At 38.7% G+C, this 70,613-nt stretch overlaps 9 protein-coding genes across 9 annotated transcripts; 6 read left to right on the top strand and 3 right to left on the bottom strand.

The window, feature by feature from the left end:
• Positions 1–3,108: 3,108 nt before the first annotated feature.
• K441DRAFT_588464 (uncharacterized protein) lies at positions 3,109–3,321 on the top strand (the record flags this gene model as incomplete). Its single annotated transcript, XM_067644714.1, is given in 2 exon segments — positions 3,109–3,177; positions 3,190–3,321. 2 exon segments carry the CDS (start codon positions 3,109–3,111, stop codon positions 3,319–3,321), a joined length of 201 nt encoding a protein of 66 aa, XP_067497976.1.
• A 28,473-nt stretch (positions 3,322–31,794) lies between these two features.
• Positions 31,795–33,191, bottom strand: K441DRAFT_310901 (ankyrin). The gene is made up of 2 exons (XM_067641099.1): positions 32,533–33,191; positions 31,795–32,463 (listed from the first exon to the last, which is right to left on the bottom strand). Exons 1-2 carry the CDS (start codon positions 33,087–33,089, stop codon positions 31,980–31,982), a joined length of 1,041 nt encoding a protein of 346 aa, XP_067497975.1. The 5' UTR covers positions 33,090–33,191; the 3' UTR covers positions 31,795–31,979.
• Positions 33,192–33,677: 486 nt separating this feature from the next.
• K441DRAFT_681819 (Clavaminate synthase-like protein) lies at positions 33,678–34,959 on the top strand (the record flags this gene model as incomplete). The annotated part of the gene is made up of 3 exons (XM_067651515.1): positions 33,678–34,446; positions 34,561–34,710; positions 34,769–34,959. The coding sequence occupies 3 exons, from the start codon at positions 33,678–33,680 to the stop codon at positions 34,957–34,959; spliced, it is 1,110 nt and encodes a 369-aa protein (XP_067497974.1).
• Positions 34,960–35,928: 969 nt separating this feature from the next.
• K441DRAFT_310891 (uncharacterized protein) lies at positions 35,929–36,932 on the top strand. Its single transcript, XM_067641098.1, has one exon. The coding sequence runs from the start codon at positions 36,134–36,136 to the stop codon at positions 36,851–36,853; it is 720 nt and encodes a 239-aa protein (XP_067497973.1). The 5' UTR covers positions 35,929–36,133; the 3' UTR covers positions 36,854–36,932.
• Positions 36,933–37,064: 132 nt separating this feature from the next.
• On the top strand, positions 37,065–40,599 carry K441DRAFT_588303 (glycoside hydrolase family 38 protein; the record flags this gene model as incomplete). The annotated part of the gene is made up of 5 exons (XM_067644708.1): positions 37,065–37,216; positions 37,318–37,826; positions 37,876–39,137; positions 39,183–40,095; positions 40,154–40,599. 5 exons carry the CDS (start codon positions 37,065–37,067, stop codon positions 40,597–40,599), a joined length of 3,282 nt encoding a protein of 1,093 aa, XP_067497972.1.
• Positions 40,600–40,861: 262 nt separating this feature from the next.
• On the bottom strand, positions 40,862–42,568 carry K441DRAFT_588453 (uncharacterized protein; the record flags this gene model as incomplete). Its single annotated transcript, XM_067644713.1, has 7 exons — positions 40,862–40,890; positions 40,947–40,977; positions 41,035–41,151; positions 41,208–41,237; positions 41,291–41,483; positions 41,543–41,648; positions 41,785–42,568. 7 exons carry the CDS (start codon positions 42,566–42,568, stop codon positions 40,862–40,864), a joined length of 1,290 nt encoding a protein of 429 aa, XP_067497971.1.
• A 1,170-nt stretch (positions 42,569–43,738) lies between these two features.
• Positions 43,739–45,560, bottom strand: K441DRAFT_738361 (NAD(P)-binding protein). The gene is given in 4 exon segments (XM_067654336.1): positions 43,739–43,903; positions 43,919–44,238; positions 44,290–44,825; positions 44,941–45,560. The coding sequence occupies 3 exon segments, from the start codon at positions 45,066–45,068 to the stop codon at positions 44,162–44,164; spliced, it is 741 nt and encodes a 246-aa protein (XP_067497970.1). The 5' UTR covers positions 45,069–45,560; the 3' UTR covers positions 43,739–43,903; positions 43,919–44,161.
• Positions 45,561–46,215: 655 nt separating this feature from the next.
• K441DRAFT_669053 (uncharacterized protein) lies at positions 46,216–48,659 on the top strand. The gene is made up of 6 exons (XM_067650094.1): positions 46,216–46,418; positions 46,478–46,512; positions 46,568–47,689; positions 47,737–47,998; positions 48,058–48,266; positions 48,333–48,659. Exons 1-6 carry the CDS (start codon positions 46,394–46,396, stop codon positions 48,357–48,359), a joined length of 1,680 nt encoding a protein of 559 aa, XP_067497969.1. The 5' UTR covers positions 46,216–46,393; the 3' UTR covers positions 48,360–48,659.
• A 4,751-nt stretch (positions 48,660–53,410) lies between these two features.
• Positions 53,411–55,300, top strand: K441DRAFT_621177 (uncharacterized protein). The gene is made up of 3 exons (XM_067645961.1): positions 53,411–53,547; positions 53,605–54,386; positions 54,441–55,300. Exons 1-3 carry the CDS (start codon positions 53,453–53,455, stop codon positions 54,806–54,808), a joined length of 1,245 nt encoding a protein of 414 aa, XP_067497968.1. The 5' UTR covers positions 53,411–53,452; the 3' UTR covers positions 54,809–55,300.
• Positions 55,301–70,613: the final 15,313 nt, after the last annotated feature.

Below are 70,613 nucleotides of genomic sequence, written 5' to 3'. Positions count from 1 at the left end.
TTTATATAGCGTATATTACGGCGCTAGTAGAAACTAGTAGATTATAGCTAATAAATATTAGTAGATATTAGTAAATTATAGCAGATAGTCGTAAACAGTTCTATATAGTTTTAGATAATTGCTATTATATAACTAGAGGATTATATATAACGTTAAGCGGCGCCACCCTCTATCTCATTTTCTTTCTCTAGCTTTAGATTCTTGTTTATAAACTACTAATCATATAGGCTTACGCGTCTCTCTTACTATACTTATGCCTTAATTAACTAAGTTACTAATATTATTTAAAGCTTAACTATCCTTTTTTCCTAAGAAGGAACTTAAATATATTTATAAACTATAAATAAGAATAAAATATAGAATTAAACCTAAAGAATATTACTAGAACTAAAAGAATAGAAAAGAATAATAAAACTTATATAATATGTATAGACTAGAACCCCTATAGAATTCTATTAAAAGTTACTCTAATAACTATAGTATAATGCTAAGAAATATAGTAACTGGCAAAGTAGCTATAGGAGCTTATAGTAGCTAATGCTGAAATTAAATAACTTTAAGAGCTACTTAAAGCTAGAGAACCCCCTACGTCTAATAAGGAATTATTAGACACCTAAAGACTTACTATAATCCTTAAGGCTCTAGCCTAATATATAATATTAGCATTATTATAGTCTATAAAGGTTATAGACCCCCTATTACTTATAGATGGAACTAACCCTATATTTAATAATTAGAAGCTTTAATTATAGGATAAGCTTAAAGTTAGTACAGATTACTTCCCTACTACTTAGGCTAAAATGGTTTATATCTTTAGCTGTACTAGTAGGGATATATAAACGCACCTACGTCCGTAGTACGTATAGGACTTAGTAAATCCCTTTCTCTTTAAAAAAGAAATAATTATCTACCTATCTTCTATTTATAAGGACCCCTTTAAAGTATAAAACGCCTAACTTAATTATAAAAGCCTAAATATAAAAATAACAAAGACCTTCTTAGCCTTTTAGACCCGCTTTCTATACCTAGCTAGCTAGGCTTAAATTCCCCAGAAAGATTTAATATTAAACCTATTTAACAAGCTTACCCTAGACCTATAGCGAGCTGTACTACTAGTTTTTACTACTATATAGATGCTAAAGAAACTTATAGACTAGTACCTAGCTATTAACTAAGGCCTTTACTAAATTAAAGTATGTACTAAATGGTATAAAGCCAGAAACCCTTTAAATTAGACTATAAGTAATATAAAAACGGCCCGCAATACCCTAATATAATTAGTAACCCCTGTAGCACTACCCGTATAGCCTACTACTAATTTAGTAGCTAGCTATATAGCTAGTTCTACTATAGGTCCGGTAAATGTTTAGCCTATATATAGCAACCCCTATATATAGGCCCTTAGTAATTAAGGAGCTTACTTTTTTTATAGTTAAAAAGGTTACCGTATAAAGGATTATCTAATAAACGCAAAAGTGGACAAGGTTTTATTAATCTAGGAGGATAGTACAGAGTTAAAAAAAAAGAGGAACCCTAGAGGAAGACTCCTTTTTAGGGTTAAAAGGGATTAATATATTAAATATTGATCTAGGTTAGCTAGTTAGTAAAAGAAGCTATACTATCCCTTATACTTTATTCCGTAATAAATACTAAGTTTTAACCTCTACTTTAGCTAACTCTAGAGTAAATACCTTTACCTTAATAGATACCTAGTATACCGTAAAGCTAGCTAACTTTCTAAATGTATTTATTAAAGAACTACTTTAACTAATTCCTATTTGTAGGTATAACGGGCGGATAGGGCTACCTATTATAACTATTTTATAGATTTACCTCTATATTAATAGATAAAGGTAGTATAAGGTCCCCTTTCTTATTATAGTCCTAGGTAGCTATAATATAATCTTAGGGCGAAAATAGCTAGCCTATTTAGGCTTACAGCTCGATATATAAAGTAGATGGCTTATCTGGCCTAAAACCCTACCCTTATCCTCTTTCTTTATAAAAGAAATTAGCATTATAATAGAAAACCTTATACGGCCCTAGATTAATACTATTTACTAGGCCGATACTATACGTAGGGACTAAGCCTTTAAGAAAGATATATAGCTTAATTTGTAACGGATTTATATACTATATCGCCCCTAGACTACCTATATTACGCCACCTGTATTAAAGACCTAGGAAGTTAATAATAACCTAAAAAAGCACTCTATAGAGAGCTTAGGCCCTATATAGCTATAAAGAATAGTAAGGGATATTAGATATTATACTAAACTAATAAATTGGAGAGATAACCTATAAAAGATGGAATAGGAGCAAAAAAAAACCCCTAGACCGTAAAATACGGTTTAGAAAACGGCTATAGGGAAACTAGCGGACCTTCTACCAGTTAATATCTGCTATATTAGTGCCGTAGGATTCTACTAGAACTTAGTTTAGCCTAATACTATTACCTTTATAACAAGCTTATACGAAATTAATTAAATAATTAAGAAAAAGGGAAGTAAGCTTATAGATAAGGAACTAGTAGAATAAAAGCTGCCCTATTAATACTAGAAATTTAAAGATATATTCTCTAAAGCAGCGTCTAATATACTTCTACCTTACTAACTATATAACTATAAGATTAAGATTAAGCAGGGTAAGGAAAACACCCTTAGCTTTAGCCCCCTTTATAAGTAGTCTATTACTAAATTGCAGGCTATAAAGTAGTATCTTATTAATAACCTAAATAAGGGCTTTATTAAGCCTAGCTAAGCCCCTTTTATTTTACCTATTCTCTTTATTAAAAAGCTAAATAGAGGACTCCGCTTCTATATTAACTATTATAAGCTAAATAATATAACCCGTAAGGACCGCTATCCGCTACCCCAACTTAATAAAACTCTAGCCTAAATAAGTAAAGCTAAGGTCTTTATAAAGCTTAATATCCGCTAGGCTTTCTACTAAATTAGAATAAACCCTAAGTCTAAAGATCTTATTATATTTTAAACCTATTACGGAATGTATAAATATAAGGTACTTCCTTTTAGACTAACTAATAGACTAGCTATATACTAGCGGTATATAAATAATGTACTCTTTAACTACCTTAATAACTTCTATATGGCCTATTTATATAATATTATAATCTACTCTAAGAATAAGTTAAAATATAAGGAGTATATCTATAAAGTCCTATAATAGCTCCGTAAGACTAGCCTCCAGGTTAATATTAAAAAGTTAGAGTTTAGTATTAAGTATATAAAGTACCTAGGTTTTATTATTAGTATAAATAGAATTAAAACTAACCTAGAGAAAACAGCCGTAATTAATTAGTAGGTACTTCAACGGACTATAACGGGGGTATAATTATTTTTAAGTTTTTATAACTTTTATTAACGCTTTATTAAGAACTATAGCAGAATCGCCTAGCCTCTTAACCGTCTTACTAGAAAAAACTAGCCCTTTTACTTTAATGCTATATATAGGTAGGCTTTTAATAAGCTTAAGAAACGGCTAGTATCGGCTCCCCTACTTGCCTATTTTAACCTAGAATAGCCCTTAATACTAGAAACTAATACCTTAAACGGCGTAATAGCTAGTATTTTTTCCTAGAAGCAACTAGATGGAGAGTAGCACCCTATTATATACTATTTAAAGACTATAATAGATACTAAGCTAAACTACTATATCTATAATAAGGAAATGCTAGCTATTATCTCTAGCTTTTAGCATAAGTATATATAGCTAGAGGGGACCCCTAAGCTAATTAAGGTAGTTTTAGATTATAAGGCCCTAGAATACTTTATAATAACTAAGGCCCTTATAACCTAGTAAGCACGCTAGGCGGATACCCTATCTTAGTTTAACTTTTTAATTATATGTAGACTAGGCGCTACAAACCATATAGACGCTCTTATAAGGCGTAAGTAAAACCTAGATAATTAGATGGCTATAAAGATTTTATTATAAACTTAGACGCTACTATAACTAAAATACCTTAATCCCTAAATATAGGCAGAACTAAACATAGACTCCTTAAGCGCTAAGATATACCCTATTAACTCCTCTAAACTTAACTTTATTAATAAAATACCCTAGGCTAACTAAATAACCCCCTCTCTATAAGAGTACCGTAAAAAGGTAAAGAATATTACTAGCCTATCCCTTAGCACGTCAATTCGGGTCTAACTATTATTGATAAGATTTAGCTAATTAATTAACCTATATTTAACGCCCGTACTTAGGAATATAAAGCTTTTAATAGAGGCCAAACACTATAGTATTTTAATATATAAGCTTATTCTTTGGAGTTAAGTCGCTTAATATAAGGTTTTTAGCACTCATCCTTTCTATAGAACGGTATTTTATATATACTATAGCTAAATAAAGTCCTTAGAGCACGCTCTCGCCTCCCCTATTCCTTACTATCGCGAGCTTTTTTTATTATATTTGGTAATAGATCTGCTAGAAGTTTCCTAGCCTTTATATAGCGCACCTAAGACTTCCTACTAGCCTCTATATAAGCTAAGCAGAAGGTAGCCTTTTCTAATATCTTCTCTAGCTTATATAGCTCTGTAGGTACCTATATAATCTAATTTATAGAGCGTTAAGGAGGGCATTCTAGTGTAGGTGCCTTTTATTTATAAATTAAGCGTTTAAACAAGGCGTTACGGAGGTCCTTTTAAAACTGTTTATAGCCATTATAACGGCTTACTTAATGGTCGGTAGTGTAAGGACGCGGAGAGACTTTGTAGAAGATTTAAAGGAATAATATAAATTCTATCTAAATCTAAGGGTATATAGCTCTCGCTAAGAATAAGACGTTACGTAAAGAAGAGAAAGGAATAATAAAAGAATTATATAATTAAATAGTTAGGGGCTTAATGGTCGATGCGTGCGTATATACGCACGCGGTCTTTAATAGACTTCAGTAATTTAATTAATCTAGTAGAATTTAGTTAAAGCGTTAGAATTCGTCTATTAAGTATTTTACTAAGACATTTCTACTATAACTAGGCTAGTCCCGTTATAGTACCCCCCTTTTTAGCTAAAGGTCCAAATAATTTAATTTTAGTTAAGACTTATAGCTTACCGCGTGTCGTGTTTTCGCGTTAGGTGGCAGTATAAAGTTTTACTAATTTTATCGTTAAATGGGCTAATTAGGATTTTCTATCCCTGGGATAGAAAATCGCTATTAGCTTAGTTAAGGCGGTAAGCAGAACTAATATCTTTATAGTAGGTCTTAGTAAGGCAGATTTAACTAATTAGATAACTTTAACTGGCGGTTAAAGTTCCTTAATATCTTACGTATTATGTAATTATATTATAAACGTTATAACGTATTTTAAGTTCTTTTTAATTTTAAGCTTCCTGCTATCGTTTTTTTTATATTTATATTAGGTGGCAGTTATTTACCTTTATATTATATCTATCTAGCTAGAGTAGGCCGTAAAGGATAGTCCTTATAGAATTCTTTTACTAAAGAAGGTATATTGGCCTTAATCTAGTTATAGGTTTCCTAGGTTTATATTTTATATCCTTTCTATTTAATAAGAAGTTTAAATTATTTAAATTATATTTTCTATTATATATTATTAATTAAGTTAATAAAATAAGAACCGTTACCGTTATTAATAATTATAGGAGGTAGTAGTAGCACTTTATAAGTTATAGGTTTACTTTTTAAGGGTTATAGTAAGTTTATATAAAACGTTAAATATATTTTTATCTTAGTTGGCAGTTTAAGCTTATAAGCGTATAGGCTTAGTTTCTTCTTAATTTAGTATAGGCCTATAAACTTCTAGTCTAGTTTCTTTAAGGGTTGTTAAGTCTTTAAGTTTTATATATTTAGGTAAACTATATTATCTTCCTTAAAGTCCTACGCGGAAGCTTGTCCTTTATTTATATACTATTCCTATACTATTTAAGCGTATGCTAATTTACTTTGTAATAGTTCTATTAACTACTTTATTTAATTAGCGAAGTTATATGTGTTAATTAGTTAAATCCTCTTAATTATAGGTCTTGTTGTATTAATTTTAGGTTATAGTTTAAATCTAAGTTAAGGGTTTTATCTATAGGTTGCGTAGAACGGAGTTACGCCTATTAATTCGTTTCTTATATTATTTATAGTAAACTTAGCTAAAGGTAGCCACTTTTCCCAGTCGTCTTATAGGTAGAAGCAGTATATTTATAGGTATTGTTTTATAATCGCGTTTATAATTTTAGTTTAACCATTTATCTCTAAATAGAATATAGTTAAGAGTCGTATTTATATACTTAATCGTTTATATAAGGCTTGCTAGAAGTCTAAAATAAACTAGCTTTCGCGGTTAGATATTATTAAATTAGGAAGTCTGTATAGCTTAAAGATATACTTAATAAAACATTTGGCTACTAATATTGTATTAATTAAGTCTATAGGAATTATATATCGCATTTTTATAAGACGGTTAACAACTACTATAATATTCGTGAACCTATTACTATTAGACAGGTTAACTATAAAGTTAATTAAGATATCTCGCTATCTTTATATTAGAATTAGCAACGGTTAAAGTACTTCTTACTTTTTTATATAAGAGGTCTTCTTACGCACGTATATTCTATATACTCGAACGTATTTTTATATATAGTCGTATATTATAGGCTAGTAATATACTTATTAGATAATCTTATAAGTCTTTATATAGCTAGAGTGCCCTACTATAGGGGAATTGTATACAAATTTGAGTATCTTAAATTATAAGGGTTTGGAATTTAGGACTACTATTTTCTGTTAATAGTATAACCAATTATTATAGATTTCGCATTTAGCGAGTATAATATCCTTATATTGCCGTTTCCCTATTTAAATTACTTTTATTATATTTACTATCTAGGGGTTATTCTTATATTTATGCTCTATTAATTTATTAATTTCTATATCCCACTTATTAATTTCTAATTTATTTCTATTAAGCTCCGCGTCTAAAAATATAGGGTATAGTTTTTTAAGGCGTTTAGGGGGTAGTAGAATTCGTAATTAATTTATAATTTGTTCGTTAGAGGCGTTTATAGATAAGTTCTATAATTATTATATTAATAAGTTAGGCTTCTAATTAAGTTTACTAGATTGGTATATAATCTTAAAGTTAAATTATAAGAGGTATTCGGCCTAACAAATTTAGCGTTATATTAATTGCTTTATAGTTATAAAGTCCTATAGGTTTTTATAGTCTATTAATACGCGTATTAGAAATAACGATCCTTTAAGTTCTAGATATTATTATTTAAAGTATTTAATAATTATAAGTAGTTCCTTATTATATATCTTATAGTTTAATTTAGTAGGGGTAAGTTTTTGAGAGAGAAAGGCTATTGGGTGTAGCTCGCCGTTCTTATTATATTGCGATAATACTCCTCCTAGTGCATAATTAGACGAGTCTGTTTTAATAATATATTCGAGGTCCGGATTAAAGTGGGTAAGAATTAAAGTAGTTATAAAACGATATTTTAGGTCATTAAAAGCTTATTTATATTTAGTAGTCTATTTAAATCTTATATTCTTCCTTATTAAGTTTACTAATAACTAAATAATTTTTGAGAAGTAATTAATAAATTAACGGTAGAAATTTGCGAATTTTAGAAATCCTTAGATATTTTATATGCTACTAAGACTTTCCTAGTTTATAATTGCAGCGATTTTCTTAAAGTCTATTTTAATTCCGTTGCGGGATATAATTAGGCCTAAGTACGTGACTTTAAACATATAGAACTTGCATTTCTTAATGTCGTATTATAAGCCCGCGTCTTATAGGCATTTAAGGACTATTTAGATATACTTTTAATACTTAAAAAGTAAAGATAAATAGATTAAAATATTATTAATATACGTAGTAATAAATACATTAAGGAATTTGTAAAGTATATTATTAATATATTACTAAAACGTATTAGGACCGTTCTTTATACTAAATAGCATTACTAGGTATTTAAAAAGTCCCTATTATATACGGAAAGCTATATACTTTTTATCTCCTTCGCGAATATAGATTTAATTAAAGGCAGTAACTACGTTAAGCTTTATAAAGTATTATACTTTTATTAAGCGGTTAAGCATTTCTTAAAGTAGAGGAATTAGATATTGGTTTTAAATTATAATTGTATTTAGGGCTTAATAATTAATATAGAACCTTAAGCCTCCTTTAGGTTTCTTAATAAATATTATAGGTAAGATAAATAGTAATTAACTAGGGCAAATAAATCCTTTCTCTAGGTATTCTTTGAGGTATTATTACATTACTAGTAGCTCTTCTTATGACATACTATATAATGGGCCGAACTTTAGCATTATACTAGGTTTAAGTTCTATCTTAAAATCGTGCTTATTTTAATATAGGGGTTAATATATTGCTTTAGTTTTAACGCCTTTTTAATATCTTTTAGTGTTATAGTAAAGATCTTATAGTCTTATTTTCTTACTAATAAATAAAAGGGTGCGGCTTATACTATATAAATTTTAAAGGATTTTAATATATTATCTTTACATTCTTTACCACGATTAGTAGTTATAACTTTATTATATTGGTTTAAGGTTTATAGTAAGGGCAATTTATATTATATTAAATTTAAATAGTTATATACATGTTTATATAGTAAGTAGTATTTTAAGTAATAACTTTAGCAGTAGGTTATACGGAATTTTAGTGTTTCTTTAACCTAGCTAATTAAAGGGTTATATTATTTTAGCTATCTATATCTAAGTATTACCTTATAATGCTTTAAGGGCATTATAAATAGGGAAACATATTTAAGGTATTTGCCTATCCGCATCTTTATAAAAGTGTAGTACGTTAATTTACTATATATTAAAGGCTTAACGTGTTTTACCACTCATTCGTCAACACTAGTCACTCGTCAACCCCAAAACCCCACCAAAAATCGGAAAAACTGCACCTTAATATCTCGACAACGGCTTAATAATAAATTGCGAAATTTTATAATTGGCCTTTTATATATATTTTAAACCTCTTATTAAATTTAAAAAGTAATCTATTAAGTGGCTTTAGAGATATTGCAATTTAGCTTAAAACTAGGGGCTANAACTTAATATCTTAATAACGGCCAGGCTTATTACGCTAGAACTTTATTAAAAGTTTTAATATAGATATAAAAGGCTAGTTATAAAATTTCGCAATTTATTATTAAGCCGTTGTCAAGATATTAAAGTGCAGTTTTTCCGATTTTTGGTGGGGTTGATGAGTGACTAGTATTGACGAATGAGTGGTAAAACACGTTACTATTAAAGCCTTATAGGCCTTAGGGCTTATTAAGTTTCTTTAAATTTAAGCGTTAAGTTTTTGCGTAGTTCGTATTAATAAAGCCTATACTAGTGGCTCCGCTATCTATAAGGATTTATACTTCCTTTTATTTTTTAAGTATTTAAATTTCGCTAAGTATATTAAGGGAGTTATATTATATATTAGCGCTAGAAGAGCCTAGATATTTATACTCTTCCACTTCTTATTTTAAGGCGTAACTTAGCCTTAGGACGATTTATTTTCTAAATTAACTAAAGGTAATGTCGGGAATGAGGCAAGCGGTCGTCACGTGTCGCCGCGGCACTAGCGTGGCGAGGAGCCTTAAGCTCCTCGCCCTTCCTCATTCCAATTAAAAAGCTTTATTAACCAACATTACTATAACCTACTCGAGTAGTCGTTATTGGTAAGTCACCCTATATAACTAACACTAATTAGTGGTTAAATATACAGTTAACTATAGAGCAGCTAGGTTTTTGAATAGAAGAGACAGTCTTATATAGGGGTGCCATATGCGCTTATATGGAATGGATCCCGGCAATACCGTACTACCTTAGACTTATAGAAAACTAGTAATAGAAGTATTACTAAGTACTAGGAGATACTAAGTTACGTCTATTATATAGAACAACCGCGTTTACGAAGATTTAGTTAAGTACTTTAGGTTAGAAGTGTTACTAAACCTAAGGTCCTAAGTTAACGTCCAAAACGCGTTAAATAATATCTTAAATTGCCTACCTCTTAATAGTAAACCTACGAGATCCTACAAAACCGAAAATCCTACCTACCTTTGACGTACGACACCCCGTTAATTTTATATCTACTATGGCGTTAACCTACCTAAAGAAGTACGAGAAAGATATTGACCTAAAGATATAGAATAGAGATATTAACCTTACAAACGCTAAACCACAAGACCTAAACGGATTCTTATTATACCGTATAGTATATTATAAAGATAGTAAATATAACAATACCGCGCTATAGGAATGTATAAGGGAGGACTTTATTAGATAGATAAAGGAAACATAGGCTCCCACAAATAAGGATATTATATAAAACTTTTGTGACTTTTTATAGGAGTATAGAGTATTCGTTCCTATAGACGGGGGTATTATTAGAGATAATATTTAGGAGTATGTTATTAATACAAAAGAAGAGCACAAATGGACTCTATAAGAGATTAAGATTAAGCACCAAATATACGCTATAAAGAAGTTTAACTCTTAAGGGAATTCTAATAACGGATAGCCACAAGCTCCGTCTATATAAGCTCCATCTATATAAGCTCCATCCGCACAAGCTCTGTCCCGCCAGCAAGCTTAATAAGAACCTCCGCAAGAACCTCCGCAGTAACCTCACCAGTAACCTCCGTAGCAGCCTCCGCAGAAACCACTATAGACAACCTTAGGCTATTAAACACCTTAAGTTCCTTAAGCTGTCATATCTTAACCCGTGCCTTAAGCTCCGTCCCTATAAGCTCCGTCCGCACAAGTTCCGTTTACACAAGCTCCGTCTATATAAGCTCCGTCCACACAAGCTCCGTCCGCTTAAGCTCCATCCCACCAGTAATCTCCACAGCAATCTCCGCAGCAATCTCCGCAGCAATTTCCGTAATAAGCCTCTACTTCTCCACAAACATTTAATAAGCTTTAGAAGATCTAGCGTAGAGGGGAATTCTAAGACTCCTATAGTTCCCAAGGTAGCTATAGAGGTGGCTACCAGCGTAATCCAGACAGGAAGTTCTTATAGAGGGTGCCATAAAGAGAGAGTAATGTAGGGGGGGGGGAGTGGTTAGAATGGTATAGTTACATAGGCAAAGCATAAAGAAAGAACTGCTAGTATTTGCGGCAGCTATAAACCCAATAAGCCTTATACCAATATACCTGCGACACGAACTATAAACTAGATAATAATAGCGCTAATACGCCTGCTATTACGAACCAACCCTGTAATAAAACTCCGTGCTAATCTACCTACGGAACCGACCCTGCGCTAGCACCGTACTGCTATTATAATAGACCCTTACTACCCTGCTTACAGCCAACCGACTTCTACTACTTCCACCTACGATATTCTACGGACCCTGATTTCAACCAGCCAATTAGGATTTTCCATACCCGGCATAAAAAATTGCTATTAGCTCGCTTATAACTAGCGCCTTAGTAACCCTAACACAATATCTACTAACAACTCCTCAGCAAAAAAGCACTACGTGCTAAGAGGCAAATTTTAGGATAGCAAGACTTATATTGCGATGGTAATAGTAAGTAAGGAGGATCGATATTTATTACGCTAGTTAAGCAGTAGTTATATATAGATAACAACCATAAAAGAAGAGTTGCTAGTGTCGGGAATAAGGCAAGCGGTCGTCACGTGTCGCCGCGGCACTAGCGTGGCGAGGAGCCTTAAGCTCCTCGCCCTTCCTCATTCCAATCAAAAAGCTTTATCAACCAACATCACTGTAACCTACTCGAGTAGTCGTTATTGGTGAGTCACCCTGTGTGACCAACAGGTAAGATGCTTTATAGCAATTTAGTATAATTTATAGAATAAGTATAATTTATAAAATAAGTGCAACTTAAGGACTAAGAGGAGCTACGGCGGACCTTTTTAAAAGGGTAAGTTTAGCAATCCCTTTAAATATAACCCTTTTTTCTACATCTAAAACATTCTCTATTTGCGGCTTATATTCTTCGTTTATTAGTTCTTAAGGGTGTATAGAATTAAGGGTGTATAGAATTAAGTAGTATTAAGGTCCATAGGGTTATATATAGGGCTTTTAGGTCTTAGAGACGGATTGCGCTTTAGGGTATATATTAGTTTTATAGAGTTTTAAATATAAGGTGTAGTTAGCTTTAGAGAATAGGTCTACTTATTATATTAGAGGTCTTTATTAATTTGTTAATATATTATAGCAAATTTAGGTAAGTCTTTTAGCAGTTCTCTACCTACTAACTATACTCTAATTTTATCCAAAATAGCTTAACGGAGAGTAGTAACTCTAGCGGCTTTATTCTAATCTAGTTTACTAATAAGGCCTAAAAATTCTAAAAAGAAGCTGGTAAAGTCTCGGTTCCGTTATTATAGGTTTTTAAGTTTAGTAATAGCTATATATTCGCGGCTAGCGTTATTATATATTCGTTCTAGTAAAAAGATAAAAATTTTAAAATTAATAAAGGTGCCGTTATAGAAGAATGGGTCTATAGTTTATATAATGTCTTTACTTAAACAAGATATTCTATAGCTAATCTTACTAGCTTTAGTAGGGTATTAATTATAGTTTATTAAAAGTTTAAGACGGAGCTTGGTTATAAAGGGATGTCGGTTATTTTAATTTTTATTAAATATTAAAGGGTTAGGGAGCTTTTTAGATTTTATAGTAGGTACCAGGTTCGTTATAATTATAGGTTAAGCTGCCATTACTAGTTTAGGGTTTATATTTAATAGGTTGGGTTTGTATACAGTTATTTTAATTTCGTTTATAGGTGTTACTATTAGGGTCTCTAACACGAGTACTTTGGCGTTATAAAGTTCTTTATATATTGCTTTAATTAATTACTAATACTAAGCTTCTAGTATAGTTCGCTACTAGGCTAAGGTATCTATAAAGGACTATTATATAATAGTTATTTGTTTCCTAACTAGGGCTATAATAGTTAACATGGCGGATTTAAGTTCGTTTGCCATTTTAAGGGTATTAGTATTAACGTAACGTAATATAAGGGCGCGGAGAGGCTTTATAGAAGATTTAAAGGAATAATATAAATTCTATCTAAATCTAAGGGTATATAGCTCTTACTAAGAATAAGACATTGCGTAAAGAAGAGAAAGGAATAATAAGAGAATTATATAATTAAATAGTTAGGGGCTTAGTGGTCAATACGTGCGTATATACGTACGCGGCCTTTAACGGACTTTAGTAATTTAATTAATCTAGCAGAATTTGGTCAAAGCATTAGAATTTATCTGTCGAGTGTTTTACTAAGATATTCCTACTATAACTAGGCTAGTCCCGTTACAGGTAGGGGTGTAAAAAGATAGTAAAAAGTAGTTGCTAAGTACTATATTTAGTAAAAAGTGGAGTAGAGGCTTCTAGGTCCTTATATAAATTCTCTATATATTAAAATACGAGCGTAATTAATCTATAATATCTACACCGCATATATAGTAATTGTACTAGAATATAAAGGTAGGAATAGGTAATTCCTTTTTATCTATATTACTAAAGACCTTCTAAGTCTGTCTAGCACTGCTAGTAGTAAAGGGAGGACATTTTTATATAGTTTTAATAGTGTGGCAACCTGGCGATATATAACGTTATTAGCTTTTAAGCCTTAGTGCTAAAGTATAAAACTTACCGTCGTCGACAGTACTTATAAAAAGCACTATATTAGCGTCCTTTTAAGTAAACTCTATTACCTGCTCGTTATTAGAAAGCTCTCTATATAATATACCCTACGGAATTTAAGCTCTATAAGCCTCTGGTTAATTTACTTAGTAAGCACCTTCTTCTTTACCTTTTCTACTGTAGTTCGTCAGGAAAAAATTTACCAGCATTTTTGCAGCATTTGGCAGCATTTGGCGGCCAAATGCGCATTCCGCGCACTACAACGTGTAGCGTATGGTATCGACTAAGGTGCGGCATACTGCCGTATTCAATAATGCGGTGCGGCATACTGCTGTATTTAATAATGCGATGCAGCATACTGCCGTATACTGCTGTATTCAGCAACGCACTGCCGCTTACTGCTGTATTTAACAACGCACTGCCGCATACTGCTGTATTCAACAACGCACTGCCGCATACTGCTGTATTCAACAACGCAGTGCAGCTAACTGCCGTATTTAACAATGCAGTGCAGCTAATTGCGCATTTTACACTTAATGCGCAATTAATATATAATGCCCTCCTCGTGCATTCTGTACATAATGCCCTTTTCGCGCATTCTATATATCTTACTCTTCCTACGCACTTAATAGTATTTGCTTGGTTTATATAGTTGGTGCAAAATTATATTATTTTAGATAATTTAATATATAGCGACGGTGCTCTTCTACCTACCTACCTACCGACCTACCTACCTGCCTGCCTACCTGCCTGCCTGCCTACCTGCCTGCCTGCCTGCCTGCCTGCCTGCCTGTCTACCTACCTACCTGCCTACCTGCCTACCCGCCTGCCTGCCTGCTTGCCTACCCGTCCGCCCGTCTGTCTGTCTATCTGTCTATCTGTCTGTCTGTCTGTCTGTCTGTCTGTCTGTCTATCTATACCCACCCATCTGTGCCTACCTATCTATGCCTACCCGTCTATGTTACCTTGATTCGATCGATCGATCGAATCGTTTATCGTGTTCGCTGGCTGGTCGTTCGAACGGTTGTCGTGTGGCTCTGGCGACGGTCGTGTGGCGATGACGACGGTCGTCTAGCTCTGGCGACGGTCGTCTGGCTCTGACGGTCGTCCAGCTCTGGCGACGGTCATCTGGCTCCGGCGACGGTCGTCTAGCTCTGACGACGGTCGTCTGGCTCTGACGGTCGTCTAGCTCTGGCGACGGTCATCTGGCTCCGCGACGGTCGTCTGGCTCTGACGACGGTCGTCTGCTCTGACGACGGTCGTCTGGCTCTGACGACGATCGTCCAGCTCTGGCGACGGTCATCTGGCTCCGGCGACGGTCGTCTAGCTCTGACGACGGTCGTCTGGCTCTGACGGTCGTCTAGCTCCGGCGACGGTCGTCTGCTGGCTGTCGTTCTGGTGTCTTCCTAGGTAGGGAGGATGTAAGGAAGGGTAAAAAATGAGGTGGCTACCTAGGTGTATATAGGGGGTTACTTGGCAGAGCACGTGTAGAGGCTATCGGGAATATAGCGGGGACCCGATGCGGAGCTTCGTGTAGAGCCTCCGTACGCAGAGCTTCGCGCAGAGCCTTGTGCAGAGCCTCTGTACGCAGAGCTTATGTAGAGCCTTGTGTAGAGCTTTGTGCAGAGCTTCGCGTAGAGCTTCGTGCAGAGCTTCGTGTAGAGCTTCGTGCAGAGCTTCGTGTAGAGCTTCGTGCAGAGCTTCGTGTAGAGCTTCGTGCAGAGCTTCGTGCAGAACTTCGTGTAGAACTTCGTGCAGAGCTTCGTGCAGAGCTTCGTGCAGAACTCCGTGCAGAGCTTCGTGCAGAGCTCGTGCAGAACTTCGTGTAGAACTTCGTGTAGAACTTCGTGCAGAGCTTCGTGCAGAGCTTCGTGCAGAACTTCGTGTAGAACTTCGTGTAGAACTTCGTGCAGAGCTTCGTGCAGAGCTTTATGCAGAACTTCGTGCAGAGCTTCATACAGCATTTAATTTTACTTTTCTGCCATTTTTAGCATTTTCTAGCATTTAGCAGCTAAATGCAGCATTTGGCGGCTAAATGCTGGTACTTAGTAATAAATGCAGCTAAATGCTAATACTTAATTATAAATGCAGCTAAATGCTAATACTCAATTATAAATGCGGCATTTGGCGCTAAATGCTAGTACTTAGTAATAAATGCCGCATTTAGCTGCTAAATGCTAGAAAATGCTAGAAATGCTAGAAAATGCTAAAATGGCAGAAAAGTAAAATCAGATGCTGGTAAATTTTTTCCTGACGTTATAACCTCCTTAATATCGCCTTCTAGGTCCCCCTATTCCTTATACTTTATTCTAGTTATTTAAATAATTCTAGCGCCTATAATTTTAAGGCCTTATAGTTATATAAGAAGTTTAACGCTAGTAAAAAGGTTATTAAGCCAAACGACGTACTTTCTTAGAGGATAGAGCAGCTTATTAGTCTTACTATCCTATTATATAAGGAGGTCTAAAACTACTGCCTACGTCTTTAAAAAACCCTTATCTTTTTTAAAGCTTAGATTAAGGTTAACTGGCCCCTTCTTATTACCTTTAGCGTGCTATAGCCAGTCTAATATATAGCCCTTATTAGCTAGTACCTATATTTTAAAGCTATCTGGTATTGGTTTTAATGGAATATTAACGATTTTAGGGGCACGGCCTATAAAGCGTTGATTGTCTTATTGACGGTAAGGTAGGTACTAGGTATGTAGAGCTTCCTATAAGTAAGCCGGATATGCTTAGAAAGCTCCTAAACTCTATTAAACGTAGATCTAAGTATTTTATCGGATTTTGGCTAGGGTGGTAAGGCTTAAAAGTAACAATTAAGCTATTGAAATCTGACGATTTCTATGTACTGTTTAACAATATACTCTACCCTATATGTTTTTAAATCCTTCTAGTAGTCCTTAATGCTTAATTTTATAGTAATGCCTATATAAATCAGCATAGTAAAATACGCGTATAACCCCTGCTTGCATATTAGCTATTACGCGCGTAGGTGCTCCATCTCCTTATCCGGCGGGTAGAGCTCTGCGTACTTATTTGTCTAAGCTATAAGCTTATCTATAATCTTATTTATAAAGAAAAGACTAAATAGCTTAAAAGGATTGTAACTATCGACGCTAAGGGGGAGGTTTGGTAAGCTAAGGGGTAAGGTAGGTAGGTTATAAGTGTATATAAGTTAGGTATTTATAAATTAGTTAATAGCTCCGTAGTTAATTATAGAATGGCTTTTATATTGTTTTATAGCAGTAATTCCTATTATAGGTAAAACTATCTATTTCCGTCCGTTTATTTTTACTAAGTTATTTATTAAGCAGGCCGATATATAGATCTCTCTATTATTAGGGCGTCCTAACCTATAACTTAGGGCTAGGACTTGGCGTTTTCCGCTTCTGTATCCAATTTTACTGCTATTACTAAGTCTTCGTCTTGGCGTATAGCGGTATATTTGGTATTTAGGGCATTAGGTTAGATATTAGGCGGTAGGTACTAAACCTAGCTATTAGGTAGTTTAGGTTATCGCGATAATAGCTTTCTTAACGGCATCTATAGCAGCGTTCTAATTTCTAAAATAGCTCGCGCTCTCTATCTAGGAGTTTATAACGGCGCTATCGCATATTACCTGCTAAATTCTACCATATTCTGCTAACCTGCGATTAGCCCGCCTAAAGCTAGCGCCTTAGCGGCTTACCCTATATATTTATTTACATCGGTCCTAGCGACCCCTTTTCCTTCTCTTTAGCTTAGTATTATTGTAATACAGTATTCTATAAACTTTAGTTCAGAAGCATTTATATAAGCCGTAATATTATACTAAGCTTACCCTACCTTGCCTGGGAAGGCCTTAATAATATCCTACCCTAAAGAAACTTCGTCTATAATAACGTATTAACGCGCTATACTTAGACACTAAAACAACTCTACATTGCCTAAGAAGGCCTAGATAATATCCTACTTTATAAGCTAGATAGGACTGGACCTATACCCCTAGAATTAAAACTAAAGCGTATAATACTAATAAACCTTAGGAAGCTAATAATGGCACCTAAAGTAAGCTTATTTAAGAGAGCTACTTCTACCTAAAAGGAACCTAAGATCCAATTAGGATTAGAAACTAAAAATAATAATAACGTTATAGATATACGCGAGTAGATTCGCGCCCTCGCAGCTAGCTAGGAAGCCAATTATCTTAAAGTAAGAAATATATAAGAGACTCTATAAGAGATCCTAGAAAGCCTTATAGCCCTATAAAATAGCCTAGCTTCCCCTTTTTAAAGCCCTAGCTAATCTATTTACTCTATTAAATATAATATACTAGGGAGTACGGATATAATAATAAAGTAATTAAAGTCCGTTAAGCTCCCTAACCTCCTACTACTATCTAATAGGATAGACTCTACCTTTAAAAATTAAAGGATTTAAGTATAAGGAAAGCTCTATATTAACTATAACTATTTCCTTTTTAAAGAAGCTAAAATACTCTACCTCTTTAGTCGAACTACTGGGGACGCCTAACGGCACCTTTAAGCCAAGTTTAAAGATAACTCCCCTATTTAATTTATATTTGTTAATAAGATAATATAGTACCTAGCGGCTTATCACGGAGTAAGTATAAGTGGTGATAATATATAACGAAGTAGATATTATTAAGCTATATACATGAACTGTGTAATAAGGTCAAGACGTTACGTAAGAAAAGAAGGTAGGAAAACGGGAAGAAAGGGCATATATCGTTAACTTAGTTGCTTAGTTAACACATATATAGGGCAGAATAGGGTTTAGGTTATAGTCCTAGCAGAACTTAGTAAAATTTGGTAGAACTTAGCAGAATATAGCAGAATGCTATAGATTACCGTTAGATTGCCATTAGATTGCTGTTAAATTACTATTTCGCGGTTAGTCTCTAATTGCTAAGTTAGTAGAAATAGGTGGACGTGTGCAAGGTGTTACGAGAGTATCCCGTAATAGTACCCCCCCTTTAAACTTAAGCTTCTGCGAGATAGGGCTATAGTAGTTCTGGGTGGGGTTTGTGAAAGTCTTCTACGGCTTATATAAGTCCTATAGAGTTAACGGGTTCCTATAAGGACTTAGTAAAGCCTCTCCATTTCGTAAGATATATATATTAGCGTTTCCGTTTATCGTACTTAATATTATTAATTCTCTTAATAAAGTACTCGTTCTTACCATCCACTTTAACTGGTGGGGGAGGGTCCTATATCTATCTAGGCAGGGCGTTTAATACGGAGGCAGTAGGATGGAGGACTAACGTGTGGAATATGGGGTGGATTTTAACCGTATTAGGGAGCTTTAATCGGTAGGAGTGAGAGGAGACGACCTTCTCGACCTTATAAGGGCTAGCGTTCTTCTAATTAAGTTTCTTAGCAGGTCGTTTTATATTTAGATTTCTTATATCTAGCCAGACAAAGTTACTAATTTAATAGGCCGGTGCTAGGGTTTGTTTCTTATTCGCTGCGGCTTTATAGATAGATTAGGCCTATATTATTTCGTTAGTAAGGAACTGTTATAGTTCCTCTATCTTTTCTACGAATTTGTTTACTTCTGCAACTTATAAGGCTTAATAAGTGGGGCAAGGAACGTTGCTAAAGGGTTTAAAACCTATTTATAGATACTGGCCGTAGTTAGCCAGGAACGGGGAGACCTTTATAGTTTCTAAAATGGAATTATTTGCCGTAAACTCGGCAAATATAAGCCAGTTAATCCAGTTATCTTATAAGTACGACGTATATATCCGAATATACTGCTCTATTATAGTATTTATACGTTCTGTTTAACTATCCGTTTCTAGGTAGTATACTATAAACAATAGTGCTTTAATGTAGAGTTAGGTAGTTAGTTCTTCCCAGAATATAGAGATAAACTAGCTACCTCTATTAGAGATAATCGTTTTGGGGAGTCTATAGAGTTTCTATACGTAATTTAGGAATAGCTGGGTAATAGCAGGTATTAATATATCGGGGCAGGCGATTAAGTGTCTTATTTTAGATAGTCAGTCTATAACTACTATAATATTCGTGCAGCCTTTACTTATAGGGAGGTCAATAACGAAGTCGATTAAGATATCCTTCTATCTTCGGTCTGGAGCAGGCAGTGGCTTTAAAAGGCCGTTATATATCTTATGCAAAGCTTTGGCTTATTAGCAGATATAGTAGCTAGAGACGTACCTTCGTATTATATTATATATATTCGGCCAATAGTATTCTTATTAGAGCAGTTCTAGGGTTTTTCCTTAGCCTAGGTGGCCGGCTACTAGTAGATTGTATATATGTTTAAGGAGCTTAAGCTTAAGCTTATTGTGATTAGGGATAACTAGACGGTTTTAGTAATATAGGCGGTTTCTATAGGCTTCGTATTTACTTAGAGAAATCTTTTTAGAGCGTCTAATACCATCTTATATTAGCTTAAGCGTCTCTTAGATAAACTTATTATTTGGGTATTTATTAACTATAATCTACTTAATTAATTAATTAGTTATTTTAAGGACAAGTACCGTAAGATCTTTAGTGGGAGGGTTAAATAGTTTAGGGCAAAGCAGGGTCTAATTTCGGTAAGAGCGCGCTTCTTCTAGGGCTGGCGCGTCTTATAAGCGTTAGGTTAGGGTATTAGGCTTCTAACCTTAGATGCCTAGGCGGTATATAATTAAGAATTAGAAATAAGATAGATATTCTAACCAGTAGGCCTAATAATAACTTAGCTGTTTTGTGGTTGTGAAGTACTGTAGGTTCTTATAGTCGCTAAGGACCTTAATCGGAAATCCGGCGCCTTCTAGTTTGGGTCGCTATTATTTAAAGCATCTAATAATAGCTAATAATTCCTTATCGTAGATCTTGTAGTTATATTCGGCTAGGCTTAGTTGTTTTAAGAAGTATACTATAGGGTATAATACTCTATCCTTGTTATATTAAGACAGGATACCTCTAGTAACGTAGTTAGATAAGTCGGCTTCTATAACACTTATTTAGTTTGGGTTAAAGTGTTAGAGTATAGGTGTAGTAGTAAATATAACCTTTAGATAGGTAAAGGCCTTCTTACATTCCTTATTAAAGACAAAGACTTTATCCTTTTAGGTTAGAGCTATAAGGGGTAAAACTAGGGCGGAAAAGTTATTAATAAACTGTTAGTAGAAATTAGCAAATCCTATAAAGGCTCTTACGTCCTTAACGTTCTTAGGTTCTTACCAGTTTATAATTACTTCAACTTTCTTTAGGTCTATTTGTATACCGTTTATAGAAATAAGGAGTCTAAGGTATAGGACTTCTATTTTATAGAACTTATATTTATCTATATCCAATTATAAACTAGCTCTATACAGGGCTTATAAAATAAGGTTAACGTATTTCTAATATTTAGTTAGGTTATTACTGTATATTAGGATATTATTAATATAAGCAGTATAGAAGATGTCTAGGTAGGGGCGCAGGGTATCGTTTATATAATATTAAAATAAGCTTAGAGCGTTTACGAGGCCAAAGGGTGTTACTAAGTACTTAAATAGTCTATATTGGGTACGAAATGCAGTAAGCTATTTATCCCCTTTTGTAATGCGGAGACGGTTAAATGTAGAGATAATATTAAGCTTCGTGTAGTAACGAGCCTTACTTAGTTAGTTTAGCGTCTCTTATATTAACGGGATTGGGTATTAGTTCTTGACGGTAACGGCGTTAAGAGCTTAGTAGTCTACATAGAAGCGCAGACTACTGCTAGGTTTCTTGACGAAGATCACTAGTGCGGCTATAGGCGACGAGCTTGCTCTAATAAATCCTTTGCTTAGGTTCTTATCTAAATACTTTTATAGCACTTAGAGTTTATTTTAGGACATCCCGTATAAGGGTCTAAATCCGGGCTGCTTTCCTTCTTTAAGTATAATCTTATGGTTGTATAGTTGGTGTTCTAGTAGCTTATTGGCTTCCTTTCGTAAGAATGCCTCTAGGCGATAATGATACTCTATTGGTACCTTTATAGCAGGGTTAGTGTGCTTCTTTAGTGCTAAGGCCTTCTTAATATTAGCTATCGTAACAGCGAAGATTATATGCTCGGGTTTCTTAGTAAGTTGCGCTAGTGGGGTAGCTCTAATTATGCAGATATCTAGGGTACCGAGCTCGCTTAGATTGTCTATAGTTTTTTATTTAGGTTTAGGTTCGGTATTAGGTACGGAGTTAGTATTAGATTTGGGTTTAGGTTCTTTAAGAATCCTTTTTATAGTAGAATACTAGTCCTTTTAGTATTTTCGTGTATAGAGCTTAAGCTTTTACTTAGCTTAGGGCAGTACAGTACTCTAGGTCTATTCGTGGGGTTTAGTAGATCCTAGTGGATTTTTTAAATTTTAGTTCTAGGTCTAAGTAGCGAGTTATAAGGCACTTCTACTTGCAATAAGAGGCGGTAAATAGAAGCTTAAGGTTGTTTTAATTAATAGTTACCTTATATAGCTTTATCTAGGGTTGTCTAAGGATTACTAAGTAACCTAAGGTGGTAACAAAAAGTTTAATTAATTCTTCGTGGTTTAGGTATCGGAGTCTTAGGAATACTATATAGGTAATACGGCCTAAAATAGTGCGTTTGCCATTAAATCCAAATATATTAATATGCCGGTTAAGGGGGGTTAGGGTAAAACTATTATCTTATATAAAGATCTTATTAATAAATCCTATGCCGCTAGCTCCTATATTAATTAGGATTTAAGCATTAGCCTATTAACTATTCTGCCGAAGATGGCAGTTAATAGTTATGCTATGGTCCTAAGAGTTAGAGTTTATAACGTTAAATGCATTTAATAAGATCCTATAGTAGAGCCGTCCTAGAGAGCGACTTAGCTCTAGGACCTTTCTTTTAGAGGCGATTAGGGTAGGGTTCTTATAGGACGTTAGCTATAGCTTTGTCCTTATAAATAGTGCTTACTAAACGCAGGGCTAGAACTAGGTAAAGATTGGGGACGGTAACCAGAAGATTAATATAGTAAACGGCTGCTGGTATTAGCCGTTTGTAAATTGTTTTAGGGCGTAGGTAAGGGGACGAGATAATATTTTAAGATATGGTCCTTACTTCCGCACTTAAAGTAGAGGCCTAGCTTAATACGTCTTTCTTATTTAGGGGACCCTAGTAGGGCGTACTCTAGGGTTCTAGTGTTAATATCTATGGCGTTAGGGTGCTTAGGCTAAGATAACTTAGTAGATATTTGCGGGGCTATTATATTATATTAGGGAGCGTATTTCGGTGTTAGGCGTAGTATATTATTATACCGTTTATTAACGATGTTTATATAGGCGTTAAGGGCTCCTAGTAGGTCTACGCCTATTAGGGAGGTTTTTAGTTTAGGGCTTAGAGATTTAACGAGGCTGTTAATTAGTATGGAGTTGTTCTAGCCTGTTTCCCTTACGTAACGGTTGAATTTAGAGAAGTATATTAGGAAACTTTTCGTTCCTTAAGCTATGTGGTTTATCTTTCTCTAAATAGTAGCTTAGCGGTTTAGGCCACTATATAAGGCTTTAAGAAGTACATCTAGGCTTTATACTAAGGTTGGCTAAAGAGGTTTAATAAGGTTAGCTGCCTCTCCTCCTAGTTAACTTAGGGCGTAACAGAGTTAGTTAGCTTTGGTTAGGTAACGGTTAGCGTTACTAGTTAGCTTATTTTTTAGCTAGCTTAGGAATAATCGGAGCTCTTATTGTTTACTAGTAAATACTAAGGGGTTAGGTAACCGCTCGGATCGTTATAGTACGGTAGTTAGTTTAGGGTAAATAGCTACTATAGGTTTAGGACTCGCGTTTCGCGTGTTTATCTCTAGAGATAGTATTCGGTCTTAAGGTTCTGGCGTAGGCATCTTAAGGATACGGACTTCTTCTTAGAGGGCTTCTATTGTTTTCTAATGCCGTACTTTTTGTTCGGCTTGTTATTAAGTTAGGGTAACTTATTGTTATTTAAGGGCCTCTATAAAGGACTTCTATATGCTTGCTATTTGTTCTTAGAGGATGGATATAATATTAGCGGCTGTTACGGGGGCTTTAGGTACGTTTTCCATTTTGGGTAGTAGTATAAGTGGTTAACGTAACGTAGTGTTACGGAGTGAGTATAAGTGGTGATAATATATAACGAAGTAGATATTATTAAGCTATGTATATAAACTGTGTAATAAGGTTAAGACGTTGCGTAAGGAAAGAAGGTAGGAAAATGGGAAGAAAGGGTATATATTGTTAACTTGGTTGCTTAGTTAATACGTGTATAGGGTAGAATAGGGTTTAGGTTGTAGTCCTAGCAGAACTTAGCAGAATTTGGTAGAACTTGGCAGAATATGGCAGAATGCCGTAGATTGCCGTTAGATTGCCATTAGATTGCCGTTAGATTACCATTTCGCGGTTAGTCTTTAATTGCTGAGTCGGTGGAAACAGGTGGACGTGTGTAAGGTATTACGAGGGTGTTCCGTAATACGGCTATTTATATTAACCCAAATAAAGTACGGGATGCCTATTATAACTATAATCGCCTAATAATAAAACTAAACTAACCCTTTATTAAATTTTAGACTTAATTCCTATACCTTATAGGAGAAGGCTAGGTTCCCCTTAAGAACTACCGATTAGACCTATATAATAAGCTAATAATCCGCCTATAAGAAAAGATTACTATAACCTTAAATAACCTACTAACCTATAATAGACTCGCAGCTTATTACCTATTATTAGACTTAAAACTAAAGTGGATTAACGCCCGCCCTAATTAGTAGAAGCGACTCTATAACGATTAAAACTCGCTAGCTATACCTATAGGAGCTAAAGTAGGAAAATAAGTTACAACTACTCTTATACTAAAGGCGGTTATAACTACGTATTAGCAAGCCTCGCCCGACTAGTTATATACTACGCTATTAACTAGTATTTACCGTAATACTCTAATTAACCCTACCTTGGCTATATACTATAACTATAATAAGTAGGGTTACTTTACCTCGTTCTGCCTGGAGCTAAAGGATATAGGTAATATTAAGGAGATAGCGGAAGGAGAAATGTCTAATAAGTCGGGAAAAGAAGAACCCTAGGGAAAGACTTCCCCCTAGGGTACCTTATCGATCTTAAAGAGATTAATCTTAGTTAGTTAATAGGTGGAAAGCATTTTATAGTTCTATATATAGTATCTTAAAATAGATATAGAGTTGATATAACCGCCTTTATTAATACTAGAGCAAATAGCTTCGCCCTTATAAATACTGCCTATATAAATAATATTGCTAAGTTTCTAAATGTAAAAGCTATCCGACTAAAAAAGCCTATTTAGGTAAAAGGCTATAATGGCTAAGCTAGTTAGCCTATTACCTACGTTTTAAAGTTATATATCGCTCTTAACGGACGACGCCAATATAGTATCCCCTTTTACATCCTAGACCTAGGGTCCTATAATATAATCCTTAGACAAAAATAGATATCCTATTTTAATATTTAGTTAAATATATAATAAAGACGGTTTGTTTGGCTAGAGGATAGACTAAAGTTACCCTCCTTTATTAGGGAGATCTAAACTAACTATAAAACACTAGCCGTAAGAGCTAACCCTATCTACTAGTAGGATGTCTAGGCCTATAACCTAGCCTTTACCTAAGAAGACGCTTACCGCGAAGCTAGAAAGAACTCCGTATTAATAAAAATACTCTTCTAAAGCATTACGTTTAAAGAGGACTTTACGTATGGAAGCGGGATAGATAGTAATATAGATAATATCTAAATTGCACGGATTTAACCGGTATAGAAAAGAACGTATTAATATAATATAAGGGATAACCTCTAAAGGATATAATAGGAGCTAAAAGGAGTAATAATAACGCTAATACCCTAGAAGTCCCTAAAGTTACGTACACCCCTATTATTAGGCAACCCCCCCACTATAGACATCGCTATAATTAGCGCTATAGTGTTCTACTTTAATATATACTAGAAGGACAATAAGGTCTTTATAATAAGCCTATATAAAATTAACTAAATTATTAATAATAAACAGGAAAGGCCAGCTAAGGAAACCGATAAGGAATTAGTTAAACGCCTTCTTCCTACTATTTATACAGACTATAAGGATACATTTTTAAAGGCGGCCTTAGATAAGTTACCTCCCTACCAGATATACAATTATAAGATTTAATTAGAAGCCAATAACTTACTAGGCTATAGCCCCCTCTACTATTAATTAATAGATAAGCTAAAAGCAATAAAGTAGTACTTAATTAATAACCTGGATAAAGGATTTATTAAGCTAAATTAAGCCCCTTTTGCTTCCCCTATTTTATTCGTAAAAAAGCTTAATAAAGGCCTTTGTTTTTATATTAACTATTTAAAGCTAAATACTATTACTTAAAAGGACCAGTACCCTATTTCTTTAATTAATAAGACCCTTATATATCTAAGCTAGGTAAAGATTTTTACTAAACTTAATATCCGCCAAGCTTTTTACTAAATTAAGATAAACCCTATATCTAAAGATTTAATAATATTCTATACCCGTTATAGTTCCTATAAATATAAAGTTCTTCCTTTTAGACTAATAAACGGATTAGCTATATACTAAAGGTATATAAATAACGTTCTTTTTAATTACCTTAATAAATTCTATACAGTATACCTAGACGACATTCTTATATACTTAGACGACGAACTTAAGTATTAAGTCTATATTATAAAGGTCCTAAAAGACTATAGAACGCGGGCTTATAAGTTAATATTAAGAAATGCGAGTTTAGGGTAAAATATATAAAATACCTCAGGTTTATTATAACTATAGAAGGAATTAAGGTTAATCCTAAAAAGGTAAAGGCAATCTATAACTAAAAGCCCCCTTATATAGTAAAAGAAATCTAATCCTTTTTTAGCTTTTATAACTTCTACTACTAGTTTATCTATAACTATAGAATTATAGTAAAACCTCTCGTATAACTAACTAGGAAGGATATACCTTTTATTTTTAATAATAGCTATATAAAAGCCTTTAAAGAGATAAAGGATTGGCTTATCTCTTCTCTAATTCTTTATTACTATAACCCGGACCTTAAATTAATGCTAAAAATAGATGCCTCTAATAGGGTTATAGCGGGAATCCTATTACAGTTATATCTAGACGGCGAATAGTACCCTATAGCTTTCTTCTTAAAGATAATAGACCTGGCTAAGTATAACTATAAAGTATATGATAAAGAAATGCTAGCTATTATTTAATTACTTTTCTAATAGCGCGTAGAGCTTAAAGGTATAAACTTCTAGATTAAGATATATATAGATTATAAAGCCCTAGAGTACTTTATAACTATAAAGTAGCTTACTAGATAATAAGCCTAGTAGGCTAAAATACTCTCCTAATTCTTCTTTACGATTATATATCGTTCTAGTAAGTAAAACTCTAAGGCTAATACCCTAACCTAATGGGAATAAGATATAGGACCCTAGGATAAGCTAAAGACCTAATATTAGACGCGCGCCCTCTTCTATCTAGAATAGCTTAACCTATAGATTTTTAAGAAGCTAGACTCCTAGTAAAACGAGCTAACACTAATAGAGGAGTCCTTAGATAAGCTAATAGGGCTAATTAACCGCCTCTTAACTGTAAACCGCACGGCTAATGCCTTAAGGGCCCTCCGTAAATAAGCTGTAAAAAAACCCCCAATTTTAAGATAGAGGAAGGATTACTCCTATACTAGGAGCGGCTTATAGTCCCTAACGTTAATAATCTATAAACTAAACTAATCTGCAAAGCTTATTGCTAAGTCTCTACGGTATACCTTAACAAGAACAAGACCTATAAAATTATTAACTACCGCTACTATTAGCCGAGAATGGTTATAGATATTAATTAATATATATGGAACTGCGAAGACTGCTAGAGAGCTATAATTCTACAGGATAAGACCCTAGGACTACTTAAGCTACTCCTAATACTAAAGCGCCCTTAGTAGTATATCTTTATAGACTTTTATAAACTACTTAGGGACCGTAATGGATATAATATAGTTATAGTTATAGTTAACCGCTTTAGTAAACGCCTATTTTTAATTCCCTGTTATAAGAACATTAATACTAAAGAGGTAGCCCGGCTATATATTTATTACGTTTACTAAATTTATAAACTACTAAATACTATTATATCTAATTATAGGCTATAGTTTATATCGGCCTTCTAGAATAAGTTTACCTAAATCCTAAGCATTAAGCTAAAGCTTTTTACGGCTTATTACCCCTAGATAGACGGTTAGACGGAGATTATAAATTAGTACCTAGACTGGAGGCTTAGGCCCTTTATTAACTATTTCTAGAATAACTAGTTTAAACTACTACCCTTAATAGACTACGCGTAAGCAACCCTACCCTATAACTCTATAGGGTTTGCCCTAATTTAGCTAGAAATGGGATACTTACCCCATATAAGCTTTAACTAAAAAAGGCTAGAAGAACCCTAGACTATATAAGAGAAGCTATTCTATGCTAAAGCCTAATAGTACGCTAAACGATTAGAGGAGGCTTAGATAGTAGCCCGTAAAACCCTAGAAAAAGCTTAGAGGTTAATAAAATAGTAGGTAAACAAACACCGTTAAGAGCCCGATTTTGCCCCTAGTAATATAGTTTAGGTTATAATAAGGAATTAGAAGACTAAACGACCTAGCCATAAGCTAGACTATTAGATAGTAGGACTATATAAGGTTCTTAAGAAGATAGGTAACTTATATAAGATAAAGCTCCCAGATTTAATTAGGGTTTACCCTATTTTCTCGCTAAATAAGTTATGGAAAGCTATAAACGACCTATTACCTAGATAAAAGAACGAGCTTCCCCTACTAGTTTAAGTAAACGGTAATAACAAATAGGAGGTTAACAAAATACTAGCCTATAAGATAGTATGGGGAACGCTAAAATACTATATTTAATAGAAGGGCTATAATCCTAACCTAACTTAATACTCTATATGGAACTTTATAGGCTGCCCCTAAAAACTTAAAGAATTCTATAATTAATACCCTAATACGCCTAAACCCCTAAAGTACCTAAATAAATAGATGAAATGCTAGTATAATAAAGATAATAAGTTACTGGAAGAATATAGGGACAAAAACGCCCTAAAGCCCTAATATAGCTATCTGCCAAATTCTACTATATTCTGCCGTTTTCTGCTAGTACTATAAAAATTTCAGATGTCTAGGAACTTTAACCGCCGGTTAAAGTTATCTAATTAGTTAGATCTATACTAAGACTTTTAGCGGCTACTCTTTTTAGCCTAGTGCTTCCACTTAGCCTATAATTGCCCTTTATACTTAGTCTGGACGTATTTATATCCCCTTTATCTCCTTATCTTATATTTTATAATACTATATTTATAAGCTTAGTACTACCCTATTTCTAACTAAGCCTAAAGGCAGGCTTTCTTTTAAAGAGGGGGGTAATATAACGGCGTTATTGTACGTTACCTACTAAATTCTACCATATTCTGCTGACCTATAATTAGCCCGCCCAAAGCTAGCGCCTTAGCGGCTTACCCTATATATTTATTTATATCGGTCCTAGTAACCCCTTTTCCTTCTCTTTAGCTTAGTATTTTTATAATATAGTATTCTACAAGCTTCGGTTTAGAAGCATTTATATAAGCCATAATAAGTTTTTATAAAAAGGTTAGTATAGAGAGGTTAATATTAGCTTTAGTAGTACTTAAGGTAGTAGGTGCTAGTGGCTTAGTATATATAGGTTTAGTAGGCCCAGAGGGCTTCTATAAAGAGGTCTTTAAGTAAAGGTTAATAGTAGCAATCTAATTTAGTTGTCGTTTAATCTTCTATAGGGCTATTACTATCTTATAAATATTGTTGTAGTTATAGCTAGCGGCTATATAACTAAGGCAATAAGTAACTTTTTTAATAAGATCCTTTTAGTCTTTAGTATTATCTTAGGTAAGGGCTCTAGTATATTCCTAGAATTTAATATAGAACTTATTAAATAATTTAGTAGGGCTTATTTTAGGGTATATAGTTTAGCTCGGTTAGTAGCTAGTAGGTTATAGTTACAATATATTAGGTTAAGATTATTAAGGACTTTTTAGTAAGACTATTACTTCTAGGGGCTACTAGTCTCCTATTAGGCAAAGAATCTATTAAATAATATACCCTTTATTCGCCCAATAATATAGCTAATCTTAATATCTTCCGTAGGAAAAAGGTAGGCACTCTAAGTTAGTTTTTTACGGATTTGTATCTTCTAGTAGCTATATTCCTTACAGTCTCCTTAAAAGACTAGAGGATTAAGGTAGTATATATTAGATCTTATAATAGTAGTTTAGGTCTAATTATTATAGCTTTTATTATCGCTGCTTTAGTAGGGGTTCCTATTAGGTAGAGCTGCTTAGCGCTAACCCTCCGTTAAGCGTTAAGTAGGTAAAGTTACTTGGGGCGTAAAGACTTAGGTGGCGTTATATATAGTAAAGAGGTATCTAGTGTTATTATAAATATACTTATTAAGCTAAGATTATAGGTATTTAATTATGCCTTCTTTTTTAGTAACTGTAGCAATTAGTATAATATTATTCTTCTTTAACTATTAGATATCGCGTTTAGATATATAGAGGTTATTTTTAGTTTCTTAACGTGTGTTATTAGCGAGCGCCTTACGAGCTTATAGGTCTTAGATAATATCGCGATCTTAGGTAGTATATATCTTAGCTTATATAAGCTTTAGGTAGTAGTTCTATAGAAGGCGGTAGTATTTATTAGGATCTTATATTACCATTTTTACAAATATCTTAGCGTCTTATATTTTGATTTTAATGGGCGGTAGCCCTTTTATTTACTTATCCGTAGTTATATAGTTAATAAAAGATAAAATATTATTAGTATCTATCTCCTTAGGGGTTAAGGCTAATAAATCGAATTCTCCTAGGATTAATTAGCGTTGTAGGTTAAGTATAGGTATTAAATTATTCTTTAGGTTTAATATAGTAACTAATAAGGAATATTGTTTTACTATTATGGGTTCCTTAGAAGTATAAAGTAAGGTAATTCGTAGATACGCTGCTTTTAGTAGCACCTATAGTATTATAAAGACGTAGAATTGGTTATAGGCTAAGCGTTAGTAGTAAAAAGTCGCAATGTAATGTTATAGAACGAGGGCAGTGGCTACAGAGCGTATGTATTCGAGGAGTCTATAAGACGTTACGCGATCGATTATAAGGGTCGAGGGCGTAAGGAGGTAATATACCTACGCGTAGCTGACATAAGCTGTACGCGAGGTGTACGCAAGAGCACGGGGCTCTCCTATGGAGGCCCCTGCGGTGGGGTTCCGTAATACCAAAATATCCTAAGCCCCTACCTTTTAACCTCCTACTAGATAACTTACTTTATATACGCGCTGGTTACTAAGCAGCTATAGTAAAGTTGTATACTATATTAGGGTAATATCCCGTATAGTATAGAAGGCGACTTTAAAGTCTAGCTCCTTTATATTTAATATCTTATTAAATATATTAAAATATAGCTCCTAGATAAGGCGGTCCAACTTTATAGTAAAAAACTCTACTAGTATAACTTCTCCTTAAATATAGCTAAGTTATAAATTCTCCGTAACTATATCTAATAATACTCGCTGTTATTTCTTAATATAATTATACTAACAATGCCTAATTCTAACCCCTCTATTATCCGCATTATCTACTCTAACCTAGGTAAATAAGAATTAGGTAAAGCTTTAACCCTCTTATTTTAAAGTATTAACTACGGCTTATAACTTCTTTGCGCGCTACTACTATCTCCTACTTTAGTTTAATAAGGGAAGTTTAGGCTTACTAGTACTAGGTTAGCTATTATTATCTATTTAGTTATTACTATTAGAGGAATCTTTAAATATATTAATAAGGTATTCTAGCGGGCTAAAAAGGCTAAAAAAGCTAAATATAGGACTTTAAGCGTCCTGCTCGGATATACGCCTATTAGGGGGATGGTTGGGCTCCATTATAAATAAAATATATAAAGTAGGAGATAAGCTTTTAAATAGAGGTATTAGCGAGCTAAGTAGCGCTATATTAGGGGTTGAAGTATAACATTAAAGGCGATATAACTATTATCTACTAGTGAGGCTGTACAGTCCTTACAAAACGCGCCTATAATCTCTCAGACCCTTAGAGAGGAATTCACCTCGGCGCTCTATAATTGGCTGCTGAAGATAGCGCAAGCGCTAATGCCTGCGGCGTACATTAGGCTACGGCGCCGGTCGCTAATTGGCTTAGGAGTTTGCAGGAGTCACAGGGGTTATAGAGGTGTGGCGGTGCCAGCCGCTGATTGGCTCAGGAGTTTGCAGGAGGTGAGGTGGATTTTCTCTCCGAGGGTCTGAGTCAACTGAGATAAGGCTTCCTATACTTTCTATACTCCTCCACCAAACCCACCCGATCTCTCCTAATCGCATCCTGAATCGCACTCCTTCCCCACTTCCCTTCCGCATACGGATCCGCTCCGTGCTCCAACAAACACTTTACCTCCTCCGTCACAACACCCCACTGGTCTGCATGGCGGAGTACCTGCCCCTTCCCCCTCCAGGATGAGTCGTTGTCGTCCGCGTTGGGGTCAAGACCGAGCTTAATGAGGTGTTGAAGCATGGGGACACGTTCACCGGGGCGAGAAGGTAATGAGCCGCCAGCGGCTGAGTGGAGTGGAATGGCGTTGGAGAGGTTGGCGCCGTTGGTGAGGAGGAGGTCGAATATTGCAGGGGTGGATTTGGCGGCTGCGCTGCTCAGTATGTTGTCGGTATTTGGGTCGGGGCGGGCGCCGTGGGAGAGAAGCCATTTTATGAGGGGTTCGTTATTGCGGTGTATGGCGGAGCTGGGTCGGTTGAGGAGTCGTTAGTGGGTGTTCACCTAAGAGCAAGAGAACGAGGGATATCCTACGTACGTAAGGACGATAAAGCTTTGGGGAAGATTGTCGTTCATAGTGAATCCGTGATTAAGTAGGACTTCAAAAACCTCGATAGACTTCGCTCTCTGTAGCGTGTTGGTATCCCATCTGGCCCCGTTTTCGAGGAGATAAAGAACCACCGCGACATTGTCTGCTTCCGCCGCCTTGGTGAGACCGAGTGTTAGGGAGCCGTCAGTCCCATCGCGCGTTTGGGCGAGATTCTTGACGAGTTCCCGACCACCGGCTTTGCAGGCTTCGAGGAATGATGGGAGTGAAGGATCGTAAGGGTTTCTGAGGTTTGCGCTGGCTATGTAGGCAGGAAGGGAATAGTTAGGTCGGGATTTCTCGTTCCCCTTTTCCTCTATATCTTTTCTTCCAAACATCATCCCACACCTCACCTTTTCAGGTTCTCGATAACTTATCATGTTTGGCTGAATTTGGGTTAGATATGAGTGCTCGCATGGGCGATAGAAGTCCTGCGGTGGTTTTTCAAATTCCGCATGTTTTAGATCCGTGCATTCGGAGACCTCTTTGGGGGATGTCTCATAAGTCATTGTTAAGTTTGGAAGTAGATATCGGTATAAGTTATACTAAACTTTTGGAGTGCCGGGGTCGGGTAAAAAAGAGGACAGCAGTAAGCTAATATCCTGGCACTGTAAGAGCACCCGAATCATATGCTGAGATTTTACTGCTTTTAACTGGGCCGAGCGGCGTTGGGTGCACGAACCACTCTTATCGATAAGGACCTCAACCCGTTGAGGCGCAACGCTGAAGCCAGCTTGAGGACCGTGCAGGAATACCGTGTACTCGAGGCATCAACAGAGCATGAATTAGCTAGCAATTTACACCCAAATCAATGNCAGAAAATTCCTAGAACATCCAATGACATCGACTATGTGAAATGGAAGGATCCTCGCACCAAAAGCTCAACTCTAAGGACTAGGCCTAGATAGCTATCTACAGGCAATTTGAATAATCTCACGGTTGCTGCAGTTCTCATCACGAAAGTTCGAATGAGGGCCTCCTATTGGCTAATCCTTATCGATATGTTGCGCCAGAATCAACGGGGCAAGGGATACCTCTCCTTGGCACTGAAGCTGCACATAGACACCTCGAAAATCCAATCCTTTGACTGCCATCGCATGGACCCAACCAAGTATACTAGCCGCGCCATTCCCCGGATCTCGCTTCGCGACTTTGACGCCCGAGTCGACGAGATAACAGCGGAACTGGTATGTGCCGCTGAAACAAATGGCTTTTTCTCCCTCAAACATACTGGTATCTCAGTTGAAGAGATCGAAAACATGTTCAAGCACTCAAAGCAGTTCTTCGCTTTGCCAGACGGCTCGAAGGCGACCGTTCCATGGTCAGCTAAGAACGTGGGATGGGAAAAGAACGCACAGATCCGGCCATCGACTGGTACGGCGGATATGAAAGAGTCGTATCAGCTACAATTCGGTATGTATTTTTGCGCTATTTTTGGTAATGAATGGATGCCGATTATCATGGACCGCGTAGGCGAGAATATGAAAGATAGTTGGATTAGTGAAGATGAGCTACCGAGCTTCAAAGACACCGCATTGGATTTCATGCAGCGTACACAAGCGGTATCCGAGAGATTGATGCTCTGCTTTGCCCGCGGTCTCGGATTCACAGACGATTATTTCGTCAAAGCCCACGATGTTTCTCAGCCTGATTCCCAAACAACGCTGCGTTTGCTTCATTACTTCGCCGTCGATAAGAGTGTCAGAGTCCCCGAAGGTTACTTCCGCGCCGGTGCTCATGCAGATTGGGGTTTCCTGACTCTGCTGTTTCAGCGTCCTGGCCAGAGTGGGCTTGAGATCTGCCCAGGCCGTGAGGTAGTCTCAGACTTCGGTATTGGTGATGAGTGGACTAAAGTCGATTTTGAGGGTAAGTTCCCAACCCCTGACTATTCTTAATCGTCCTTTCGCCTGATCCATCGGCTTCGTATGGCTCGAGGATCATCTAATTTGGCGCCCAACCTTTGCTCACGCTTCTCTACAGCTGGCGACATCGTCTGCAATATTGGCGACTTGCTCATGTCGTGGTCCGATGATCGCTTCAAGTCCACGTTTCATCGTGTGCGCGCGCCCATGGATCCCGAGACGGATTACTACGGACCGAGATATAGTATTGCGTTCTTCAACCAACCCTGTAAGTATCCACTAATGGTTTCTATTGGTCAGTACGTCAAAGTTAACAACATGAATAGGTAGCAGTTGCACAATCCAAGGGCCGTTAAAGAAATACCCTGCCGTGACAGGAGAGGAGTTTACGCGTAGTGCAATGAATCGGAATTTTGCTGCTCTCAAAGCGAAAAAAGATGTCATGGCCGCTGAAGCAGAGAAGTCCGACCAGCAAATTGCTAGCGCCATGTCTAGGGAAGTGCGAATTAAGGCGTGAGTTAGAAGTGTTTAATTTGAGCCGCATGAGAATACAAGGTTCAGGTCTCGTACTTTCTTTTCGTGGTTCTTTACATCACCTACTTCTCGTGCCAAAAACAAGCGACCAGTTCATGCATATTCCTTTCTTTGGATCACATTAATCGCGCATTTTCTGAAAACGGTAGGGGCGTTCTCGTATTTCCTATGCTAAGCGTCAAGCCTTGACATGGAGACCGGTGTGATGGAGAGGTAGCCAACTCTCGTGTTTGCGAGAATTTGTTAATCAGGCTGAAGACCTCAAAAAAAAAATTCCTCCACATCATCTCGCTCTGGGCAACACGTGATAATAGTAGAGGCACAAGGCTTCCATTTGCCTGGTTTTTATTGCTGACTATATAACTCTGACGAGCCCGCAATGAGTTGTATATACTCAAGCTGGACGGGGAAATGGGTAGCTCTAAACCACAATCCGGCCGGACTCCGGACGAATATTGTAAGGATATAGCTTTAACGGCGCAGAGAATACCAGCATTCAAGCGACTCGACGAATTTTTGAAGCAGCCGCAACGGCCGCATGTCAGCTCAACAACTATCACCCGGGTTCGATTTCTCGATGGTGTGAAACCGCAGATTGAGCAAAACTGCTCTCTAGCAGATTTAACCCGTCATGCGCCTAATTCTGCAGAAAGTGATATCTTCATATGGAAGATATTAACCCTGAAGTCATTGCTCTCCTTGGAGGTCGTTTCGATGTGGACCCACAGTTCTTCTTGGATCATATAGATAATTCGCGATGGTATTGTCTAGGAGACATTGAGAAACACCTTCCAGCCCTAAAGTCAGCTAAGGTGGAGTCACAATTTCTTCGTTTTCGATTCATCAGTCCTCGAGAGTTGATCCTGAAAGAACCAATTCAAGTAGTTAGCGGTCGAATCGAGCCAGATCCAGAAAGTACCAGAGTTTCTCGAGTGGGCGGCGCTTTGAATCCTACTGAACGAGACGGAGCACGGCTTTTTCCTCTTGTTTTAACGAGACAATCCGTTGCCGTTTGGTTTGATGCATCGAAAGATAGTGATGGCTGGAAAACCGGTATAGATCAATATAGTGGCTAAAATTGATTAGGTGTAATTCTTCTAGACCCAGCCTTCCAACCAGAGAAATCTTTAGGACAGTGTTTGAATCCTTCTTACCGGATGTTTGCTCCAAGAAATTCCGAGGACATCGATCCGTCTTACTGCGCTTCATTTATCAACTGCTTGCGCCAAGATGAAAACTTAAACAAGGGTGGTATCCCAAGTCCATTTGTTCTTCTGAAAGACCTTTATCGCATAATCGCCTCCGAATGGATCGTTGTAAACACTTGCTGGGAGCGGGAATTGAACACGATCGAATGGCGTTTGGAGAGAGAAGAACCTCGGTTGGAGAACCTTGACAGATATTTGAAAAGTCTTTTCATCTCACGTCGACGTATCACGTTGTATGAGACGTTAGTTCAGGACCAGTTAAGCGCTTGTCGCGTGCATGGTCGGAAGTTCTGGGACAAGTCGTCTACTGCTGATGAATCCGAGGCCGTGGCAAATACGGTCGACACTCTCGAAATGGATTTCGAATTCGTCGCTAATCTTCTCCAGAGAAATGCGGAGCGCGTCGCAAGGAACATAAATCTTCTTACTGCCCTCATCTCGGTGGAGGAAAGCCGGGTTGGTATCGCAAAGAGCAAGAGATTAGAAGCATTAACGGTTGCAGCAACAGTCTTTTTGCCTTTTACACTCGTAGCGTCAATTATGAGCATGAATGGGGCATTTGCTCCTGGACAAGCAAAGCACTGGGTGTTTTGGGCTTTTTCCATTCCGATCTCACTGGTTGTCGTTACATTTCATCTAATATATAGAAAGGTCGGTAGCGTAAAATGAAAAGAAGCCCACAGATTGAACGTAGAATAGGGCATAGTGAGGTATAGAATGACTTGTGATCTGGTAGGATATGTCCAGTGTAAGTGGGTGAGTGTTGAGTCGTTCGAGCTTGGGCCACCCCGGGTGGTTGCCGGGCGGGGTTGAAGCGGAGCTGTTGATGCAAGGTACCTGCATCAGCATAACCACCAACAACCTCTATCCTCTCTCCACGATGGGAGGAGAAACAAACTCTAAGATGGTTCTCTCCAACATATACCCGAAGCTCGCAGCTGGTCCTGTGGGCAAGCAGATCCATTCCATCTACGCAGATCGCCTCCGACAGTTTACGAGCGATGGCCAATACAGAGAGCAAGGATTGCTCCCGTACGTGTTCCTCCCATCATATCTAAGAGCATGCTTGCTATGCAAAGATCTGTCAGGACGTGTAAATGTACCCTGAAAGTCAAAGCTAACTATCCATTCAGAAAGATATACGAGGGAAGAGCTTCTGGGGGTGACCACGTCAAGCTCTCCGTATACTCCCCTCCAGACCTTTCCCGACCCACTTTCAAAGAGGCCACCTCTCACAAATTCTCTCCTACAAAAGTAGGCGAATCCTTTGGTCCCAGTTGGTCGACACATTGGTTCCGTGTCCAATTGAAAGTGCCATCTCAGCTCCGAGACAAGGACCACCTCGAATTCCACTGGGATGCAAACAATGAGGGCATGATATGGACCGAATCTGGGGAAGTCGTTCATGGCCTTACTGGCGGTGGAGAAAGGACAGAGTGGATACTACCTAAGAAGTTCGCAGATGGGAAAGAGCACGTCTTTTACGTCGAGATGGCCTGTAACGGCATGTTTGGAAATGCTCCTGGTGGGGATTCAATCCAACCTCCCAACCAAAATCGCTACTTTCAGCTCCATACAGCGGATATCGTTGCCATAAACCTAGGGGCAAGGGCGCTTTATGTTGATTTCTGGATCATTGGCGGTATACTTTCCCTAATCCGATGGCATGATCATGACTTACAAGCATTTAGACGCATCAAGGGAATTCCCACAAGACTCTTGGGAAGCCCATGAAGCCCAGCAAATCTGCAATTCAATCGTAGACTGTTTCATTGCGGGCAATGGAAGCAAGCAGTCCATCTTGGATTGCCGAAAGATTGCTAGACAATATCTGGGTGACAGCGTAGACTCTTCCAAAGTCTACGATAGTGATAAGGAGGCGATCGTCAGTGGGATTGGACACTGCCATATTGATACTTGCTGGCTTTGGCCGTGGGCCGAGACAAAGCGCAAGGTGGCGCGGTCTTGGTCTAATCAATGCGATCTCATGGATCGATATCCCGAGCTACGTTTCTGTGCTTCGCAGGCGCAACAGTACAAATGGCTAGAAATGCACTATCCATCTGTGTTTGATCGTGTCAAGGGCAAGGTGAAGAAGGGTACATTCCAGCCGATTGGAGGAAGCTGGGTTGAGCATGACACGAACATGCCGAGTGGAGAATCCCTTGTTCGACAATTTCTGTACGGCCAGCGATTTTTCGAGAGTCATTTTGGACAGCGTTGCACTACCTTCTGGCTCCCTGATACCTTTGGTTACTCCACCCAGCTTCCACAAATCTGTCAGCTTGCTGGGATGAAGAGGTTTTTCACTCAGAAGTTAAGCTGGAACAATATCAACAACTTCCCTCATACGACTTTCAACTGGGTATCACTTGATGGTAGCCAGGTGATTTGCCACATGGCACCTTCAGAAACGTACACTGCAGAAGCCCATTTCGGAGATGTCAGGCGCAGTGTCACACAACATAAATCACTAGACCAAGACCATACCTCCCTTCTGGTCTTTGGCAAAGGGGATGGAGGGGGTGGGCCTACCTTCCAGCACATCGAGAAGCTTAGGCGATGCCGTGGCATTAGTGATAAGATTGGTCTATTGCCTCGAGTCAAAATGGGCGAATCCGTTGAGGACTTCTTCGACAGACTAGAGAAGAAGGCAGAAGAAGGCACAGAATATGTGACTTGGTATGGTGAGCTGTACTTTGAGCTTCATCGCGGCACCTATACTACCCAAGCAAACAACAAACGGAACAATCGCAACTCTGAAATCATGTTACGTGATGTCGAATATTTGGCGACGCTCGCGAGTGTAAAGGATACAGTCAAAAGCACCAAATCCTTGTACAGATATCCGAAAAAGGATATCGACGATATGTGGGAGGCTGTCCTTCTTTGTCAGTTCCATGACTGCTTACCTGGCAGCTCTATTGAAATGTGCTACGATGATTCTGACGAGGTATGTGGTCCGGTTGCTTGCAATGGCAATGCTAAAATTCCATAGCTTTACGCCAAAGTCTTCAATACTGGCGAAAAGCTGTTATCGGACGCAATGTCCGAGCTTGGTTTTGATGACAAGCCGTCCAAGGAAAGTAAATTGGTTGCAGTCAATACCCTACCATGGGCACGTACCGAGGTCACAAAACTACCAGCAATGGCTAGCTCTCCTCAATACGGCCTCGCAAACGGGGAGATGGGCATCGTAGAAGTCAGGCCTCTGGATTCAACCCACTCTGCCGCCACCGCATCTATAAAAGAAGTCAAAAAGGGCGTGTACCAACTTTCCAACAGCCAGTATCGCGTTGAAGTCTCCGATGGCGTCATCACCTCTCTCTACGATATAGCTGCCAAGCGCGAGATTATCCCCAAAGGCAAGAAGGCCAACCAGCTTCTCATCTTTGATGATAAACCACTATACTGGCAGGCCTGGGATGTTGAGGTCTACCATCTTGATTCTCGCCAGGAGCTGCATTCCAGCAAGACTCGGATCACGGAGCATGACCCCCACCGCGTTAGTGTCGAGGTTGAGACAAAGATCGGCTCAGAGAGTTGGGTCAAGACAACCATCAGCCTATCGGCAGCGGTCGGAAACCACCCCTCATATGTTGAAATGGCCAGCGAAATTGAGTGGCGTGAAACCATGAAGTTTTTAAAGGTCGAGTTCCCGGTGGATATCGTGAACCAGGAAGCGTCATACGAGACCCAATTCGGCATTGTCAAGCGGCCTACACATTACAATACCACCTGGGACATGGCCAAATTCGAAGTCTGCTGCCACAAATGGGCCGACTTGTCCGAGGCCGGGTACGGCGTCTCGATCCTGAACGACTCCAAGTACGGCTTCGCGACGTGCGGAAATCTCATGCGGCTGAGCCTGCTGAGGGCGCCCAAGGCGCCGGATGCACATGCTGATATGGGTACGTTATATATGATTTCGTAGTTTGATTGCAGAATTCTGTTAATATGAGAATCTAGGCCGCCACCACATCCGCTACGCCATCCTCCCGCACGCTGGTCCTCTCTCATCGACGACAGTCCGCACGGCATTCGCTTTCAACAGCCCTCTCAAGGTCGCTTCTCACCCTTCTCCCAGCACCGTATCGCCTCTTCTCTCCTCTATCCGTATCTCAGGCGCGCCGAACCTTGTTATCGACACCATCAAGCGTGGCGAAGATGACGAGGATGTTAGCCGTGGTGAGCTGCCGAAGAGGAAAGGCCGGAGCGTGGTGTGCAGAGTGTATGATGCGATGGGTGGGAAGAGCAAGGGGGTATTGGAGTGGGGAGTTCTGCCTGTGAAGAAAGTCACGAAGTGTAACGTACTCGAGGATGATGAAGATGAGATTCAAATCGCAAGTGATGGGAAGGGAGTCGAGATTGAGATCAGGGCGTTTGAGGTGGCAACTTTTAGGCTGCAATTGTAAGGATACTATGGCATGAACGGCCAATGGAATGAATCGTAGCATTTGTGGTTGTGTCTCTTTTCTGCCGTTTTATCAAAATAGGAATCACTCATACATAGGCTACGAACGCAAGCGCAGAAAAATGTAACCCCTTTCTCTTTGCTATATTCAATTATTAGGTGTCGTAAAATTCATGCTAAAAAAAAGTCCCCGGAGCTCCAGTTTTGACCAGCTCTCATATCCTCCTATCTACATATCGGATTTTTGGCTGTAAGAAGCCAGCCTAACGGATACGGTCCAGCCGTGCGCGGTCTATTTCCAGTTGTGTTAGCCTCCGTATGGTTATGGTTCTTGTGGAAAATACTTACTCATGGCGATTTGATCATCAACCTTGTCGGTCTGGTAATATACTCGTTAGAACCACCATATAAATATGTTTATGGAGTGTTGACTCACCTTGCCAGTGATGCGGTCGATGTGCTTGTTCTGCTCATCAACCTCTTGGCCCATTGCACGTCCAAGGCCGTTCAAACGCTTAGCAGCGCCGTGGAGAGCATCGAGATTAGCGTCAATCTGTTGAGAGGGTAAGCATACGCAGCAATTGCAGTTGGCTGGGTATTCAATCATACCTCATTTTCCATTTCATCGTCCTCGGAGTCCTGCCGTGCGTTTAGCATGGTAAATCTCTCAGTAGCAGTCAAGAGAAACCTACAGCCTCAAACTGGTATTTCGCACGCTCCGCTAGGGTGGCCTTATTCATCGGTTGCCTCGTCGGATTTCCGTTCAAATCCCGTCCAGCTTGCTGAGCTCGTGCCTGACTTTCGTACGCGGCTTGACGGGTAGTATCACGTTGCTCACGTTCCTTGCGATGGGTGTCCATGATGGCGGCATCCCGTGCCTCGCGCCTAAATTTCCGTTAAGCACTTGTGATTCGGCTTTGACGTGAGGCTTCTTGAAAGTATACCTGGCTTCTGATGTGAAGGGATTTCCCACATGCATGGCGAACATGCTCTTATTGAGTGTCTTGAGTTCGCGAGCCTTTTCTTCTGCAATGCGGTTCTGGGAGGATGCTACATGAATGTATTAGCTTTGTGCATATGTTAAGTCAATGCATCAAAAAGCAGTAGAGCATCATGCAACACAACAATCTGTCTTGCAGTTTCTCTGCGCTTAACGGCCGAGGATGGGATCATTCAAAAAGCTTACCAAGGTCTAAGTTTCGCTCTGTGTTGTGAATTCGCTCGCCTTGTGCTCCCAGACGTGCAAGGGTATCGCGGCCTGTCTCTTCCGCCTGCTGAGCCAACCTCAAGGCGTTGCGAGTAGACGAAACATCCTGTTGCTTAATGAACTTAATCTCCTGCTTCGTGGCAGAGATATCTTCCTCTTCTTGCTCCTCCTGGGTGAGCTCCCGGTCTCCATACGCTCCGTATCCTTGGCTAGCTTCTGTACCATAGCCTCCAGCACCACCCGGAGCACCATTATATGCTCCGCCTGGCTGAGAGGCCTGCGGTTGCTGCTGCTGCTGCTGGTATCTTTGGGCGGCACCGCCAAATAATGCATCACGACCAGCATCGGTATCCTGGCTATCGGCTCTTCCTAGCCCACCATAGCCGCCTAGACCATAGCGGGAAGAAGGAGCCTGTTCAGTAGCACCCCCACCATACCTGCTGGCACCGTAACCGCCCTGGTTTCCGCCGGCTTGTCCACTGTATCCCCCCCCATAGCCCCCTCCGTAGCCGCCCGCAGGAACAGGGCTCTTATCTTTTCGGAAGGAGTCGTTGGATCCATTGTACGGTGGTGGTGCTGCTGAACCGTATGGGTCTTGCTTGGCGTAGGGATCTGATTTTTGAGGGCCGTTGGTGGGTTGGGCATAAGGGTTGGAGGAGGGAGCAACTTTGTCTTTGGATTTGGTGCGAGAGCCAAAGAGAGCGGAGCGGTTGGCATCGTCGTCAGCAACGTCGCCTTTCTTGCCAAAGCCAAACTTCTTCATTGTGAGGCAGGTAGGGGCGGGAGGAGACTGGAGATGTTCTTGGTAACGAGAGCAAGGCAGATAAGTGGGGTAAGAAGCAAGGCGGACGGTGGGTGAAGTGAGTGAAGGAGGTGGTTAGGGTCGTGGAAGAGATTGTAAAGGACAATAGGCGTGATTCAGTTCAATTCGCGTGCGTCAAGGGGAGGGTTGAAGGCGTTTCAGACAGCTGAAAGCTGAGGGTCAGCGTCGTCGCAAGAGTGGCTGAGTATCGTTTGTGCCGCTTGCAAGCACAGCCACAACTCATAAGTACGCGCACAGGCACGGTACTTCACAACTAAATATTAGGAGTAACTGGCAGCCTTTTTGATGAAGACTTTTCTAACCTTTCTGACTTTAAGACTCCGTTATAGCTGTCTACAATCCTTGCTACGCGAATAGGAGTTGGTCCTTCACGAGGGCCTTGACCAGAAAGAATAGGATCTTTGTCTAGCAATGATTAAACGACTCAAATTTCGCGCCCTCCCTCCAGACTCGCGCCACCGCCCCAACTCGCAAAAAGTTTCGAAGGTATGGACTGGGTGCCTTAATGTTTACACAGTACAGGCATTGGGCCACAAATACTGCCCAATTTTTTGTTTTATTTAAATCTAGACGAGCTACCAGTTGCGAACTCCTCTCCAAATGACAGCTCCTGAAAAGCTATCCCGACTTCGCTGCATCTCGAAAACAGGTACCAATGCAGGCGGGGTAGCGCGGTATTGGGTGCCACATCTGCCGTAGATGTCACTACTCATGGTGTGCGGCCTAGTAGTAATACTATGCTTAGTCCACCCGCGAGTACTAACCATGAAAGAGAGCATAGTGAGGGAAGCTTTCTAAAAACTCACCAGTAAATATGATACAGGAGAATTATAAGTATTATAGTTGGCGATTATGGACTCCAACGGTATCCCAGCGTTTATGGCAGTGTCTGAATGAGTTCAAAATCTTCAAGAATAAATCTGCGAACTGGGGATTTCTGCAACCAAATCATGATAAGACAATGTCTTATTTGGGGAATGGCACCAGTGACACAGACTGGAAAAGATGTGCCAGTATTTTCTGGTCTATCTTAAACAGTCCCTCCAGACGCTTACAGGTTATTTAAAGCCTTCTTAGTCCAGATAATATTATTTTCTTGCGCCCGAGTTCATTGTCCGACGGCAATGCGTCATGCTCTTCTCTAGTCCAAATTTCATTGCCTTCGACAACCGGAAAGGGAGTCAAGATCCTGCTGATATCGCCCCACCAGACTTCTCCAAAGCGACGATACCAATCAACGGTGATCCGGATTCCATCATCAAAGCTCACCTTTAGCTATCAGCCAAGGACAGCAAGCCTCGTGCCATCGGTAGCATAACGGTGATCATTAGACAGTCTGTCCTCAGTATGCTCGACCCGTTTATTGAATTTCTTGGGTGTGCTGTGAGGTAGTTCAAATAGTTCAAGTAGCTTATGACATATGTCGACGTTTGAGATTTCATCTTTAGATGCAATATTGTAAATTTGGCCGATGATTCCTTTGTGAAAAATTGTGTCAAGAGCATCCACGATATCGCCTGCATACAGATACCGTCAGGTTGGTGTCCCATCTCTATGAACCAGGAGTCTGCTCCTGCGTTGGAGTAACAACGCAAATTTTGGTATGATTTCTAGCTACATCAGCGCCATAGCAACAAGCATCGAGAGCGAATGCTGCATACTCTCCTGGAATTGATGCGGCCCGTAAACATTGTTGCTATGGACCGTTATGACTGGTAATTTAAAGCTCTTTCGATACGCATTCACCATCATTTCAATGGCGGCTTTGCTAGCAGAATAAGGATTGGTCGGCGCGAGTAGGCTTGTTTCACTCAAGTCATCCGCGTCTGCCGGGACGTCTCCGTAGACTTCATCAGTAGATATATAAACGAACCTCTTAATCCCGTGAGCCCTGGCTCTTTCTAGGAGAACATGAGTACCGTAGACGTTAGTGTTGGTAAACTGGTAGGAGTTACCAAAACTAAGGTCGACATATGATTTTGCCGCGAAATGAAAAATTGTGTCAATTTTATTCTTCCGTGAGCACCTCTTAACATCATTAGGAGACGTAATGTCACCATGTTCGAAGGCGAAGTTGGGACACTTCTCTAGTATCCACGTATTGTTAAGTGTTGCGCAATAATCTAGCTTATCGAAAGACACTGCATTGTAGTCAATTGGGTACGTCAACGTCAGATGACGGACAAACCAGCAAGCACTGCGAAACTGCCATTAGCCATGTCTTTGGGCCTGCCAGTTGTATCACCCTGATTTTGAGCTCACTATGCCCGTTGAGCAGCTGTGGCTGACAGGGTCGAGAATGTAACACGCACGTGAATCTTGCTCCGCCAGCGACCATGATATTTCTTGCGTCAGCCAGAGGTTCGAATTTCGTGGTTCCCTTCAGGATGGGAGCTTGAGTCCATAGCTCGGGTGTGATGTAGGATCTTGGATTCAGCATGGTAGAATTCCTCTCTGTAGTCAGCAAGCGGACTTGACTTTGGAATTATCTTTAAGAACGTACGTGTGAGGTTGGAGTAATTGTTTTCAGGCGGACTGGTGGGGCTTGCAACGGCGGGGGTGTTCGCGACAGGAGATGGGAGCATTGCGGAGGTTTAAGGCGAGATAGGCGGAAATGTCTTGTTGAATACATCTCACTCGGAGTCGGGAGGGTCTTTTATAATTTTCGCGTGCGAATACGGCGCCAGATGTTGCGAGCCCACGTTATAGCTCCTTTCGGCGCAGAACTCGCCCCCCCCGGGGAATGGCGTTGAGTTAAAAGAGGGACTCCGCCCGCAGCTACATAGGATCTCCCGATATCTATAACGAGCGGATCCTAAATAAGCGTTGAGGGGATTTCAGGATTGGATAGATCCTGTCTTTTCTAGGTAATCAAGGCGTTTCTCAAAGGCTTCAAAGGAATAGTCTTTAGGTAATACTACGTCGTCTGAAGCTGCCGATGATGGTAAGCTATGACTCGCAGGTTCGAGCGAGTACAGGCCTCAACGGCGCATATAATATTATCCTGGTTCTCCAACACCATTAATCTGGAGGGGGTTCACCATCATTTAAGCGTCTATTTTAATGCCACCAACAAACGTTGAACCATTCTATTAGAAAGCATAGAAATATGACGATATACGCCGCTCCGCGCGCCACCCCGCCATCTATCCCTGGAAAATCCGGGCGGCCTTCCTTATTATTCGTCCTCCACTCTGATAGCATTTTGTAAGGCTCGATGTTCTTTTGAGTAACAGCACCGGCCTGAATGGCCCCGGGTCCTTCCTAACTAATAGGCTGTATTAACTTCGCATATATGAAAGACAGTTCGTGGCCTTTGCAGCAAAACTGTGGCCTTCGATCAATTCACAACTGACTAGTAGAAGACAAAGAGTCTAAATTAATAGAAAGTGAGATGTCACCAAGAGGTTGTTCATTCAATTCCGTGAATATTTCCTAGAGGGCAAAAAATAAAATAGCCCACAACATTTATGCAGCCAATATTACGAAAAATAAGTGGTGTTAAACTGTGGACGTAACAGGGGCCAGTTCGCGCTAGGTCATCAAACTCGAGCCGAAATCTCGCCCAGCCGTTTTGCAGAGCCTCTCGACTGCAACACCTCCACCAACCCCCAACCCACATCTTCACATCTATCGCACTGTTGTGCCGAACGAGCATTCTGCTCTTGGAACGTATATGCGCGCTTTTCAGCTGTTTTACTGCTACCACCCAGCCGCACCAACCGACTAAGCTCGTCTGAACGCGCAGACTGACCTGCCCTTAACATGAACGGCGACGCCTACTCGAGAGGTGAACTACTTCTTCTCAGCATTACTAACCAGCTTCCAGTACTAACTCTATAAATGTAGATGGTGGCCGACACGGTTCCTCGCGTTCTCACTTTGTAAGTCCTCTTTGCAATACTGTACGACTCTTACGCTAATTGCGATTTCCTGCAGTCTTCACGCGGAGACCGAGAGGACCGTCGAGACCGTGGAGACCGCGATCGCCGTCGCCGCTCGAGGTCCCCTGGCCATCGGAGCTCTCGTCGAGAGTACGAGGTAGACAGTTATTCCTCCAGTCGAGACTACAGAGAGCGAGAACGAGAAGACAGGTACGCTGGCCGAGACAGGCGTGAAGACAGAGGCTGGGATCGAGATCGCGCATCTTCGAGGAGAGAACCTAGGAGAGATGAAGAAGAGCGGCCACCACGACGGGACCGCGACCTCTTTGACGAACGGGGTGATCGGGGTGATCGGGGTGGAAGAGGGAGGAGAGATCGCGATGGTTTTGGAGGGAGAGAGAGAAAGAAGAGCGCGAGTCCTCCGCCAAAGAAAAGAGAGCCAACACCAGATTTGACCGATACCGTGTCAATTCTAGAGCGAAAAAGACGAATGACCCAATGGGACATCAAACCCATCGGCTACGAAAACGTCACAGCGGAACAGGCCAAACTATCCGGTATGTTCCCACTCCCTGGAGCTCCGCGCCAACAACCTATGGATCCAAGTCGACTCCAGGCCTTCATCAACCAACCTGCCGGTTCAGCAAGTGCCTCGGCCCTCAAACCCTCGAATGCGCGACAGTCTAAGAGATTACTTGTCTACAATCTGCTGCCCTCTGCAACCGATGAATCCCTCACTGACTTCTTCAACCTTCAATTGAACGGCCTCAATGTCGTTCAAGGAATCGATCCTTGTATCTCTGCGCAGATCGCTAAAGATAGAGCATTTGCTCTTCTTGAGTTCAAGACAGCAGAGGATGCTACCGTAGCACTAGCTATGGATGGCATATCTATGGAAGATAATGATAATATGGAAACTTCGAATGGTACCCACAACGGCGACCAGGCTGGCTTGTCGATCCGGAGGCCTAAAGACTATATTGTTCCAGCAGCAGGAGAGGATCCCGACTATGAGGAAGGAACTGTCTCAACCGTGGTCAAAGATACAGCAAATAAAATCAGTGTCTCTCACATCCCTGCATACCTTACCGAGGACCAAGTCACAGAGTTACTTGTTGCATTCGGAGATCTTAAGGCGTTTGTACTGGTCAAGGACTCTGAAACAGAGCAATCGAGAGTAAGTGCCATTCTCTGATCTTTAGCATACAAATCTAACTAAACTAGGGTATCGCATTCTGTGAGTACCTTGAACCACATGTTACCGATATTGCTGTGGAAGGTTTGAATGGTATGGAGCTGGGTGACGACCATCTAAAAGTACAACGCGCTAGCATTGGTGTGCAACAAGCATCTGGGTTAGAGATGGGTGTCAACGCTATGTCTATGCTTGCCGGGACAACTTCGACGGATCTTGAGCAAGGCCGTGTCTTGCAGCTCTTAAACATGGTCACACCAGAAGAACTGATGGACCCGGACGAATATGAAGGTATGCTCCTATTTTTCTATTACTACCCATCCATTTGCCTGCTGACGCAACCTATATAGAAATCTGTGAGGACGTTAGAGAGGAATGCGAGAAATACGGCCAAGTTCTCGAACTCAAAGTACCAAAACCAAGTGGTCCTAGGCTGAGTGCTGGCGTGGGCAAGATCTACGTTAAGTACGATAAGCCGGAATCAGCGCAGAAAGCGTTGCGAGCCCTGGCTGGCCGAAAATTTGCCGACAGGACCGTTGTCGTTACATTCTTTGGAGAAGTAAGTCTTTTTCCTCGATCTCAAGGATCTCAATCTATGAAGTGGTTTACTTAACATGTCTATCAGGAATATTTCGATGTCAACGCTTGGTAAATCGCGGTCATGCCTACCCGGTCGTCTACTTCTCGTATTATTCCTGATCCCCCTTGCGTGCCCAGCCAAGATTACATCTTTATGATTTGTTCCACCCAACAATATCAGGCGTTTGATTTTTAGGCACGTGTGCTACCCGTTACTCTCATAAGGGATCTTCATTGTGGGTGGAAAGTGTTATCTTTTCCTTCCTTTTGTAATTATATCGTGACTGAGGCATTTGTTTAAGTCAGAGCGGAAAAGTATTCAGCCCAGGTATTGGATAAATGACAGTGATTGGTTTAGGGCCTTCTAACTCGGATAACATTACCACAGTGAGACTGTTTCTGTCGGGATACGCCCGGTAAGAAGCCGTTAACATATCCGGACTAGATTAGGTTTTTATGCATATCCTGTGCTGCCTGATACTCGAACAGCTAAAACGTTTCGACGATGTTGTCGCATAGAGTGTTGTTATTGTTGGTATCGGAAATAATATCCTGTCTGCATTTTGCTCGAAAAGCTTGATATTTACTTCACGTTTAAATCGTAAAGCACATATTTATATACCCATACTAACAATAATTAAGTACATAGCACATGTGCAAAGAGCGTCCCACAGCATGGTGTGAAGACTGTAGAATTTAGTAAATCACATCGCGTGCATTTTAAAATCATAGTTGTGTCAGGATCAGGGTTCTCACCTACCTACACCTATCTACTACATCCAATCAGATTAATTATCTAGCCTTTTATCACGTGCCCTTGTTCCGGCGCGTGAACTCAAATATTATCTCATGAATCAGACGCTCCGCAAAAGATTTGTTCCGTGACACGGGATAGCGCATAGACCCTCCTGCTAACTTCTAGACCAATTAGAACAGCGCACTAATTCCAGCCCCCTGCGCACCCCTGTCACCTAACAAAATCCTCTGCGGAGCGTCTGAGAGCTTATGGGCGTCGCTTTGGTGAGATTTAAATGTTTTAAAAATTAAATTTTGTGTATTTCTACGAGCGACGTCCTTACTATAAGAGTTATTATATATTTTATTAATGCAATAGATTCTTTAGGTAATCATATCTATATATTTATAAATTATAACCCCCTACTAAGAATACTAGGGGGTGAGATACATCGTCGCGGAACGTAAGTTAATTTTTAATTTGAATGTTTTGTAGATTTTAACTAAAACCAACCGACTACCTATATCTAACTTCTTATAAAATAGAGCTATAATATTACTATAATGTAGAGGCGATAGAGAGGATAAAGAGCTTTTACCTCGTAGTATTTTAGAGATAATTAGACCTAGAGAAGTATATAAGTTTTGGTAGTAAGGCAAAATTGTAATAAAACTAGACTAAAACCGACTAACTACCTATATCTAACTTCTTATAGAATAAAGCTACGATATTGCCACAATATAGAGGCGATAGAGAAGAAAAAGAGCTTTTAGCTCGTATTATTTTAGAGATAATTAGACGTAGAGAAGTATGTAAGGCATAGCAGTGAGGCAAGATTACGATGAGAAAATGCGACCGATAAAATGCGACTGATAAAATGCGACCGACAAAATGCGACCAACAAAATGCGACTGACGCAACCAACTATAATATAGCTACGATGTCGTTATTTAATGCAATAGATAGAGAAATTAAAGAGCTCCTACCTTATAGTATTTTTATAATAACTAGACGTTATAAAAGGGTTAAGATACGCGTTGTGGTGGAAGAGTTATCGCCTAACAAAAAACGGACGTAACTCAACTGCCCATACCGCACGGGCCCGCACGGGCCCGCCACTAAAGTAGTTGTATCACTGAGCACCGGTAAAATACTCGTTATATAGTAATTTAACATGACCGGAGCATCCTCAGTATACTATACGCGACTTATTTATTTACTCACCAGCGCGTTAATATCCTTAATATCATTCCTTTCTTAACACTACCTTCCTAACCTTAATTAATCGTTAACTACTTAATATAAGCAAGCTTCTAGCTAATCCTAAGCGCCTTACCGCCTAGCGGAAGATTTTATTTTATCTTAATAAACTCATTACCCTTACTACCGAAGAATTTAATACTTATTAGCCATATATTAACAATATTTAGTTATATAAAAGTAAGAACAGGCCGCGAAAAGATAGTAGTTACTTAATCTACTACTTCTACCGTTTCTATCGTAAAATATAGGACCTAAAGGAACCTTCTGGCGAGCGCCTTGTGTAGAAGACGATCCGCGAAGGTGCTTAATACGATTGCCGTATAAACATTACTGTCTATATTAACGGTACACGAATCCTTAAACGGCATAACGATTAAACGTATAGCCATAATATTAACGTATTAGACTTAATTAAAAAGAACTTAGGTTTATATAAGCGCGTTACTAGCAAAACTAAAAGTAAATATAAACTAGCAGTAGTTCTACACGCCTTCTATAGCACGGCTTAACTAGAAGGTAGAGTCCCACTAAAAGAAGCTAGTAGGCGCTTTTTAAACTAAAAGGATATTAATAACTACGCCTAAGGCTACCGTGGCGCTAATCTGGATATATAACTCTAGGGCAATACTAATCTATAGAAGAAGCAGTTAGATAAGGGCATAAAGTAGTTAAAAGGCAGCAATTGGATATAGGAGAAGGTTAAGGCTTAATACAAAGTAAAAGACGGCAGCTTAGTTAATACAGTAGGCCTTATATTTACTAAAAAACACTAACTTAAGGTTTTAGCTAAGTGCGGATTATATATTATTTACCCCCTTTTTAGCCTATACTATACGCAGATCTTCTTCTAAAACATATATTCTAACCTCCTTATTATATAGGCTTTCCCTTATAAACTTAACGCACAAAACTAACTACCTAGGGTAGTATTTATTTACTATTATAGTACGGAACGATACAGGAAGCTTCCGCCCATACGCGTACTTCCTTACTAGCAACGAGGATAGCCTTACAATTACTAAGTATCTTTGTTGTATTAAACGCTAGTATAGGAAGGCTTAGAACCCATAATATTATATAACCAACGACTTACCTACTAAGCAGCTTACTGTTAAGCTTACCTTCCAAGGCCTTAAGGAAGGTAAGTAAGAAGTAATATACCTCTACTATCGGGTGCACTTAGAGCGAACACTAAAACAGCGCATTAAGAACAAGGATATCTAATACCATATTCATATTGTATTAAAAATAAGGTTTACTAAGCAAGGCTACCTTAATAGCCTTAACCAAGCTATAGTTATAGCTAAGGATATTAAGGAGCATTCTAAGAAACGCAAGCGGGATAAATTAAACTTTAACTTAGTTAAGTATATCGTTCGCCACTAGGTTAATATATATAAGCTCTAGGCCAACTATCCATATACTTATAGTCCTTTACTACTCTAAATTCTAACTACTAACCCAAATAAATTGTGGCATAACTCCCTTAAGAAGCTATCTACCGGCTTAAAGAAATTATAAGGCAAATTTAGTATTCTTAGTCTCCTTCTTACAATAAATAAACGGGCCAATTAATAGGATGCTACAGCGGAGCAATAATAGCAAGAATTCCGTACAAAATACCTCAGCGTCTCTATTAAATACCCTCAGTTAAAGCGCTTCCCCTATCCAATCCAGCAACTAATATACGGCAAGATCCGTAAAGCTTAAAAGCTTGCTAATAAGCTTGCAGATATTTAGAACTTTAAGGATAAGTGAGCTTGCCACTACCTCTTCTATCATAAGTAGCAGATCCCCTGCCGTCACCTATAGCACCAACAGTTGCTATATAAGGTCTTTATAGACGAGGATTAGGATAAATAGGCCTTCCTCTTTAATAAGTGCGGCTACGACGCTTATTAAGTTTATATAAAGCAGTACGTTAATTAGGCAATAATAAGGGAAATTAGAGCACTAGAATAATAAGATCTATAAGCTAAAGAGGTCATCAAGCGACTTAGAACCGCTTACTATAACCTTTATAATAAGGTGGCAAATCTACTAAGTAAAAAAGCTGGCGATATCCTTATTACCTAAATTAATAACCTTACTTTGGCTACTAGCCCACTAATAAGGACGTTATCTCGGAGGTTCCTCGCAGCCAATTTAAAAGGCCTCGTTAAAGTTAATAAGGCGTTACTAGAAGGGGAGACTTAGCAGGAAGAGAACTATTATTACAAGCCTTGTGGAACTGCCTCACAATATAAGGCAGGGAAGTCCTATATACTAGGCCAGTTTTAGAAGGATATTAACGATAGTAGTAGTAATAGGGACCCACCTTTTAATAATAAGGGCTATAAGTCGCCGGAGGAGATATACGACTCAGAGGAAGTAAAGGGATAGATAGATTACTAATTAAATATATTACTTAAAGCTCAACACCGTGCTAAAACTTGTAATATAATAAATATATAAGGAACCTGCATTCTAAATAACTTTATATTTAGGCGCGCCAGTAAGTAAATAAATAAGTCGCGTGTGGTATACCGAGGATGCTCCGGTTATATTAAATTACTATATAACGAGTATTTTACCGGTGCTCAGTAATACGACTACTTTAGTGGCGGGCCCGTGCGGTATGGGCAGTTGAGTTACGTCCACAAAAAACATTAAGTTCTCATATAAAGGGCGCCCATAAGCTCTCAGACCCTCGGGGAGAAATTCCTTTTGGTGTGATCTGATTGGTCCAGGAGTCCATAGGACTAGGGTAGGGTCCACAAGCGTAGCGCTAGTCCTTCCACATCGTAGCGCAATTTCTCCCCGGGGCTCTACGTCGCCAAAATAAGTGGCTGAAATTGGCACGTGCGCAACAACCAAAAACCGTCTGTTTACATGTAAATAAACCAACTAGTATATCAACTACAAGCACCATGGATCAGTGTGCGATTTAGAAGATGTATAAATGGTATACCAAAAGACTACATGATTGTAGGAGGGCTGAAGGGCAAATGACGAGGTATTGAGTAAGCAAAATTAATGATTTTCTAAGGTGCCAATTTCGGCCACTTATTTTGGCGACGTAGAGCCGGGGGTCTGATTTATGAGATAACTCAAATACGCGAAGTCGCGAAGTTCCACCCTCATACCAACTCCCAAGAATACGTGCTATCCCGTGTATTACACTATCAATGGCTGCAATTCGGAAAACAGATTGGCAGAAGCTTCCAGTCAGCTTAACTGAGCTCTGCATTAACACTACATTGCGCTGCGGTCAATCTTTTCGGTAAGAAATGCGTGGAATCCGGATATTGCTCTTGGCTAACCTACAATTGTCTTGAAGATGGAGGAAGTCTGAAGATGACGAATGGTCTTGCGCTCTCCACGGTCGTATTCTATCTCTTCGCCAGGATTCTAAATACCTATATTACCGCGCCATCTTCCCAACCGCATCCAGTCCTCTTCCGATACCACCCCCTTCAAATGCGCCCTCTACCACAGAATCAGTTGCTCAAGACGAAGATGATACTCTCGCTCTAGTAAAGCATTACTTCAATCTCAAGCCAAACCTCGCAGAACTCTACAATCAATGGGCGTCAGCAGACGCGAACTTCAAGAAGAGAGCTCCCAAATTCACGGGTGTGCGGATACTGCAGCAAGATGCGTGGGAAGCCTTGTTAAGCTTCATTTGTAGCAGTAATAACAATATCCCGCGAATCTCCCAGATGGTCCATAACCTTTGTTTGCACTACGGACCGCTCATTGGCCACATCGGATCGACGCCATATCATGACTTCCCTTCACCTGAAGCATTGACTAGCCCGACCGTCGAGCAGCATTTGATGAAGCTAGGTTTCGGATACCGGGCCAGATACATCTACAAAACAGCGGTCATGGTGGCAAAAGAGAAGGGCTTAGATTGGCTTGAGAGCCTGAACAATCCGGAAAACCCTCCGCCTGGCGTGGAGCCCAAACCCGCTGGTGAACCCGTCGAAGATGGTCGTGAGGGTTATCGCAATGCACATGAGCAGCTTTTAGCCTTACATGGTGTAGGACCGAAGGTGGCAGACTGTGTGTGTTTGATGGGCCTGGGATGGTCTGAGTCGGTGCCGGTTGATACCCATGGTGAGAAGCCAAGTCCCCTACACTCTTTCTACAGTACCTGATATTTCTGTTTAGTTTGGCAGATTGCTCAACGGGATTATAAATTCGGCAAAGGCAAGCACAGTAGCCTAACCAGGGCTACATACGATGCTGTGGCAAATCGTTTTCGCAGTCTGTGGGGCAAAGAAGCTGGTTGGGCTCATTCAGTCCTTTTCACTGCAGACCTGAAAGCTTTCTCCGAAAGATTGGTAGCGAAAGCTGAAGTCAAGGAGGAAGAGCAGTCTGTCAAATCTGAAGCCGACGGTGTTGAGGAAGTGGAGAGCATAGTACGTACGAAAACCGTCACTAAAAAGAGGGTGAAGAGAGCTCTGGAGAAGGACGAGCATCATGTCTTAGAAGTTAAGGAGAAAGTGGTAAAACGGAACAAAAGAAGGAAAACCTGAGCAGTTTTATATTATCTAGGTCTATCGCCACAATGGGTCGGGACCAGTTCTCTTAATAACAAGACGCAAGCTTTGGGAGGGAAGCTGATTTGCTCAACTTAACCTTCAGAAGCCTATATCAACAGACCTGCCTTGACAGCTCTCAAACCAGCCTCCATCAAATATCATCACAGAATGTAGAACAAATGCTAACTTGAGCTATCAATACACAAGTCCTTCTCATTGTCCGGTCATATTTCTACAGCAGAGAATTATTTTCAGTATGTCTAAGAGTTAGCGATGTTACGGCACTGGTGGAAACTGGTGGATTGCGGCTGATGGATATCGGTGGATTATGGCGGACAGTTGCAGACAGTCGCAGACAGTTTCACACAGTTCCAGACAGTTGCCGTCACGTGACCAGAGGATCGTATATAACGTCGAGCGGCGCTGCCCTCCGTCTCCTTTCCTTTCTCTAGCTTTAGATCCTCGTTTATAGACTACCAATCGTACAGGCTTGCGCGTCCCTCTTGCCGTGCTCGTGCCTCGATTGACTGAGTCGCTAACAAGCGACGCTGTTAGCTTCGCTGCCAAGAGGCTGATAACGTAAGCAGTCAGCGAGCTTATAGAGTTGTGACAGTTAGCTATAAGACTGCCGCTAGCTAATAGCTCGCTATCTTAGCGGTAAATTTTAGTAGTAAGTTAAAGCTTTTAGTAGACGTTAAGGGTATTTAAATCTTTAGCTAAGATCTAGTTAACGTATATAATGGGGTTATGAAGGTGACCCTGGTTATAACCGCTATATATTACCGCCTTCCTATTTAAGATAGCTTATTGCCTAAATAAATATACTACCGCTTTGAACATTAATACATTAACTTTTCTCCTTACTTCCTTGCACAGAACTCTATATTACTAAAGCTATGCCTTACTAGCCGCGTGCTCTAGATGCAGAAGATCGTTTATAAGCTACTTTAATAGCCTAGCGAATAGCAAGTTTCTATAAAAGCGCTAAAGCTTATATAAAAGTCTATAAGGCTAGTCTAGTTACTTTCCGCTAGCGGCTTTAAGGCAAATTATAGTCTTCCTAAGTTATCTATATTAATTAATATCGTATTACTTTAGCTAGCGAGGTAGTAATTATTTAATATTATATTTGTCGTACGGAAATGCAGGTATATAATAGTATGGACTTTATAAAGTAAAGTCGTCCCAAAGGGACGACTCTATATACTAGCTAAGCGAGGATCACGTGACCTAAGGAAGCTCCTGTGGATGCCTTGACTTAGCATGCTCAGACTAAGAAACCGATGAATATCCGCTGCGCGGATAATCGAATATCCGTAAGCTAACCTATTCGATCGATCCATCTGTTTCTTAGTTTAAGCCACTTTAGTAAGCTTTTAGAAGCCGAGCCGGTCTGTTTATATGAGGCAAACTATTAACTTTAACGAAATTAATGTAAGTAACCGCTACGTCTATTATCCTGTTAATACCTGCATTAAAATTGCCTTAATCAGCTCTCTAATTAATAGATTTTCTAGAACTAACTACCAGCTATAGGCGCATCTAAAAGGCGTTAAAGAAACCCCTCTATTTCGTCTAGTAGGAGCCAGTCTTCTTAAGCTTTTAATAATAAACTACCCTCTCTATTAACTAATACTGCTAGAGGATTAAGAGATACAGTAGATGTCATGGCTTATACAAATGCCTCTAAACCGAAGCTTGTAGAATGCTGTATTACGAAGATACTAAGCTAAAGAGAAGGAAAAGGGGTCGCTAGGACCGATGTAAACAAATATATAGGGTAAGCCGCCAAGGCGCTAGCTTTAGGCGGGCCAATCGCAGGTCGGCAGAATATGGNAGAATTTNGCAGGTAANNTGCGATAGCGCCGTTANATNACCCCCCTCTTTAAAAGAAAGCCTGCCCTTAGGCTTAGTTAGAAAAAATAGGGTAGCACTAGGCTTATAAACATAGGACTATAAAAATATAAGATAAGGAGATAAAGGGGATATAAGTCCGTCCTAACTAAGTATAAAGGGCGATTATAGGCTAAGTGGAAGCACTAGGCTAGAAAGAGTAGCCGCTAAAAGTCTTAGCACGGATCTAACTAATTAGACAACTTTAACCGGTGGTTAAAGTTCCTAGATATCTGAAATTTTACGGTACTAGCAGAAAATGGCAGAATATGGCAGAATTTAGCAGACAGCTGTATTAGGCTTTAGGGCGTTTTTATCCCTATGTTCTTCCGGTAACTTATTATCTTTACTATACCAGCATTTTATCCATTTATCTAGGTACTTTAGGGGTCCAGGCGTATTAGGGTATTAGTTATAGAATTCTTTAAGCTTCTAGGGGCAGCCTATAAAGTTCCACGTAGGGTACTAGGTTGGGTTAGGATTGTAGCCCTTCTATTAGACATGGTATTTTAGCGCTCCCCGTACTATCTTATAGGCCAGTATTTCGTTAACCTCCCATTTGTTGTTACCGTTTACTTAAACTAGTAGGGGAGGCTTATTCTTTTGTCTAGGTAATAGGTCATTCGCAGCTTTCCGTAACTTATCTAGCGAGAAAATAGGGTGAACTCTAATTAAGTCTGGGAGCTTTATCTTGTATAAGTTGCCTATCTTCTTAAGAACCTTATACGGTCCTACCATCTAGTAGTCTAGCTTACGGCTAGGTCGTTCGGTCCTCCAATTCCTTATTATAACCTAGACTATATCGCTAGGGGCAAAATTAGGCTCTTGACGGTGTTTGTTCGCCTACTATTCTATTGACCTTTAAGCTTTTTCTAGGTTCTCGCGGGCTACTATTTAGGCCTCCTCTAATCGTTTGGCGTACTATTAGGCCTTAGTATAGGATAGCTTCTCTTATATAGTCTAGGGTTCTTTTAGCCTTTTCCAGTTAAAGCTTATACGGGGTAAGTATCCCATTTCTAGCTAAATTAGGGCAAACCCTATGGAGTTATGGGGTAGGGTTACTTACGCGTAGTCTATTAAGGGTAGTAGTTTAAACTAGTTGTCCTAGAAATAGTTAATAAAGGGCCTAAGCCTCTAGTCTAGGTACTAATTTATAATCTCTATCTAACCGTCTGTCTAGGGGTAATAAGCCGTAGAAAGCTTTAGCTTAATGCCTAGAATCTAGGTAAACTTATTCCAGAAGGCCAATATAAACTATAGCCTATAATTAGATATAATAGTATCTAGTAGTCCGTAGATTTGGTAAACGTAATGGATATATAGCTAGGCTACCTCTTTAGCATTAATATTCTTGTAATATGGAATTAAGAACGGGCGTTTACTAAAGCGGTTAACTATAACTATAACTATATTATATCCGTTACGGTCCCTAGGTAGTTTATAGAAGTCTATAAAGATATACTACTAAAGGCGCTCTAGTATTGGGAGTGGCTTAAGTAATCCTGGGGTCTTATCCCGTGGGATTATAGCTCTTCGGTAGTCTTCGCAGTTCCATATATATCGATTAATATCTATAACTATTCTTAGCTAGTAGTAGTAGCAGTTAATGATTTTACGGGTCTTGTTCTTGCTAGGGTGTGCTATAAAGACTTAGTAATAAGCTTCACGGATTAGTTTAGTCCGTAGATTATTAACGTTAGAAACTATAAGCCGCTCCTAATATAGGAGCAATCCTTCCTCTGTCTTAAAATCGGGGTCTCCTTTTACGGCTTATTCGCGGAAGGCCCTTAAGGCGTTAGCCGTACGGTTTGCAGTTAAAAGGCGGTTAATTAGCCCTATTGGCTTATCTAAGGACTTCTCTATTAGTGCTAGCTTGTTTTGCTAGGAGTCTAGCTCCTTAAGGATCCGTAGGTTAAGCTATTCTAGATAAAGGAGGGCGCGCGTCCAATATTAGGTCTTTAGCTTATCCTAGGGTTCTATATCTTATTCTCTTCGGGTTAAGGCATTAGCCTTAGAGTTTTACTTACTAGAACGATATATAATCGTAAAGAAGAATTAGGAGAGTATTTTAGCCCACTAGGCTTATCGCCCTATAAGCTACTTTATAGTTATAAAGTACTCTAGGGCTTTGTAATCTGTATATATCTTAATCTAGGAGTTTATACCTTTAAGCTCTGCGCGCCATTAGAAGAGTAATTAAATAATAGCTAGTATTTCTTTGTTATATACTTTATAGTTATACTTAGCCAGGTCTATTATCTTTAAGAAAAAAGCTATAGGGTACTATTTACTGTCTGGATATAACTGTAATAGGATTCGCGCTACGACCCTATTAGAGGCGTCTGTTTTTAGCATTAATTTAAGGTCTAGGTTATAGTGACGAAGAATTAGGGAAGAGATAAGCCGATCTTTTACCTCTTTAAAGGCCTTTATATAGCTATTGTTAAAGACGAAAGGTATATCCTTCCTAGTTAGTCGTATAAGAGGTTTTACTATAATTCCATAGTCACGGATAAACCGGCGGTAGAAATTACAAAAACTAAGGAAGGACTGGATTCCTTTTACTGTATAAGGGGGCTTCTAGTTACGGATTACCTCTACCTTTTTAGGGTCGACCTTAATTCCTTCCATAGTTATAATAAACCTAAGGTATTTTATACGTTTTACCCTAAACTCGCATTTCTTAATATTAACTTATAAGCCTACGTTCCGTAGTCTCTCCAGGACCTTCTTAACATAAACTTAATGCTTAAGTTCGTCGTCTAAGTATATAAGAATGTTGTCTAGGTATGCCGTATAGAATTTATTAAGGTAATTAAAAAGAACGTTATTTATATACCTTTAGTATATAGCTGGTCCGTTTATTAGTCTAAAAGGAAGAACTTTATATTTATAGGAACTATAGCGGGTATGGAATGTTATTAAATCTTTAAATATAGGGTCTATCCTAATTTGGTGGAAAGCTTGGCGGATATTAAGTTTGGTAAAGATCTTTACCTAGCTTAAATATGTAAGGGTTTCGTTAATTAAAGAAATAGGATACCGGTCCTTTTAAGTAATAGCGTTTAGCTTTTAATAGTTAATATAAAAACAAAGGCCTTTATTAGGCTTTTTTATAAACAGAATAGGGGAAGTAAAAGGGGCTTAACTTAGCTCGATAAACCCTTTATCCAGGTTGTTAATTAAGTACTACTTTATTACTTTTAGCTTATCCATTAATTAATAGTAGAGGGGGCTATAGCCTAGCGAGTTATTGGCCTCTAATTAAATCTTGTAATTATATGTCCGGTAAAGGGGTAACTTATCTAAGGCCGCCTTTAAGAATGCATCCTTGTAGCCTGTATAAATGGTAAAAAGGAGGCGTTTAACTAGTTCCTTATCGGTTTCCTTATCTAGCCTTTCCTCTCTATTATTAATAATTTGGTTAATCTTATATAGGCTTATTATAAAGACCTTATTGTCCTTCCGGTATATATTAAAGTGGAACACTATAGCGCTAATTGCGGCAATATCTATGGTAGGGGGGTTAACTGATAATAGGGGCGTATGTAACTTTAGGGACTTCCGGGGTACTAGTGTTATTATTACTCCTTTTAGCTCCTATTATATCTTTTAAAGGTTATCCCTTATATCCTATTAATACGTTCTTTTTTATAACGGTTAGATCTATGCGATTTAGACGTTATCTACGTTATTATCTATCCCGCTTCTATATATAGAGTCCTCTTCAAATATAGCGCTTCGGGAGAGTATCTTTATCGGTATAGAGTTCTTTCTAGCTTTATAGCGGGCGTCCTCTTAGGTAAAGGCTAGGTTACGGGCCCGGATATCCTACTAGTAGGTAGGGTCAGCCCTTACAGCTAGTGTCTTATAGTTAGTTCGGATCTCCCTAATAAAGGAGGGCAACCTTAGTCTATCCTCCGGCTAGACAAACCGTCTTTTTTGCATGTTTAACTAAATATTAAAATAGGACATCTATTTTCGTCTAAGGATTATATCGTGGGACCCTAGGTCTAGGATATAAAAGGGGATGCTATATTAGCGTCGTCCGTTAAGAGCAATATATAACTTTAAGACGTGGGTAATAGGCTAACCGGCTTGGCCGTTATAGCCCTTTACCTAAATAGGCTTCTCTAGTTAGATAGCTTCTGTATTTAAAAACTTAGCAATATTATTCGCATAGGCAGTATTTATAAAGGCAAAGCCATTTACTCTAGTGTTAATAAGGGCGGTTATATTAACTCTATATCCATTTTGAGATACTGTATATAGAACTATAAAATACTTTCCACCCATTAATTAACTAAGATTAATCTCTTTAAGATTAATAGGGTACCCTAGGGGGGAGTCTTTCCCTAGGGTTCTTCTTTTCCTAACTCGTTAGACATTTCTCCTTTCTTTATCTCCTTAATATCGCCTATATCCTTTAGCTCCGGGTAGGACAAGGCAAAGTAACCTTACTTATTGCAGTTAAAGCACGTGGCTAAGGTAGAGTTAATTGGAGTATTACGGCGAATACTAGTTAATGGCGTAATACGTAGCTGGTTAGGCAAGGCTCGCTAGTGCGTAGTTATAACCGCCTTTAGTATAAGAGCAGTCGTAACTTGTCTTCCTGCTCCAGCTCCTATAGGTATAGCTAGCGAGTTCCAATCGTTATAGAGTCGCTTCTACTAATTGGGGCGGGCGTTAATCCGCTTTAGTTCTAAGTCTAATAATAGGCAACGAGCTGTAAGTCTTTTATAGGTTAGTAGGTTATTTAAGGTTATAATAATCTTTTCTTATAGCCGGATTATTAGCTTATTATATAGGTCTAATCAGTAGTTCTTAAGGGGAACCTAGCCTTCTCCTGTAAGGTATAGGAATTAAGTCTAGAATTTAGTAAAGGGTTAGTTTGGTTTTATTATTAGGTAATTATAGTTATAACGGGCATCCCGTACTTTATTTGGGTTAACGTAGATAGCTATTAGGTGCTATATTATCTTATTAACAGATATAAATCGGATAGGGGAATCATCCTTAAACTTAGCTTAAAGGTGCCGTTAGGCGTCCCTAGTGGTTCGACTAAAGAGGTAAAGTATTTTAGCTTTTTTAGAAAGAAAATAGTTATAGTTAACGCGGAGCTTTCCTTGTACTTAAATCCTTTAATTCTTAAAGGTAGGGTCTATCCCATTAGATAGTAGTGGGGGGTTAAGAAGCTTAATAGACTTTAATTACTTTATTATTGTATCTATACTCCCTAGTATATCGCATTTAGTAGAGTGAATAGGTTGGCTAGGGCTTTAAGAAGGGGAAGCTAGGCTATTTTATAGGGCCGTAAGGCTTTCTAGGATCTCTTATAGGGTCTCTTGTATATTTCTCGCTTTAAGACAATTGGCTTTCTAGCTGGCTGCGAGGGCACGAATCTACTCGCGTATGTCTATAATATTATTATTATCTTCAATTTCTAATCCTAATTGGATCTTAGGTTCCTCTTAGGTAGAGGCAGCTCTCTTAAATAAGCTTACTTTAGGTGCCATTGTTAGCTTCCTAAGGTTCGTTAGTATTATACGCTTTAGTTTTAATTCTGGGGGTATAGGTTTAGTCCTATCTAGCTTATAAGGTAGGATATTATCTAGGCCTTCCCAGGCAATGTAGAGTTGTTTTGGTGTCTAAGTATAGCGTGTTAATGCGTTATTGCAGACGAAGTTTCTTTGGGGTGGGATATTATTGAGGCCTTCCCAGGTAAGGTAGGGAGAGCTTAGTATAATATCACGGCTCGTATAAATGCCTCTAAACCAAAGCTTATAGAATGCTGTATTACGAAGATACTAAGCTAAAGAGAAGGAAAAGGGGTCGCTAGGACCGATGTAAATAAATATATAAGGTGAGCCGCCAAGGCGCTAGCTTTAGGCGGGCCAATCGCAGGTCGGCAGAATATGGCAGAATTTGGCAGGTAACGTGCGATAGCGCCATTACATCGGATATAGTGCCTGAGGGCATTAGCCGTCTTATCCTACCCCTATTATCTCCCCTATCGTCTTCCCTATTGTCTCCCCCATCGCTATCCGCAGCTTAATGGCGGTCCTTAATAGCCTATTTACTACTGCTAAACTATATAGATCCCTAAGAGGATAAAAAAGCAGGAGTTAATAAAATACCCGTAATATTCGCAATATCCGCTAAGAAGATATCCGCTGCAGAGAAGGTCTGGGTAATTATTAACTGTTTTAGGCTATAGTAGATGTTTATAGGAGACCTAGCGCTTAAATAGATTATAATGGCTAAAGGTTTACGCAAGGCACTAAAGAAAAAAAGAGTAAGGGAGCTCCTTAATAAACTCCTAGAGGATGCTAATATCCTAAATATCTATACTAAAGAGATAAAGAAGCGCGGTATAGTAGGTATTAGTGTTGCTCTTACTATCTAGGGAGAGCTTAAAGAGCTAAGGGAGAAAGAGTTAATATTTAGCAGCTTTAACTAATATATGGATATTAAGTAGCTTAACCTTGGGCAGTGCTATTAAGCCGTAAAGACTTACGTACCTATACTAGAGCATATAATTATAGTATGTTAAGACGGTTAATATAAATGTTCTTTATATAAAGGCCGTGCGGTTCTAATAGCTTTTACGCTTATATTTAGCCTTTTACGAAACTTCGTAAACTATATCCTATGGCTGCTAGGGATATATCTCTAAGCTAACGGCGTTAAGCGCCGCGTGCTTTCTGTGCTCTATGGGCTTAGATTAATTAATGGTTATACTACTTTAAACTAGCAGAAGGAGCGGATAGCCTAGGAATTAAGGTTTAGCCTATAATCTTCGCGGTATAGGTATATACTAACCTATATATAGGTGAAAATCCGCTTAATAGGTGCAGCTTTTAATACTATTATTATCTATAATAACTTTGACTACCTCTAATAAGTTCAGCATTAAATACTTAGGGATACTGGGACGTTCTATTCGCGTACGACTGGTAAGCTTATCTTTAGTATAAGTATACTTAATAGTGGGCTTTAACAGAGCATGCTTTATATAGATATTCTAATTAAGTTCTTGGATATTATAGAGGCTTTAGGTAATTTATAAGACGAGATATAAAAGTAGATCTTAATAGCTTTAATTTATAAAGCTATTATAGAGGCGTACCTAGGCCTTAATATATTACTTAGCAAAAACCCACAGTTTAAACATCTATGTATGCCTTCTATTAATATAATACCTACTATATGGACGTCTAGGTTTAACCTAGGACCTATTATAACTAGAGAGGCTTCTATATCTAAAACCTATAAGGTACTAAACGACATTTTTCTCTATTAAATAAATCTATAACGCACCGATAAAGTATTTAAGGAGTAACTGTTTCTAATCTATGGTGATTAAAAGACCGTAAAGCTTATTTGGTTATGTTAGGGAGAATATACTAAGTTAATATCCGCCTATAATAGCCTATGTTGGGCTCTGCCTATTCTAGCTCTTTAGCAACTAAAGCTAAACTACCTATATATAGTTATACGGTATTACTATAGTGGCAAGTAATTAGCCTAAGAGTACTTTACGCTATACACCTATATAAACCACCTAGGTTAAAGAAATATCCCAGCTAAGCGTGCGCTATTTTATTATATAGAGGAGCTAATTCTCTATAGCTTCGACGCTTATATTATAGCGTTGCTCTATACTTAGATTAAGGAGTCTTGTAACACTAAGTCGCCTATAGATATTAAGCGGTACCTTAAAAGCCTATCTCCGTAATATCTATTAGTAGTAGTTAAGGATATCTATATAGCGGTTTTTGGTTAAGAAGTCTCTTAGGTAGCTAACTATGCTAGCTAGCCTACGGAACTATAGCAAAAGGGTTACCTTAAGTAGGCTAGTAGTGCTGTATCCTTATAAACACTTCCTAAGCCTGCTAATGCAGAGTTTCTAATATATGTCCACTTTTTATAACTGGTAGAGACGTATAAGGTCCTTAAGCACGCTATTAAGCTTGCGGATATTAGCCTGCTTAGCCGTATACTCCCCCGCATTTATATCTATTTTATAGGTAGTTAAAATAAGAACTATCTACTAGAGATATTACGTTTCTTTTAGTTAACTTTAATAAATGCTTGTTCCCCTAAGCTCTAGTAAGCTATCCTAGTAAATAGTTTAATAAATATCCGCGGCGAATAGGATAGTTATTATTTAATAAATCTTGATAATAAGCTACTTAACGGGGAGCTGAAGCAGCTTATATATACTTATAGCAATTCGATATTTAACCTAGACTTACTCTTCTGCTAGAGTATTTATATAACTAATTATATAGGGCCACTACGTGCAAAGTTTAAGATTATGTTTGGTAAATGGATGTCTACTTAATATACTATTAAATCTCCTGTAGCGGATATTTAATTGCTTGCTAATGCGATTGCCAAAGGTTCTATTATCTGCCGTTAGGTACGGCGAGTAAAGATAGAAGCGCCGCCTTTACTATAACTAGGTATTAAACGACTTAATTAATCTGCCCTTAATGAGTTTAATTTACGGCTAGGCGGTGATCTTTCCGCTATATTTAATAAGCTTAATCTCTATAACGATGATAATAAGCTAGATGGCTTCGTACTCCCTACTAACTTTACTTAAACCTAGCTTTAACCTGCATATAAGTTGCTTAATAAGTAATATAAGATATTAGCTATAAGCTATTACTATAACCGTTTAATATCCGCTATAGTTAGTAGCACTAGTATATATTCCTAAGTAATTAATATTATTAATTAATTAATCTATTTAGTTCCTAGGCCGCGCTTACTAGGGGTATAGAGTATAAGGGAAAAGGGGGGCGTTATCCTAATAGATATTAGCTACTATGGTTATAATATCCGCTTAGCGGATATAAGGTAAACTTACCTAGTATTAGCTAACCCCGCCTAATATTAACTAACCTCGCCTAATATTAGCCCACTATATACTAATTAGCATTGCCGTTAATTTTCTATAGTGCTCTTCGCATATATTTACCTCTATTTAATTACGCTAACTGCCTTTATAGTACTAATAAAGACATATCTAACTAGCGGGTTGCTAGCGGTATAGATGTATCTAACGGCTGGTATAAGAGTAATAATAGAGGAGTAGGAGCTGGAGACCTAAGAGTTAGCGAAGGTATAGGTATATCCTCTTCCTAAGTTATTAGCAAGAGGTCTATAGCTAACTATTAACTAGCCTATAATATATTAGCGCNATAGNNAGGCGCTAATTNCTATGGNGCTNATATTTTAAATCTNNTATTTAAAACCTGCGAAGCCCGTATAAGAGCCTATAATAAGCGCTTATTTATAACAGCGTACTGCTCTAACGCTTAGGAAAACCGCTCTAATATTTATATAATTAACCTAGAAGAACCTAAGAGTTGCCCTATTTCTTTTTGTTTTTGCTTTTATTTTTTATCTACTAAAAGCTTAATAAGGGACGGAAGCTCCTTACTAAGGATATTAGGATCCCACTTAGGCATTACTTACCTTAATAATGCCATATCTAGAACCTACCCTATATTATAGAAGCGATAAAGCTGCTTATCTAGTATAATATAATTAACTATAAGCGTTTATAATGTATCCTAATACCTAGCCTCCGCCTATTACGTAAACTACTTTTATATATTACTTAATATAGGCTCCTAACGGGTTTTTATAATATCCGCATTATAGCTAATATAGATATTATACTCGCAATCTATAAATATTACTAGGTTGCAGTTACTGTAATATAAGTCTTTACTAACAGTAGACTATAGGTCTTTATAGTGTGTAAATTATATTGCTCGTAAGTATACCTAATCCTTATTAATTAGCCGCTATAAGGTGAACGGCAGTTTACTACGCAACTGCGCATTAGTTAACCGCTTCTTTGGGCGTAGGGTTAGTATAATAAGCTCTTTAGGTAGGCGTACTATAGAACTACTAGGGCTTAACTTATACCCGCTTCTTATATCTACTAACTGCTTAGTACTGACTGACGCTATAGATAAAGCATCGCCCGCAATATCCGCAGTTTTTACGTTTTGTCGCCCGCGGATATTATTACGTAGCACGCTTGCGCGAAGATCGCCTATATACTAAGGTTATGTATGCTTAAAACCGCTTAATTTATCGTAAGAACCCCGCCAGCGGCTCTTAACTATAAAGATTGCTTCGCCTAAAAGGCCTTCTCCTCGGCCTGCCTGGCTAAACTGCTGTGCTAGTATATTATAGGATTTATGGCGAGGCATTCTATATTAGATTGAACGGTAGATATCTAGGATATCTATACTATGTGCTACTGCATTTAATGTAACAAAAATTCGAATTTAAGACGTTGGGCGCGCGTATTCGGCGTATAAGCGGTCTTTATTAATATCCGCAAGCGTTACATGGTAGCTCTATACCGCTTCTCTAGTAACAGCAGCATTATAGCCGCGATAGATTAACTAGTTGCGAATAGTATTACGATAGGCAGCTATCCACTCCTTAGAATTAAAGAAGATAATTATCTTTAGAATTAGCTAAAGTTAATCAAACTGTTAGCGGTATATTTACTATGCGGATATTAAGCGGCTTCTTAATTGCTCGCCTTCTCCTTAGTTACTATTACTAGCAGTATATAAATATACTAGAGTAGCAGTAATAGTAAAGTAAAGAGCTTAAAAGTCCTTCTTCTCTAGCGCGGTTATGACCCTCTATATAATCTTTAGCTCTAGCAGATTAATTGGGGTTTTAATAACTTGTATATTAGGTTTAAACCCAGCTAGCTTATATACAGTCCAAAACGTAGATAGGTTTAGTGTTGCGGTATATATAAACTAAGGCTTATTAACTAAGACTAAACGTACTTTAAAGAGTTGTGTGTACGCTATACGGAAGGTCTCTCCCTAATTAGTAAGTAGGTGTACTTTATTAACTATTATAAGGGTAATATAGAAACGAAATATCGGGTCTATTAAAACCTTATATAGCTTGTTACTAACTAAAAGCTTTAGGGAGATAAGGATATATATATAGCTGCCCGTGCGGATATCCTTAATTAGCTTAGCGGATATTGTTTTCTCCTATATATAAATAGGTTAAATATAAGGTAGCTTTGCAATCTTTTTTACTTGCTCTAACCTAATTGTGTTAAGTGAAAGAACAATAATAATAACTATATTAGGTATAAGACATAGTAGTGCTTGCATTATTATACTCTTACTAAAAGACGTCTTTGCCACAAGTATAAGATCTCACTGCTTAAATATCAGCACCCTTAGGGCCTTGAGCTGCTCCGTATGACCGCGGTATAGATATATCTCCGCAATAGCTTTATCTAGCTTACTTATTTAAAGTTTATAAAAGCTGCTTATAAGCTAGGGTAGCTCCCTCTATAGGCTATATAGCCGTAGAGACCGCTAGGGATCTATTTTAATATAATCCCTAGCCTATTACGTACTGCTAGCTTATTAATCTGCTTAACTAGCTTATAATTTACGACCTCTTTACCTTATTCGCTTTAATAGAGGCATTAGTAAATAGCGCTTAAAAGTAGTAGAGGGAGAATAGAGGGTTAGATAAAGGTAGGGAGGACTTAAATACGTTATAATAGATAGATCTTAATAGGTTTTAATTATTAAATTATAGATATAATGGATAGAGAGTAGGTGGTTAAGATTAACGCGTTGTTGGTACGGATATTACTAATTATTTACTTTAGCAAACCGCGTTATGGCTATTTTGAAATTAATATTAGGAATAGGAAGGCGGGGAGACTTCTTATATAGACTATTTAATTTGCCGGAGCCTAGTGTATAATTAATAGATTTTTTAAGCTGCCTAAACTTGTTATAAGAATAAGAAGTGAATATCCGTAATATTAGCTATGCGGATATCGCGACGTGCTTTATAAACGTTAGCTAAAGTATCTCAGACCACATAGGGACAGATGGCCTAAACTGGTTTAGTGCCATCGGGCCGGATTTATCCGGCGTCCTATATAGTCTAAGCATGCTAAGACAAGTGGATGCCCCTACTTTACCTTAGCGAGCTTAGACGCGATTTTTTAGCTAGTATTGGAATAACCTACGCCGTCTTCCGAATTGCAAAATTAAGTCTAAGAGGGTTTGGCGAGATTTGTTAAAATCCTAAGCAAAATCTGTAAAACGGAGATTGCGGATATCTAATTTATTTATTCATATAACGCGTTATTATTAAACCCTATAGTCACATTTTTTTTAAGACTTAGGGCTTCTAAATAGTATAAATTTTATTATATAGCTACCACTTAGTCCTAATATTAATTTCGTTAAAGTTAAAAAACGCGTTATTAAAAGCTTAAGCATATATTATATCTTATTAAATAGTCTGCTAATAAAGATAAAACTATATAGATATATAGGTATCTACTACTTAAAGCTATTGCAACACCTAGTAGGTGCTATAGTTAGGTCCTTCCTTAAAAATATCCTCCCTTAACCCAGAGCTACTACTATGGGGTAAGCTTTGGGCAGAGCCTTATATAGAGCCTTAGTAGAGATTCGTGTAGAGCTTTATGTAGAGCTTCGTGCAGAGCTTTATGCAGAGCTTTATATAGAGCTTTAAGCAGAGCTTTAAGTAGAGCTTTTACAGAGCTTCGTGTAGAGCTTTGTGTAGAGCTTAATGCAGATCTTTATACAGAGCTTCGTGTAGAGCTTCGTGCAGAGCTTCGTGTAGAGCTTTATGCAGAGCCACGTGCAGGCGTGCAGACGTGTAGATGTGTAGACGTGTAGACGTTTGTACGGGCGATCAATTGCAGAGACGTTTGTAGAAGCGATTGTATGGGCAATTGATCGATTAATTGTATGGGTGTTTGTACGGGCGTTTGTACTGGCGTTTGTAGAACCTTCCTGGTATATTAGTGCTGCGTATTAATAGAGCTTTGGAGCTTTATATAGGTGGCGAAACGCTGATAACGATGCTGACGATAGAGCTGACGACTACGACTTGTAATTGCCACTGTCGACAACGCCACTTAGTTAGTATTTAGTAATGGGAATCGATAATAGGGCTTTGAGTAGAGCTTCGAGCAGAGCTTTGTGCGGAGCTTTAAGCGGAGCTTCGTGTAGAGCTTTTGCAGAGCTTCGGTAGAGCTCCATACAGAGCTCTGTGCAGGTCTCCCCCTAAGCTTTGTTCCGCAGAGCTCTTGCAAAGCTCCATAGCTCTATATAGAGGGCTGCCGGCGTAGGTGTAAGCGTTTAGCGTTAGTGTTTACTGCGCGGCTCGGCGGTGCAGAGGTAGAATTGGGGCTTCTACGGCGACGACTTCCTCTTACTGTCGCGCGGGTATAAGGAGCTGAGGATCTCATAGCTTTATAGAGTAGGCTTTTCTCTATAATTTAGTGTAATTTTTATATTAATAAGTATTGTGGGAGGGTAGATCAATTTCGTTAAAGTTAATAAGGTCTTCTTATATAAATGGTGTTTAGGTTTTTTATAAATCTCGCCAAAGTCCCTTAGACCAAGAAAACGATTACCGTCCTAAATCAGCTTAGCGGACGGTGCGGATATTCCAATATCCGCAATCGATTTCTTGGTCTGAGCTTCTGAGGTAACCCCCTACTAATAATATTTATCTTACTAAAGCTAGGTTTCTATACTAATACTATAACGTAAGTAATAGGGTTATAACGGTTGGCTACTATCGCCTTTCTAATTAGGCTTATTGCGAGAATATTTTAGAATATTAAAATACTGCCCCCTTTAATAAGTGTTATAGTGCATTACATAACCAGCTTCAACCCCCCATTGGCGAGTGCTGCGAGATTTTAAATTCGCCATATACCTCTGTTGTAGGTATCTCTGCAATTTCTAATAAAATTTAATAATATTGTAGGGGTGGGAGCAGTAAGCCTAATTAGGAAGGCGGTAGTAGCCGACTGTTATAACCATACCGA

This window comes from Cenococcum geophilum, assembly GCF_001692895.1.
Source record: "Cenococcum geophilum 1.58 unplaced genomic scaffold K441scaffold_67, whole genome shotgun sequence".
Classification (NCBI taxonomy): Eukaryota; Fungi; Ascomycota; class Dothideomycetes; order Gloniales; family Gloniaceae; genus Cenococcum; species Cenococcum geophilum.
The sequence above is the reverse complement of the archived record's forward strand: the minus strand, read 5'-3'. Positions and strand labels throughout refer to the sequence as shown.

Excerpts from the sequence above, each read along its gene's own strand:
- K441DRAFT_669053 (XM_067650094.1), top strand. The coding sequence starts at position 46,394 with ATGAACGGCGACGCCTACTCGAGAG. Across the intron at positions 46,419-46,477 it reads CGGCGACGCCTACTCGAGAG|ATGGTGGCCGACACGGTTCC; the intron begins GTGAACTACTTC and ends CTATAAATGTAG. Across the intron at positions 47,999-48,057 it reads GGACCCGGACGAATATGAAG|AAATCTGTGAGGACGTTAGA; the intron begins GTATGCTCCTAT and ends CAACCTATATAG.
- K441DRAFT_310891 (XM_067641098.1), top strand. The coding sequence starts at position 36,134 with ATGTTTGCTCCAAGAAATTCCGAGGACATCGATCCGTCTTACTGCGCT.
- K441DRAFT_621177 (XM_067645961.1), top strand. The coding sequence starts at position 53,453 with ATGGCTGCAATTCGGAAAACAGATTGGCAGAAGCTTCCAGTCAGCTTA. Across the intron at positions 53,548-53,604 it reads CGCTGCGGTCAATCTTTTCG|ATGGAGGAAGTCTGAAGATG; the intron begins GTAAGAAATGCG and ends ATTGTCTTGAAG. Across the intron at positions 54,387-54,440 it reads GGTGCCGGTTGATACCCATG|TTTGGCAGATTGCTCAACGG; the intron begins GTGAGAAGCCAA and ends ATTTCTGTTTAG.
- K441DRAFT_310901 (XM_067641099.1), bottom strand. The coding sequence starts at position 33,089 with ATGACTTATGAGACATCCCCCAAAGAGGTCTCCGAATGCACGGATCTA. Across the intron at positions 32,464-32,532 it reads CAAAGCTTTATCGTCCTTAC|CTCCGCCATACACCGCAATA; the intron begins GTACGTAGGATA and ends CAACCGACCCAG.
- K441DRAFT_738361 (XM_067654336.1), bottom strand. The coding sequence starts at position 45,068 with ATGCTGAATCCAAGATCCTACATCACACCCGAGCTATGGACTCAAGCT. Across the intron at positions 44,826-44,940 it reads GCTGGCGGAGCAAGATTCAC|TGCTTGCTGGTTTGTCCGTC; the intron begins GTGCGTGTTACA and ends GCAGTTTCGCAG. Across the intron at positions 44,239-44,289 it reads GCCGCATCAATTCCAGGAGA|AAATCATACCAAAATTTGCG; the intron begins GTATGCAGCATT and ends TGATGTAGCTAG.